General features: G+C 40.2%; 5 protein-coding genes and 1 non-coding gene across 12 annotated transcripts in view; 2 read left to right on the forward strand and 4 right to left on the reverse strand.

Annotated features, from left to right (window-relative positions):
* Positions 1-19,669: 19,669 nt before the first annotated feature.
* Positions 19,670-23,916, reverse strand: LOC112193808. Of its 5 annotated transcripts, none has more exons than XR_005808809.1 (10): positions 23,659-23,916; positions 23,475-23,537; positions 22,614-22,856; positions 21,272-21,390; positions 20,764-20,907; positions 20,565-20,672; positions 20,401-20,470; positions 20,215-20,303; positions 19,974-20,104; positions 19,670-19,891 (listed from the first exon to the last, which is right to left on the reverse strand). It is a non-coding gene; the product is annotated as an uncharacterized LOC112193808 (transcript). The 5 variants fall into 5 exon arrangements; XR_005808807.1 differs by having other exon boundaries at positions 19,978-20,104; positions 20,764-20,923; XR_005808805.1 differs by having other exon boundaries at positions 20,764-20,923.
* A 5,887-nt stretch (positions 23,917-29,803) lies between these two features.
* LOC112194371 (UDP-glucose flavonoid 3-O-glucosyltransferase 7) lies at positions 29,804-30,721 on the forward strand. Its single transcript, XM_024334618.1, has one exon. It carries the CDS (start codon positions 29,804-29,806, stop codon positions 30,719-30,721), a length of 918 nt encoding a protein of 305 aa, XP_024190386.1.
* Positions 30,722-32,525: 1,804 nt separating this feature from the next.
* Positions 32,526-37,919, forward strand: LOC112193691 (GPN-loop GTPase 3). Of its 3 annotated transcripts, none has more exons than XM_024333917.2 (10): positions 32,526-32,731; positions 34,106-34,321; positions 34,491-34,599; positions 34,699-34,780; positions 34,950-35,035; positions 35,836-35,939; positions 36,036-36,166; positions 36,278-36,371; positions 37,010-37,065; positions 37,543-37,919. In XM_024333917.2, the coding sequence occupies exons 2-10, from the start codon at positions 34,277-34,279 to the stop codon at positions 37,646-37,648; spliced, it is 813 nt and encodes a 270-aa protein (XP_024189685.1). In that variant the 5' UTR covers positions 32,526-32,731; positions 34,106-34,276; the 3' UTR covers positions 37,649-37,919. The 3 variants fall into 3 exon arrangements, with proteins under 3 accessions (XP_024189685.1, XP_024189686.1, XP_024189684.1); XM_024333918.2 differs by having other exon boundaries at positions 34,237-34,321; XM_024333916.2 differs by having other exon boundaries at positions 32,527-32,731; positions 34,240-34,321.
* Positions 37,920-38,171: 252 nt separating this feature from the next.
* LOC112194372 (UDP-glucose flavonoid 3-O-glucosyltransferase 7) lies at positions 38,172-39,326 on the reverse strand. The gene has a single exon (XM_040517019.1). It carries the CDS (start codon positions 39,324-39,326, stop codon positions 38,172-38,174), a length of 1,155 nt encoding a protein of 384 aa, XP_040372953.1.
* Positions 39,327-62,043: 22,717 nt separating this feature from the next.
* Positions 62,044-66,070, reverse strand: LOC112194869. The gene is made up of 6 exons (XM_040517126.1): positions 65,939-66,070; positions 64,384-65,793; positions 63,589-64,296; positions 62,690-63,483; positions 62,533-62,610; positions 62,044-62,445 (listed from the first exon to the last, which is right to left on the reverse strand). The coding sequence occupies exons 2-6, from the start codon at positions 65,765-65,767 to the stop codon at positions 62,224-62,226; spliced, it is 3,186 nt and encodes a 1,061-aa protein (XP_040373060.1). The 5' UTR covers positions 65,768-65,793; positions 65,939-66,070; the 3' UTR covers positions 62,044-62,223.
* Positions 66,071-70,619: 4,549 nt separating this feature from the next.
* The window catches only part of LOC112191801 (receptor-like protein 7), a 3,291-nt gene continuing 2,099 nt past the window's right edge, over positions 70,620-71,811 (reverse strand). The window contains exon 1 of the mRNA XM_040517020.1: positions 70,620-71,811. This exon is cut by the window's right edge and continues 2,099 nt beyond it. Coding sequence (XP_040372954.1) covers positions 70,620-71,811 — 1,192 coding nt within the window.

Raw genomic sequence — 71,811 nt, forward strand, 5'->3', positions numbered from 1 at the left:
ACTTTGCAGAAGCATAATTAGCGTCAGTGCGTTGTCAACCATGGATTTACTGAGCAAACGCTTTGTGCCCTTTCGGGTGGGCCCCTGCTAGGCCCCCCAGGGAGTCCCCCACTCCCCGGCTAAGATGGACCTCCGGATGGTCGTTGTTATTGTTTGTTGAGGGGGAGCTGCACGGAGCAGCGCTGCACGGAGCAGAGGGTGTTGGGTTGCGAGCCCAATCTTAGCACCCAGGTGACGGGGGTCAACGTACCTGATCAGGGCTGTCGTAGACTGTTGACTAGTCCCCGTGTCCCGTAGGGACATTCTGACCGTAACTCCGCGTGGCGGCGTTGTCAGAGAGGCGTGGCCTCGGGATCCGCCGCTGGCGGAAGTCCCCCCGCTAGATGTAGCAGGAAGCAGCGTCAAGTAGACGTGCTTGGTATTTTATTGAGCGGTGTTGCGCTGAATAAAGTACGCAGCTTGTCAGATGAGAAATGGGGTCAGCCAGCGGTGCGCTGTGTAGCGGAGGACGCCCCGTTTACCAAATGAGGAGAGAAGCTCCGCCGGCGGGGTTTCGCTCAGCGGAGACTCCGTCACTTGGAAGATGACAAGTGAGGATCCTCTGGCGGGGTTTCGCTCAGCGGAGACTCCGTCACTTGGGAGATGCAAGTGAGGATCCGCTGGCGGGGTTTCGCTCAGCGGAGACTCCGTCACTTGGAAGATGACAAGTGAGGATCCGCTGGCGGGGTTTCGCTCAGTGGAGACTCCGTCACTTGGGAGATGTAAGTGAGGATCCGCTGGCGGGGTTTCGCTCAGCGGAGGCTCCGTCACTAGGGAGATGACAAGTGAGGATCCGCCGGCGGGGTTTCGCTCAGCGGAGACTCCGTCACTTGGGAGATGCAAGTGAGGATCCTCTGGCGGGGTTTCGCTCAGCGGAGACTCCGTCACTTGGGAGATGACAAGTGAGGATGGATCCGCTGGGCGGGGTTTTCGCTCAGCGGAGACTTGCCATGGTTGGGGGGTTTACTTGTCAGGTGGTGACTTCCCTTGGAAGCCAAAGAATGATGACGGTGGACACGTGGCTAACTCTGAGAGGGTTAGCGTCTGGAGGCTTGCCTCCTAAGCCTAGCCGTCTTCTCGTCATTAATGCGAGTAATGATGGATTTCGTAACCGAGGCGACGCCTCGGTTAATCCAGGGAGTTAATGAAGACGTGGGACACGTGTACGGTTGGTACGTGATGTAGTTTTGTAGCGGACGGCTCAGGATTATTTGATGTTGACATAAAAAGGGGGGAACTGAGCGAGTTTCGACATTTCTGGAAAATCTTCAAATCTGAGTTGCCTGCTTCGAGCCTTGTTCGCCTGCGAATTGCGAAGGAGATCCCCGGGTTTGCGTGGAGTAGTCGGACTGGAGAGGACGAAATCTGTTAGTGAAGACGAACTGCACTCCAAAGTCTTCGACGTGAGGTTGGTATTTCGGATCCTCTTCTTGTTTCATTGAATCTGCAATGGTGGTTTCTGGGTTTTGGTATTTCTGTTGATGGTATGATATTGCCTCTGTGCTGTTTTCGGAGGGTGTAGGGAGAGATTTGAGGGAGGTTATGGTGTTTGACAGAAAGTTGGGGTTTTGGGTTTTGCTAGACGGTCTAATCTGGGTTGAGCGTGCGGTTGTTTTTGTTTTGGTATTTTTGTGGGTAGTTGTTCTTGGCATCTTTGGCTATATCTGATGTGAGAGTAGGTTAGATCTGTATTTGTGCTAACTGATGTGGGTTTTAGGGTTTGGGATGGCCAACGTCATAGATATTTCGAGCAGTGAGGATTCCGGGTCTGACGTGTCGTTCAGCGTGGCGGATATGACCTTTATTGACTCGTTGCGTCCGTCTGCCCATGCAGGAACCTCACTGCCAGAACCGCTTGAAGTTGAGCCACTTCGGACCATCCCCTGGGAAATAGCTATGGATCGTGGTTCGCGTCCAGAGAGCTCTAGGGCGGGTGAGTTGGCTAGGCGCGACGAGCGCTTGGCGAGCAATAGTGCTGCTAGCGGCTCCGCTGGCGAAGGGGAAGCGCCGGGCCAAAATGTCGAGTCGGCGTGGTACCTCTCAGATGGCACCGCCGTCGACGAGGCAGGTGGGCGGATGGATGCCGCCGCTGTTAACCGGATGAAGCGGACGTTCCGGTTGCCGGGCTCGGTGAAGCTGCGCCCCCCGACAGCGGATGAGAAGGCCTCGATGCTCCCAGCGGGATGTGCTGCCGTGCACGAGGCCATATTCCGCCAAGGAGTGACATTCCCGCTAGTGCCCAATCTCCAAATTCTTGTGTGCGAGTTTGGTCTTGCCTTTGGGCAGATCTGTCCCAACATGTGGCGGTTGCTGTTGGCGATGAACTCCCTGTGGCGCTTGTCGGGGTGCGAGGGGCCTACCGTGGCGGAAGTGCTTCACTTCTACGAGCTAGTGTATGTGAAGCGCCGAGGTTGCAGAGGGTGCGTGAACCTAAGCCGCCGCCAGGGAGCGCCCAAGTTGATTGAGAATCTAAGGGACTCAATGTCCTACTGGCGGGGGACCTTCTGCGTCGCCACAGATGGCTGGGAGTACCATACTAGGTCGAATGTGGAGGGGCCGACGTTTAAGACTAAGTCGGAATTCCAGCCCATCCGAGGTTGGCAACTGGTTTCCGCTAAAACTAACTGGCGGTTTCAAACTTTTGCAAACCTGCGGTTTTTGCTAATGATTATTGTGTTTGTGCAGCGGGACTAAGGTATATTCTGACGCGCGAAGAGGAGTGTCGCGTGGCGAGGATCCGCGGCTGCTGGCGGAACCGCAATTTGCTCGACTTCCGTCTTCTGACCGGTTGGGAATTGCTGGTCGACCTGGGGCTAACTCGCTCTATTGGTGAGAGCCACTCCGCCACACCTCATCATTTTTTTTTTTTTTTTTTTTTTTTTTTTTTTTTGATCCGGACTGACGGGTGTTTGTGTTTTTCTTTTCAGAAACCCCGCCCGGTAACAAATCTAGTCGCGACGCTTTCGAAAAAGCAATGGATCGTGCCGAGATAGAAAATTTTCTGGAGGCTATGTATGCCGAGGGGCTGGCGGCCCAGCAGACGGTGGTGAACCCGGAGACGCTGGTGCTGAGCCAGTCTGAGGTTGCGGTGGAGCTGCCGATGCCGCACCACTCCCATCTGGGTGAGGATGGCCTGCCGGTAGTGCAGGCGGACACCCAAGTGGGTGGCGGGGAGAGGGGGAATGTTGGTACAAGGCCGCGGGAGCGGATGCCTACCACCCGGCGCGGTCCTCAAAAGAAGACGGTGCAGCCGACGGGGACTGCCACCGAGTCCCGGGGTGAGCCGCCGGTGCGGGTGACGAGGACCGCTGCTGGGACACAACGGGCGTTGGAGAAAAAACGCTGGCAGCCTGACTCCCCCGTCGAGGAAGAGGAAGAAGAGGTGGTGATCGGAGTCCGCCAACAAAAGAAGGCTCGACAAGCTGCGTCGAAGGGTGCAGTGGCGGAGGGGGAGGCAGCAGCCGTCAGTGATCTGGACTCCTTTGCCGAGTATGCGCCATTCATGACAGAAGGGGAGCGGGCATTCCTTTTCCATTTGTGCGAGCGGCTGGGGTTCGGGGGTCTGGCGGGCATATCGCGCCCGACGGCAATTGACCAATCGCCCTTCAGCTCGGCGTTTGGTCAAATATCTGCGGGGTTACATGATATGTTCGAGGCGGCGTCTAAGCAGCCCCGGATTGAGGAAGAGCTCAGGGGGGAGATCGGAGGTCTCCAGAGGGAGCTGGCGGAGGCCAAGGAGAGATTGGCGGAGGCCGAGCAGGGGCTGGCCAAGGCGGAGTGTGACTATGCGGACGCCCGCGGCAAGCTTAATGCGGCCATAAGGCGGGACCTGGAGAGGAATGAACGCGTCTCCCAGTTGGAGCAGGAGATCGCATTGCTGCAGGAGCGGATAGCCGCTAAAGATAAGAAGCTCATTATTGTGCAGCGGGAGTCTGCCGCCAGACTGGGTGAGATGCAGCGGCTGGACGGGGAGGTCAACCGCCTGAAAAATGAACAGAGTTCTTCTGCAGCCGCCGCCGTTGAAGCGTTCAAGATGTCGGCGGAGTATAAAAAGACATTGACCGAAGCGGCGAAGTCTGGGGCCCGGGCAAATATAGACATGTTGACGCGGAAGGGCGCCATTGACTTTGTAAAGGCGTCACAGCCCGACGTGCCGGTGGTCGAGGGTGTCCCGCCGGAGACAGAAGTCGTGCCTCCCACTGCGGCAGGTACCCATTCGGGCAGCGGGGAAAGTGGCTCCCATCCGCCGGAAAGGTCCCGGCAGACTCCCCAGCAGACCCCGTCGGAGGTGTCACGTGCCGGATTTCTGGAGGCACACACCCGGGCGGATGGTACAATGGAGACTCCCAGTCCGACAGCTCGAGGGTCCGATCAGGCGAGCCGATCGGTCGTGCCGCCGCCAGTTGAAGCCGGAGAAGCCGAAGACAACCGCTGAAGCCAGCTGAGACTTCCATAGGTTTTTTTTTTTTTACACTGTAATAATGAACTATTTTGGGTGGGGAGTCCCAGCCCTGAAATGAAATTTCAGAGTTTGACGTTTGTCATGATGTGTTTGTACCGCTAGAGTTTTGACGTAGAGATTTTTCTTTTGCCAAGCAATGAAACATTAAAGGAATTAAAATTGGTCCAAGTGCACCACGTAGAGGACGTGGTCCGCTGACGATTCCTGGCGTTGCCAGTTGCCCTCAGTGCTAGACTTGGTAACAATGGTTTGAATAATTCCTCGTTTCATTGATAGCTGACTGATCAGCGTTTACAAAAGAGGGGTAGTACCCGTTGGGTAGCTTCCCTTAGCTAAATATTGAACAAAAATTTAGCTAAGTCAAGATGCTCTTGGGTAGCGGCATGACTATTTGTAATAATACCGAAGGTGTTCGATATTCCAAGGGTGGGTCGTTGTGACGCCGTCCTTGTCTATTAAGTAGAAGGTGCCTGGGCTAACGACTTCCACAATTTTGTATGGACCTTCCCAAGTTGGGCGAAGCTTTGTTGGCGGTGGAATGACTTCCTTCATTACCCAGTCCCCCAGTTGGAGGTTCCGGGCCTTGACTCTGGCGTTGTAGAAACGCGATACCCGCTGCTTGTTTTGCAGGTTGCATAGGTGGGCCCTGTGTCGCTTTTCCTCCAGGAGGTCCTTGTCCAGGTTGATGCCGTCAGTGTTGGTCTCTGGGCGGTAGCCCTCGACTCTGGCGGTAGGTTGAGAGACCTCAATGGGCAGGACAGCCTCCGTTCCGAACATCATGCAGAAGGGAGTTTCACCTGTTGCGGAAGTTGGGGTTGTTCTGATGGCCCATAGAACTTCCGGGAGTTTCTCCGCCCATAGACCCTTTGCTTTGTCGAGTTTTTTCTTCAGCAGCCTTTTGATTATCTTGTTTGCTGCTTCGACCTGACCGTTGGTCTGGGGGTGGGCGACAGATGCAAAACTCATCTTAGTACCCAAGTTGGCGGTGAAAGAGATGAGCTCCTTGTTGTTGAATTGTGTGCCATTGTCGGTGATTATCGTGTGTGGGACACCGTAACGGCAGTAGATGTTCTTCCAGAGGAAGTGAATTACCTTGGCGGTAGTTATTGCTGTTAGTGGTTCCGCCTCTATCCACTTGCTGTCGTAGTCGATAGCCACTATAATGTACTTGAACTGGCCCTTGGCGGTTTGAAATTTTTCCATCAGATCCAGGCCCCAAGTTGAGTGGATCCATGGGGCGACGATGACCGATAGTGGTTCCGCCGGTGCATGCGGGATGTCAGCAAATTGTTGGCACTTGTGGCATGATCTTGCTACCTGGCGGGCATCGTCGCCGAGAGTAGGCCAAAAATAGCCTTGTCGCATTGTGCGATTGGCTAAGGATCTGGCGCCTGAATGGTTTCCGCATTCTCCGCTATGAATTGCTGCCAGAACGACCTTTCCCTCCTCTGGGGTTAGGCAGCGGAGGTTGGGATGGGTGAATCCCTGGCGGTACAGCTTGCCGTTCTGGATGTTGTAGCGGGTTGCCCTCCGCTGGAGTTGTCGCGCCCTAACTTTGTCGTCCGGCAACGTGCCGTTGCGCTTGTACTCAATGACTTCGTCCATCCAGCTGGTATTGACCTCAATGTTGAAGATCTCCGCCAGGGTTTTTGTGATACTTGGCTTGTCAAGACATTCCACTCTTGTGTCCGCTGGACTCTGATGTGGCTGGGCGGTTGCTAGCCTTGCCAGTGAGTCAGCCTTGGCGTTCTTTTCCCTGGGGATTTGTGTGATGTTATGAAATTTGAATTTCTTGAGGAGTGTCTTAACGTACCCCAAGTATGCCGCTAACTGTTGGTCCTTGGCCTGGAAGCTGTCATTGACCTGATTTACGACCAACTGGGAATCACTGAAGATGTTGACGCTGTCAGCCCCTGAATCGATGGCGAGGAGTAGGCCGGCAATGAGTGCTTCGTATTCCGCCATGTTGTTGGAGGCTTTGAAGTTGAATTTTAGTGCGTATTCCACATTCAGCCCCCCAGGGCCCGTGAGGATGACTCCTGCGCCGCTGGCCTTGGCGCTGGCGGAGCCGTCCACATGCAGGTTCCAATCTGATTGTAGGGGAGCTGGCTCCCTAGCGGTGACCATTTCCGTCCCGGGAAAATTCTCCGTGCTGGGACTGGGCTGACGCTCAGTGAGCTCGGCGATGAAGTCCGCTACCGCCTGACCCTTCATGGCGGTTCTTGGCTTGTAGTCTATGTCAAATTCACTGAGCTCGATGGCCCACTTGCTGAGGCGCCCTGAATGTTCAGGGTTCTGCATCACCTGTCTCAGTGGTTGATTGGTCAGCACGTGGATTGTGTGCGCTTGAAAATACTGGCGGAGGCGCCTGGCGGCAACGATGAGTGCAAGAGCTAGCTGCTCTAAGGGTGGATACCTTGTTTCTGCCCCGTTCATGCCCCTGCCGGCGTAGAAAACTGGGAGCTCGTCCTGTCCCTCCCGCCGGACAATGGCGCAACTCACCGCTGATACTGATACCGCTAGGTATATGAACAGTGTCTCTCCTTGCACAGGGATAGAGAGTAGTGGGACTGCCGCCAGGTAATCCTTCAAGCCCTGAAACGCCGCCTGACATTCTGGGTTCCAGTTGATGACTTTCTTGTGAGTTGTTTTGAGGAGTTTGAAAAATTGGGCACACCTGTCAGTGAGCCTGGAGATGAATCGAGAGAGGGCGGTTAACTTGCCTTGGAGGCATTGGACGTGTACCTTATACTCAGGGTCTGCCAGGTCGAGTATGGCCTGCACCTTGTCCGGGTTAGCCTCGATGCCTCGTTCACTGACGATATAACCCAGAAATTTGCTGGCGGTGACGCCAAAGAAGCATTTTTCTGGGTTGAGGCGCATGCCATAGGCCAGGAGGATGGTAACTATGATCTTGAGGTTTGCCACGTGTCCGCTGGCTTTTATACTCTTGACCAACATGTCGTCCACGTAGACCTCGATTATCTTGCCCAAATGTTCAGCGAACATAGCATTCATCAGCCGCTGATAAGTTGCTCCGGCGTTCTTCAGACCGAAAGGCATAACATTGTAGCAATAGAGGCCCTTGTCGGTGGTGAAGGTGGTACACTCCTGATCGCTGGGATGCATCTTGATCTGATTGTAGCCGGAGAAAGCGTCCATCATGCTGAGGAGTTCATGCCCGGCGGTTGCGTCAACCAGCTGATCAATGCGTGGGAGAGGGAAACTGTCCTTTGGGCACGCCTTGTTGAGATTTTTGAAGTCGACACACATCCGCCACTTGCCGCTAGGCTTCTTGACCATGACCAGGTTGGAGATCCATTGGGGATAGATTACCTGGCGGATGAATCCAATGCCCTGGAGTTTGGCGACCTCTTCTCCTATGGCGCGGTATTTCTCCTCGTCGAAGGCCCTTCGCCTCTGCTTGATGGGATGGAAGGATGGCTTAATGGTTAGTTTGTGTGTGATGATTTCGGGAGAGATACCTGGCATGTCCGCATATGACCATGCGAAAACGGCGGCGTTGTCCCGCAGGAATTGAGTGAGTTCTGCGGCTACTTCTGGGTCTAGCTGAGCTCCTATGCGGACTGTCCGCTCTGGGTGCTCGTCAGAGATGCTGATGACCTTCAACGATGTTTCAGGATTGACCGGTTCCTTCCTTACGTATTTCTCCTCCTCATCCCTAGGATCCTCGAAGATATCTGGTGGCGGTGCCTGATTTCCTACCGTTACGATTTCGTGGCGGCGGGTTGACCGCGCAATGGTGGTAGAGTAGCATTCTCGTGCCAGTTGCTGACTTCCCCTGACACAGCCTGTGCCGTTGGGTGTGGGGAACTTCATGAGAAGCATGTATCCGGCGATGATGCATTTGAGCTTGTTGAGTGCCGGTCGTCCTATGATGGCGTTATACGAACTGAAACAGTCCACAATTATAAATTCGGTATGTACCTCCGCCATACATGGACTGGAGCTAATGGTTAACCGCATGTAGTCAGAGCCCAGCGGCTGAGTGATATCGCCGGAGAAGCTAAGCAATGGCTCATGGTCTTGTAGTAGTTTCTTGTTCCGCTTAAGGTTGTTGTAACAACCGCTGAATATGACATTGACAGCAGATCCGCTATCCACCAAGATTCTTCCTACTGACCATCTGTCGAGAATGGCATCGATCAGGAATGGGTCGTCATGGGGTAGATGTACTCCTCGCTCCTCCTCCTCTGAGAAGGTGATGGGCTCCCAACCAGACTTTGGGAGTTTGGTGGATCTCTCGTAGCGGATGTTACAGACTTCCTTTGGGTGATTGGCGCGTGCGTAACGCTTTCTTGCCCTGTGAGGCATGTTGGTGATTGGAGCCCCGCCGTCGATGGTGTTGATGCGGCCCAGTGGCTCAATGTTGGCAATCACAGGTGGCGGTTGGCGCACCTTGAATTGATCCATCTTGCCGTCACGGTATAGGGTCTCAATGGTTGTTTTGAGAGCGTTGCAACTGTTGGTATTGTGACCGCTGTCCTCGTGGTACTTGCACCACATGCCGGTGTTTCTTGGCTTACCCTTTTTGGGGAATCTCGGCGAGGGTGGCGGTGGTATGTGATCCTTGCACTGATTGTAAATCTCCTCGTACGAGGCTGTGAGGACGGTGAACACTGCATACCGCTGAGAGGATTCCGTCTGCTTGTTGCGATTGTCCCCCTGGGATTGGCGGTTGCCCTTGTAGTGGTTGTCTTTCTGCCTCTTGCTTTGGTAACCGCCCTGCTGCCATTCCCTCTTCTTGTCAGCTGGCGGTGCAGTGGGGGCTTTGCTGGCGGTCTCTTGATGGCTGGAGGAGGGTTGAGATGACTTTGTTGGTGTTGCTGGTGGCGGTGGGGTTTCTCCATATGTGATAAACTCTGCCTGGGCATGAATGACCGCCTCACTCATAAGGTGATCATACGCCGCATTTGGATGATTGTAGTTGAGGTGATATAGGAATGGTCCCTTGAGGAGTCCCTGCTTGAAAGCCGCCGAAGCCATTGTTTTGTCGAGATCGCGGCACTGAGATGCTGCCGCTCGCCATCTTGTGACGAATGCCTTCAATGATTCGTCCCCTCCCTGTCTGACGCCAAACAACTGGCTCGTGTTGTGATGACCGGCGGACAACAAGATGAATCGAGAGAGGAAAGCATGAGATAATGCGTGGAATGAGTCGATGGACCCTGGCGGACACTCGAAAAACCAACTCATTGCCTCACTATCCAGCGTTTCGCTGAACAAGTGGCACAGGGTGGCGTCATCAAATCCCTTGTTGTTGGTGACCTTCTTGAACGTGTCCATGTGGACGAAGGGATCGGTCTTACCGCTATAATGTGACATTTTTGGGGTCTTTGCAAACGCTGGTCTGACGGCTTGCAAAATTGTGGCGGTGAATGGGCCTGGCCTGGACGCGAAGAGTGGGTTTGGGGCTGGCGCCGGGGTGCCTGCCTCCGCCAGGATTAATCTCCGTTCTAACTGCTGCATCCTCTCCAAAATTTGGGTGGTTGCGTCGCCAGCGGGGCCCGCTCGGGCGTTCCGCGGAGCGAACCCCCGCCCGGGAATGGTTAGATTACCCTCAGTCCTTGTTCTAGTCCTCGAGTGGTGGGTGCGCAGCGATGACTCCGCCTCCTGCTCCGGCAGTTGTGGGATAGGGGGTGGTCCCATTCCTGCCAGCTCAGGTGGGCTTAGCGGTACCTGCATTTGCACGATGGGTCCTATACCAGCGGTAGGCCGGCTGTGTCTGGTGCTGTGTGACTGCTCACTTCGTGCAGGGTTGGCGTTTGCGTCCAGCGTTCGCCTTAGCTCGTCGAAACGTGTCATCAGCGTGGCCACTTGGTTTTGGGCCTCCGCCTTCTCCTTGCGTTCCTGCTCGCGCTCTCTGTTTGCTTTGTGGAGGTCCGCCAGCGCCAGTTCATACAAGGCGGTGAGGTCCTGACCTGGGGGACGGCTGCTGCTTGGATTTGTTTCACCGCCTGGGTTGACCGGGGTGTTGAATAGTGCGCGGTTGATGCTTACCGCTGGGCGGGCGGGTTGGGGAACGGCGGACTGGTCTGCCTGCTCCCCGATATTTCCCCCGCTACCGTTAGTCATGGTAACTGTGATGGGATGACCTTCTGTTCAAGGATTCCCACAGACGGCGCCAATGTTAATGTCTAAAAGTCTAGCGGTAGCTGGACCTTAGTTAACGCTGATCCGGCAGGCGGATCGATACCTTTGTTGTGAGTGGTTCCCGTTACCTGTCAAATAAAATACAATGGGCGTCAGAGGGAGACCGCGCCGGGCGGTCTTCAACTCTCCGATGCCTAAGTTAGTCAATGTATTTATGTTGACAAAGTAATAGTAGGTAAGTATTGAATGCGTCCTTAATGAGGAGAGAGGAGAGAACCTTTTATAGGTGAGGAAGAGGATGATCTTCTCTTTGTTTTCGATGTGGGACTGATGGTGCTTCAGTTCCCAGTTTCAGTAGCTTCTGATGCCATCTTGACACGGCGCGTGGCGGCGCGTCGGCGGTGCTTTGGGGTTGATCCGGGGCTAAGGCGGTAACCCGGCTAACTGTCTTTACGCCAGTCACTCATATGGTGGGCGTTGGTACCCCTGGTGGTACCATGAGCGTGGCTCATTATAGCTAATTATGCTTGCAAATGGACATGCATGTACAACATGGATATACCATGAAATGCCACAAGAAGTGGATCATGGCAAGAGAAAAATCAGGAGTCAATGTAAATACTATCCTAACATCCACATATGTGAGGAAATTGTAAATTGGGTGTGTGTTGCCTATGGTACACTATATGGTAGATGATTATCAAGCCACTTTTGAAAGGGCACTGGTCAAATTAAATTGCATTGACTAATAAGAACATTGAGATTCATCTCACATGCCTGATGTCTTTTGCTTATAATAAGCACAGTTGAAAGCACTATTGTGTTATTCCTCATATTTATTGTAACCTCTTGAGTTCTCATTGAAACTAAATGTTTCTTATTCTGATTATCTAGGAACTTGATGTTCCTTAAGAGGTTGTTATAAATTCAAAAAAATTGAAACCTTAAGTTTCTTGGATCTCCAATTATATGAGGGCCTGAAGTCCCTCCTCTTTATGACTACACATTTATATGTGACATAGAACTTGAGGTTCTCCACATGATAAAGTTACTTGTTCTTATGGATTGTAGTCTTTAACTCGAAATTTTGAGTATATCATTCTGGCCAGCAGTTCAAAATGAATTTGGTCCATTCCAATTGTCAATATTTCACAATTGATGTTTACTCAAGCTAAGGTAACACTCATATCATGAGTTGTCGATCTTGATTTATGGCTCCAAATGAGCTATTATCATGTTATCCAATTTGAAATATTGTTGCAATAAGTGCCTACTATATTGTTAGAGAAAATTTTTTGCCATCTCATATATACTGTGTCAAATTTCTACAATAAATTGAGGCATACAGTGTTATGAACCAGAAGTTCATTGAACCAAATACACTATTTTGGCTTGACCGGTTACGTCATCTTTGTCTACCATATTGCATGGAATCACTTACAAGTTTTGATGACTACTAACCTTACTCACAAGCAAATTGTTTATTTACCGCATATTTGCGAGTTGTCACTTTAATGAGACTATCCTCCTGCCATGAGGGGGAGAAAGATTGTTCCTGAAGACCCACAAGAATTGGTGTGAGATATTTATCCACTGTCTCATTTTGATTTTGAAGAATATCTAAGCTAGTGATTTGATAAAAGATAGTGACAAAATCATATGCTAAATGCAAAGGCATATGCGTTGGCTAAAGTCCCTAACACCAACCATACTATCATAAACAATCTAGACCCTATTTGATTTGTGGTATACATGTATCCAAATGACATGGTTCTCCTGAAGAGAATGTCATAAAACAATGTCAGAGCACCTAATATGGCTACACGTACATACAAAGGTTGTAAGTACGCCATTAGGGAATGATGTTTTAGTGATACAATAATACATCAATATGGTTACTGCTCATGAATTAAATGTTTTTGACCTAAAAGTTGGTTTGGGTTCGCCACCAACCAATGAAGATCTTCACTCCAAAGAAAGTGATAGATATTTGAGTGCATCTTTTGCGCATGATCATAATAAGATAGTATTCCCACCGTTAGGGGGAGAAAAGACTACTGTCATTTGAATAACGGCGTGAATTTGTGTGGAATGTATCCACCAAGTCTAAAGTTTTAAGCTCTCGAAAAGGGGAGATTATACAAGCCCTATAATGCTCTACACGAGATTATAAGTAAAATGATCCACATTCTCTACATGATTCGTCTATGAGAGATGATTGTCCTAGAAACGACAATGTATGGCTTAGAAGTGGCATGAGTACCCAATATCAATAAGCTTATTATAGCTAATGCATGCATATAAGAATGTGTGGGATCTATGATTGTTGATCATCGATGATAATTTACATTTGGTAGCTACCAAAAATCATTAAGGGCTGTACTGATGCTATAACACGTTTCATTATGAATGTCGACCAAGTATATTATTGGCCAAATTGGAAAGAGGCAATTCCAATGAAATTGAATATTTGAAATGTGATCAAATACTTAGACCTTTAACCCTACAAGTTACAAAAAGGTATTTACTAAAGTGAAGATAAATCAATACGACACAATGTCTATTTATAGAGACATGAGATTGTGAACATCTTCCCTTATACGAATGACAATTTTCTATAAATACAGTGTTACATATAGTTGTTATATTGACGAGAGATTTATGGCACGTTGTCATCGTATATTATGAAGATCTTAAAGACACATTGCTAAAAGCAAAATCTCATAATAAACGTATTGCTTATCAAATCCTCAAGGGATTCAAATACATGAATGATTCAAGTTCATGAAAGGTTGAAAGAGCCTGAAGCTCACTCATGGAATCAAAGAGTCTAAAGCTAGCTCATATGTACTCATTTCGTTCTAGTCAACGAGATCTAAATTGCCTTAATGAGTACTATGACGAGACTACTATCGAATTCGAATTATGATTATAATGTTGCAACATATTCTAACTTTCGCAAAGTTATGAATTACTTAGAGCTCTTGAAGAGCTTATATGAGACATATCAATACACAAAGATATTGATGTGTATGGCTAGGTATGCCATGATGATTTTTCAATGTTTTAAACCATACAAAGTTAAATGTGTCAATTTCTTTATATTGTTTAGATATTACTTTGTGTATGATTTTGAGCATATGAGATTGTTTTCTAACCTTATCATATGAGGTAAGACTTATTGAAAATCTTCTAGCTTTGTTAGTATTGCTTTAACTTTGCAGGTATGAAATTTTGTGATGAGCCCCTATATGCAAAGTACACATGGTCTCACTTCAGTGATAGACACATCAAACCACTATACATGGTACATGTAGCTTATCACATACATAATCGAGGCTTGCAACAATCAGGGGGAGCATCCGGAAGTATGTTACCTAGGACATATGCGCGTTGTGCTCTTTTTGTCCTTCGACCAGGGTTATTTTTGTCCCACTGGGTTTTTGTTACCTGACAAGGTTTTTAACGATGCAACAATAAGCGTGTCCAATACCATCATTCATTGGTGGACATCCAAGGGGGAGTGTTGTAAATATTATTATCTATGTGGATGTCCACGTAAATCTTCATTAGTTATGTACTTTGATGTAAACCCTACCTCTTTATAAAGGAGACTAGTGAGAATGAATGAGAACACTTCTACTTCCTCCTTATTATTCTCTCTTCATCTTCTTCGTACTTTATAACAATCATACATTTTTATGTTACATGATCTTAATCATATTTTTAATTCTTATTAAATATATATGAATGCTTTAATCAGTATGTAGTGAAATACTGAAATTGGAAAATGAAAATAGATAAGGAAAATAATAAGGAATACAATCTAATATTATTGAATTGGAAAGTCTACATAAAATAAATATAATATTTTTTTGGTATAATTATTGTCCTTAATAGTCATTTTATAGTAGGTTATATATGTCATTTAATAATTCATAATAGAGTGAGGTCAAGTGAGCAGATTTGGAGGTCCCAATAGAAACTCTCTAAAGATAGTTAATTTGGAAGTGTGTTCTTGCAAGGAATTGAAAAGTTTGGAGCTTTACGACTTACAGTTTTGTTCTTCTGTGGCTTTCAGAATCCAGAAATCGGAGCTCTTCTGATCCAAGAGCTTTAGAAACGTGGGGTTTTAGGATTTCTTATTTGCCCACTGCTATTTAATATGAAAAAGACTACAAACGATGTCGTTTATTCATATTCCCGCAAAACTTCTAATATCATATTCTTTTTTAATTGCTTTTCTTTAAATTATGGATCAAAATACCCTCCTCTTTTTTTTTTTTTTTTTGGGAGAATAGGATCAAAATACCCTCCAATATAGATAGTGAAATTTTGACATATTATCAAGCTAGTTATGACTCTTATGTTGATCCACCTTTCATGTTACTGATATATGTTAATTTAACATAGGGATTTGCTAGGTACTATAGAAACACCAATTCCTAATTTCATTGGCTTCTTGATGAAACTCTAATAACTAAATAGATGAACACCGGGGAGACGATACACTTGGAATATGGATCCTCTTCTTGTCTTGCAAGTACTTGATACTTGTATTTGTATTAAGGATTATCATTACAACAAATAAATTTGAACGTAAAGCATTCCGCTGAAAACTTGGTAGAACATCATCAAGTCATGGATAGAAACTAAACCTCGAATACAATCTCAAAATTGTAACTCTCTTAGTGTCGGGCATAATTGCATGCATACCAAAGCCTTGTACATAACTAACGAGATCGATTCGGATGACCTAAGATTCTATAAAGATAAAGAGCTCAACTAAGATGCAGCTTTTGCAACTAAAGAAACAAATCGGTCGCTATGGATACAGTTACACATTGGTTATCTGCTTTACTTGTTCCACCTTCTCAAAATCTGGGGCATGGAAATTCTTTTCGACCTCCCATGCTAATTGCGCCATACAATTAAACATTGACTTTGGACCTCCCATGCTAATTCTTTTCGACCTCCCATGCTAATTCTTTTCACATTCCTCCACCATATGTAGCACATCATCAGTCATGGCTTGAAATAGAATTGACATTACAAACCCATCATCATCTTCCCACTTAGCATAGGCCTCCACATTATCTTCACTAGGTGCCTTGATTGTTCCAGTCACATGCCCCATTTTGTGTATTCCATGGAGATAAACTGACATAATCTTCTTCCATGTTCGGAAATTGGTACCAGTGAGTTTGGTACCCCCGAAAGAACCACCTTCTGAGCTCTTGACAGAGACCTTAGGTCCTCAACCTTCTGGACCTCATTGGCCTTAGAACTCTGACCTTGACTGTCATCACCACCCATTGCAATAATACAACAGCAAAAACCACACAAATCCCAAAGTATGCAGCGGAAATAAGAAGAACAGAAGGCTCTAAAAATAATAATAACAGATTTTTTTTTTTTTTAAACCTGTTGGAGTTGACTGGGATGAATGGGCTGACCGAGTTAGGCTGACTGAGTTGAGGCGAGTTGACTGGGCTGGCCGAGTTGACCGTGTGAGGCGAGTGACTGAGTCAACGTGGGACTGACAGAGTGGAGGCGAGTGACGGGAAGATTGTGGACTGGAGTAGACGGCAATCAAGGAACGAAGCCGGTTCGGAGCCGACGATCTGGGTGCAGGATGCCGATGGTCTGAGTGCAGGATGCCGACGGTCTGGGTGGTAGCAAAGCGACTGTGCAACGCTGCTGGAGACTGGGTAATGACAGAAAGACCCGACCTGTCTGAAGAAGCAACCAGATTTGACCCGGCTCGATGGACGCACGGACTGGTGTTGATATGGAAGTCTGGAGATGACCAGTTCGTGATGATGACTTGCAGGTGGTTGTTGTGGAGGTCTGGAATTAGGACTGTCAATGGGTCGTGTCGGGTTAAGATATTTGTCTTGTCGCAAGATACAAACCCAAACCCAACCCATTTAATAATCGTGTCAAAAATCTAAACTCAAACCTAACCTATTTATTAAACGGGTGTCCCGTTTCCAACCCGCTTAACCCATTTAACAAATAGGTCGCGTCGTGTTAGACAAAATCACCCATTTAAGGGTTAACAATGCGACCCATTTAACTAAAAAAATGCATAAATTGATTAAATTCACTAAAAACTCCACAAGACGAAGAATATAAATAATTATATATATTCATAAATAATTAAATCCAATAATTATAAAGCAAAATATTTCAAATTGTCTAATCCTATAATCAAACACTCCCAATGTCCAAAATTTCAAGAAGAAGTATAACATAATCGGGTTACACGAGTTCACTTCATGTTGGCAGGTTGACCCGTGGCCGACCCATTTATTAAATGGGTCATGGCGGGTTGACCCATGGCTGACCCGCTTTTTAATCATGCGGGTTCAACCCACTTTATTTCGTGCGGGTTTCGAGTCGTGTTATCGGGTCGTGTCGGAATTTACAGCTCTATCTGGAATAGATGACGAGTCCGATTTTGGGACAGATGAAGGACAACGTCGTTTGGAGTGAAATAGACAGACGAAAAGCCGATCCGGAAAGATGAAGGCTGCCGTCAGTTGGAGATAAAACCCTAACAAACGGGGTTCTAAAAAAGATTTTCCTCTAATTAAGAGAAAAATTAAGAAAAACACAGAGACAAAGTCCTTTCTCAGATCTTTGCTCCGATACCAAGTCAAATTAGACAAGATAGAGAGAATGAATTTTCTGATATTTTATTAAACCCATTCTGTGGTGTATATAAACAGATTACAATCGAACTACAACTATTGTGTACTACTGTACTACACTACATATACAAGGTAAGTAGTTACAACAATATATTCCCTTGTAGTCTATTCCTAATAGGGAACTATGACTCACACTAACATATATATATATATATATATATATATATATAATCCGGCTACGGTGCGGACGTCCGTACCGTGCGGATGGTACGGATTTCCCGTTTTCCCCCACTTTCCGATCACATTTTCACATCTTAACCGTTCAGTTTTTAGGTCCTAATGTATAGATCACCTCTGCAAAATTTCAGCCAATTTGGTGATCGTTAAGGCATCCAAAACTGCAAATTACATCAATGTACACGAACGGTTCCGGTTCGACAGATTCGGTTCGTTCGTGTAAATTGCAGTTTTGGATGCTTTAACGATCACCAAATTGGCTGAAATTTTGTAGAGATGATCTATACATTAGAACCTAAAAACTGAACGGTTAAGATCAAAATATGTGATCGGGAAGTGGGTGAAAACCTGAAATCCGTACCGAAATTTTGGTACGGACTTCCGCACCTGAGAAAAATCCTATATATATATATATATTACAAAATTATGCGGCGATACACTTTAATGGTGAAAGATTATTCTACTCTCAGAGACGATCAGTAACAGTTGTCATGAGTCATGACGATAATCTAGAGAAAGGTGAGAGATGTAATGCGGTAATCAATTATAGACAAGGTTTGTAAAACAAGTACAGACAGGAGAACAATCAACTGTTGAGCCATTGCTAGTGATGATTTGATAAACTTGAAATGTACAAGTGCTGGTATGTGACCCTTTTTGTTGCTGGAGAAAAAATTGTTCTATTATTTTGAGGTAAACGTCATTGGCAAAGTTAAAAAAAATAGTTGATGGTGAGAAGCAAATTGAACAACATAGTCTGATCATCTGGTAATCACTGATGATTTCTTTCTAGTTTCATTACCTCCTTTCCAAACAAGGTTGTAAAGGGTACAAATGCGAGACTGCTTATGTAACAAAACAGGTTTCGAAAGAGGGGAAATCGGCCACATTAACATTACCTTCTGGAGAGGTCTGTTTGATATCTAAAAACTATGCAGCAATAGTTGGACAAGCTACAAGAATTTTGTTGAAACGAACTGACATAATCATGACATTCTACCAAATATTTGTATTTTCATTGATGATTAATTTCTAATGTTATATCCATCTTCGCGCAAATTCCTCATGGCAGTTATTAGCTAGCCAATGTAGGAGCAAGTGATTATAATGGATTTATAGTGATCATCATGAAGATGATGGTATGGCTTCACATGATAGACCTAAGTGTGTGAGGGCACCTAATTAAAGGACACCAATTGATCCCAAAATGAAAGGTGTTAATGACAAAGAGAGATTTGATGAAAGGGCTTAACACCCTTACTGGAAAATGACCACTATGCCAATAATAGCTTCAGACGACAGATTATATCTGTTGTCTGATATGCAAATTATATGTAGTCTATCCAGCTGTCATCTCTTATAGCATCAGACGACAGATATCCTCTGTCATCTGTTCTCACTCAGACAACAGAAGTTTTGTAAGGCTCTGTCGTCTGAACAACCCAACTTTGAAGGATATGGAACTTTCTATAGTTATTAATCATATACAACGACATATTAATGTTGTTGAAATGAGGTACAAACTACAGTTTTAATAAAACCTCTGTCGTCTTAAGACAAATAAGAAAACATATATATGTGGTCTGAAGTTACCAAAATAAAGACTTGTTTGACAATCTATTGTTTGAATGCATTTTTAACGACATTTAATTGTTGTTTGTAAATCAATTATAATTGGGTAAATTATGCTCATATGTCGTCTAAGTAGTTGTAAGACTTTATTTTTATGTCGTCTGTCTCGTATTCCAACCACAATTTTAAGTTTTTATGTTGTCTGATAGAAAATAAAACTTCGCGTTTCTGTTGTTTGATAATCAATTGAACTTCATTTTTATGTTGTCTGTTAGAAGTATTTATGTTGTTTGATAGTGAATTGAACTTCAGTTTTCTGTTGTTTGTTAAAAGCATATCTGTTGTTTGATAGTGAATTGAACTTCAGTTTTCTGTTGTCTGTTAAAGGCATCTTTGTTGTTTGACAGTGAAATAAACTTTAGTTTTCTGTTGTTACTGTATTTGTGATACAACATATCATAAACCTGCATTTGTTGGATTTGAACCATAGCAAACCTCATTCTGTACAGTAGTCAATCGAGAAAGGCAGATTAATTATAAGATCTGAAATCAACAAATTCCTCATTGCATAAATCAACCCACCAAAATACATTCCCATCAGTAGCATAATACTAAACTAGCTAGCATGCTAGCCTTTACATTAAATGATTTTAATGACTGCCATTGTTGCACGGATCTTAATCTAACTAAGACAAAAACCTAGTAGCATCCATAGAGTAGTTACAGCAACTGCATGCATTTGTTCAACACTTTCCATCAGTTCTGTCAAAATGCACAAAAGCAGTTCCTAGCCACTACTACTGCTCATAACCTACCAGAAACAAAAGCATATATATAGGCAGTTCTGTCAAAATGCACAAAAGCAGTTCCTAGACACTACTACTGCTCATAACCTACCAGAAACAAAAGCATATATATAGGCTGATACTTAATTTTCTGGGAACTTCAAAACATGCTCAGCCCATTCTGCTCGGATCTCATCAATATCATTGACTGTGTAAACCAAATTTGACCTCGTTCCCCACTGCAATAAAGAAATGCAGCAAATTAAATATGAAAGTTTCATGCACAGAGCATGCACGTACTATATCATTAAACAATAAAGTCCATAGGTAAGCAGTTGATCAATTTTACCTTCATACTAAAATCCAAGTTCTTGTCCTCCACAATTTCTTTCATGTAACGCATAATGAAATATCCACAAGTCTTGTCATTTTTTTGCTCTGGAATACCTTGAAAATATAGAATTAAGATAATGGAAGGTGAAATATACAATGAACTACATAAAACTAACCACTACAAAAAGTTCAACCGACTCACAGCAAGATTCTTCCATTGAATTACTTTCCTTCCTTTCCGATTCTTGTGAGCATTATAGATTTTAATGGAGCTTCAAACAGAAAATGATAATTAGTAAACAAGTCCAGTACATGACCAAGTAACACCAACTGATCAATCACTATAGTACAATATAAGAGACTTACTTGTTGACAATAGATTTCCATTCCCCAGTATCGAGTCGCCTTTTAAGTGGATCCATGAAGTGCACGACTTCTTCATTTGGGTTCACAATCGTCAGCATCCAATGAGCACTATAGGATAACATAAAATTAAAAAAATCTGTTATATTACCATTAACAATATAACTTGGCAGACCAGATGCTTAAATTACTTTTTACGTACCCTGAGTTATATGGAACCACAAAGATTTGCCCTAACCTCCCTTGCCTATAGCGATCTGACAAAGACCGAGCCCTTTCAGTGGGATTTCCACACCCAAGTGTACCAGTCTGATCAGGATCGACAAAGGCAACCATATCCACCATCCTACACTTCTTCAAGACTTCATGAAGGTAGCTACAAATTATTTTGGAATATAGAGCACTGAACTCATACATCTTATATAATGTATATGTATATAGGTACATAGAACCAACTTCATTCATAAACATACCAATTGGTTAAACTATCACCTAGGATCAGCATAATTCAATTCTATACCATCCATCATTTTTCCAGATATATACACATATACAACAGCTAGGAGCTAAATTTAGTATCACCAAACTAGTTCACCACATGCATATAAACAGATACAAACAACCAACTAAATTCATCAACATACCAATTAGCTAATTTAACAAACTAACTATGCTATTCACGTAAAACATACCAGAAGATTACTGCTTACCTTAATTTGCTTAAGTCACAGCCTAGCTAATCACCATTCCCAGTGCTCCAACCTTTCACTACAGCAACAATAATAGCAATGCAATATCGAAAGAAGAGAGCTGTGCTGTAAGGTAGTTTCTGCAGAATTCCAAAAGAAGTTAGCACCTATCCATGACTTCTTGGATCAGCAATTTATGGACTACAAGTGATTAGGATACTCATATCTTTTTTTTCTTTTTTTTTGTGTGTGCGTGAGTGTCACTCATATGGAAGTTATATGCATATTGCAGATCATTAAATCAAGTACAAAAGCAGTTTAACAATAACTATATATCAATTGATAAAAATCATAGAACTGTTTTCATTACTGTGGAGCATCTAAAACAAAAGATGATCTTATTGTTCAAAAAATAGGCTATATAAGTTTGAGGTTTGCTTGGTTACAGTCGCTCTTGGAACAGTTTTCAAAAAATAGTTGGTCTAGTTTTTTGATGCGAAAATAGTTGGTCTAGTTGAGCCTATCCAAAAGTTGCTTGTTCCAGTTCTATCTACACAAAAAGTGGTGCAAGAGCTGCAATGACATTGCTGGTTCAATGTCAGCTTCCCTATTATAGTGAAAAACAGAAAACATGTCAAGATAAAACCCACTTCTCTGTAATGGAAATTTGTTTCTAAGAACGTTGCAGCAACAAACACCTCACAATTACAAAGACCCTCACGATTCATACAGTTAGACCAGCTCTATCAAAATAGGCTAAACAAAAGAATATGCATCCCCAAGCTACCACTCTGTAACAACAGAAAACATATAAGATTGACTAAGGGATCTGGTATAACTTAAATGACTGCAAGAATTTGCAGCTTATTGGCAATAGTTACTCTTAAAAGAACAAAACAGAGAATAATCAGAAGAATCGAAGAGCACACAGTTCATTTCAAGCACAACACTAGAGACCAAAACACTGGAGGCAAGAACCACATAGCTAGCAAACAGCAGAAGAAAAAACACATAAAAGGGCACATAACTCCAGTCACAAAATCTAAAAACAAAAGAACAAACTATAGCAACTCAGAATATATATCAACTTCTACTGGCATTACTTTGTTCAAACACGTCTTTGTATAATTGTGTGTGTAACGTACAGGCATCACTGACTATATGCTAAGGCACCTTGAAGTAGGAAGTTCAAACAAGCAATTCTATTATTGCCAAAAAGAAAAAGAAAAAAGAAATTTCCAGTACAATATTCACAGGGGAGAAAGAATCCAAGAAAAGACAAGTACATAGTTACTATTTTTTTTCACACTTGAGCTGTCAAGAAAAATGAAGTTGAATGAAGAAAAATTTTGTAGAGGTTTACCTGCGAACTGTTTTGTTTATCAGGGACTCTTTTTTGTCAGGAAGAGGATGGGCTAGTGTGAAAGTTGTTGTTTCATTTCCTGTTTGTGGCGTAAAGGTTTCCACGTCTAGATAGATGCCTTTGACTATGGAGCCATTTGCTTCATTGATTTTGATCTGGAATGTATGGATTTGGCCTTTTGTCTACTCTATTACTTGTGGAACTGTGTCTTGTGTTAGAGATGGGTTCTTGTTTATCAGGTCTCTGCACATAATAAGAAGAAATAATTTAAAAGAAAGAAAAAAAAGAGCAATGAGTGAATGTAAAAGATGCGAAATAAAGTTGCATCAGCACTAACTTAATAGTAAAAATGATGCAGTTTAGAAATCTTAGAATGCATTGACATATATTCAAACATACATTAGCAAATAAACTGTACCTAAATATTATAATCTATCACTTATAAATGGACTGTAGAACCTTGTTGTTCTCAAAGACAAATTCTACATAAATTATCATGATCAATCGTATTGGTATTGCATTTGTTTCACAACTGCAAGAAGCTTGAGTGTATGTTATCCATCACATAGCTATCAATATATCTATCATTATTGGATACAATTTCAAAACTGGCAAAACAGATGCCAAATATCAAAACTTCAAAAGTCCAATAGTTTCTGGCAAAAAGAAATCGAACCCAGACAGGACCAATACAAGAGTACAACTCAATTGAAAATTCTCAAATTTGAAATCACTCAAATCAGTAAGACAATAATAGGAAGACAATAAGCAAATATTCATACAACTCTTCTCAGTTACCAATCATTCATTATTCATAGTATCATACATAAGAACTGAATACCCAGAAAGGCAGCAACTTACCAAGCTTGAAGAATTCGAAATCGAACCAGAAATCGAACCAAACTTGAGGACGTCTATGCTTTGCTGCAAATTGAACACATGAAATTGAAAACCCAGAAAGCAAGAGACCGATTGATTGAAGAATGAAGCTTGAAGAGTGAAAAAAAGAAACCGAGAAACCCAGACTTGAAGATTGAAGACTTACCAAACTTACTTTACCCAAACTTCTATACCCAAAACTTCCATACCCAAACTTGCTTTGCCGGAATCGTAGGAGGATGAGAGTGTGTGTGAGCTTGAGAGGGTGAAAGGGATTGAGGGTGGATTGAGGGACTGAGGTTCATGAGAGTGAGATCGAGCGTGCGAGGGAGAGATTGGCTGAGAGTCAGAGGCGGCAAAACAAGCCCGAGTTTTTAGATCTAGGGTTGGTTCTTTTTTTCTTTCAGCTAAGGGAAAGGTCCTAGCAAAAGGAGCCCGAGTTTTTCTTTTTTAGCCAAGGGAGGGATCGAATACTTTAGATTAGCAAATTAGCTGTCAGTTTCCCATTTACTCAGACGACATATGAATGTAGTCCTAATTTTCCACTTGTTTCCCATTTACTCAGAAGACATATGAATGTTGTCCTAAATTTTCACTTTTTCATGCAAATTTATCAGTTCTTTCAGACGACAGATATCTGTCGTCTTAATTTTCTAACTTACTAAAAAGTGAAATAGTATGGATTCTCATGCTATTCAGACTACATAATTAATTTATATGTCGTCTAAAGAAGTTTAAAAGATTCAGACGACAGAAAACAAAAATTCTGTCGTCTGAAGGCATTATTGGCATAGTGGACACTGACTACTTGACTAATAATACGATGAAAGGATGTGACACTACATTAGAAGAAATTTACTACATTATGAAGAGTTTACATCTATTGATGTTTATAAACAGACAATCGAACCGAAAGAAATCAATTATTTTGCTTGCTCTTAACATACACTAGTGATGTGAACTGTCTATGACACCCCACTCTTAGACATACATTAAACTTTGGATATGAGACATGTTAATGCAATTCTAGCGATGACATATATAAACTAAGCATCCATCCTCATCCGATCATTTTGGATCATTTTCGTGTCTATATTGTGTTTAGTGTAAGCCGTTAGAGTTCTATCACATTATTTCTTATATAAGTATTACTACTAACCCTTAATACAAAAGGATAAATCCTAAGGTTAAACTTATGTCGTTCTGAATATAAGCGCAAGATTATCACCCACCTCAACTTGTTCAACTTGCCTGTAAAATAAGCTTGAGCTAAAATGGCAAGAATGAAGTGGGATGAGCTGTAGATCATGATTCAAATCTTCTAGTAAACACACCCGAAAAGCAAATTATGCGTGCATTGCAATCAGTAGATAATGATGATGATCAAATAGGCCAAATTGGGTTGTCAACTTCTCTGTACTTGGTGGAGGAAAACATCCAAAAGACATGTATCGCGCTAGTAGGCCAGAAACCTCCAAGGTAGTAGGGCACCCAGAATTTGCTCCTTAACAATACGTACATGCATAGCTACAAGACACTAATGTGTGCATGCATGTGATCTATAAAAGATCATGGTTCTGTATAGCTTATTTGTTTTCTTTTTTATTTTTATAAGGGACCCCATTACTGCGCTGTTTACGAGAATGAGATATGTGATTATTGTAAGAAGGAATTCATGAGTTTCACGCCCTGAATTTCCAGGTCCCAAGCATTTGTCTCTAGAAAATAAATTGGGGAAGCTGCAGACCACATCCTTGGTTTGTTTTTCTAAACTAATATTGCTGTCAGTCCCAAACACTCATAAAGCTAAAGATGCTAGTGGTACGTACTACCACATTGATGAAGGGTATCAAAGACACTGAAAGGTACATGTGAAGTAGTTACTTTGTCTTGTCAAATGATCGATCAACAGGGTTACATGCACTTCCCATGACAGATATGATGGTAGAGTTTACAGTTGCAGCAGTGTAAGGATGAAGGAAGAAGTAGATTCATCTATTTTCAAGATCTATCTGAAGGAGTACTTTTACATTAAGAATGTTGGTTTCAACAGTAGAAAGTAAAAAGAATATGAATAGAGGAAGGTTTTTGTTTGCTTTCTGTCAAAAAGGTGGCTCAAATCTAGATGACCCTTAAAACTCCATCCTAATATTCTCGAAATACCAAAACTTGAATTCCAAGTAACAAAATCAGACACCAAACCTTAAATCTTTAATTTTACTTTGGTCATAAGCACATACAATACAAATAATGTAAAAGCGTCTCCAATAACTTCCCTATATCTTTTTTTTTTTTTTTTTTGTCCATTTACTCTATTTTTAGGGATTTTTTTCCCATTAATCCCATTAAGTTTTTTTAATTCCCTCTTACCCAATACACTCTAAAGGGCTCTTCCCTAATACCCCATTAAGATTTTTTTTTTTGTTTTGAATTTTTTTTAATATCATTTTACCCCTCACCCCTTTGTTACTTAGAGAGAGAGAGAGAGAGAGAGAATGGATGAGAGAGAAACCATAGGAGACTTTGCCGGAGCCCGTCACCGGTCGCCGAAATCCAGTCACCGGTCGCCGGATTCTGGTCACAGGAATTTGTTGAAAATCTCACCAGAAAAGTTTTTTTGCCCCCGATAGACATCTATTGCCCCCAATAGACCTATATTGCCTCCTATTGCCCCCCAATAGACGTCTATTGCCCCCCAATAGACGTCTATTGCCCCCCAATAGAACTTTTGGTAGCCGGAATAGGAACTAATCTTCCTAAAATTAGACAGATAAAACTTTGATTAAAGAAAAAACGAAGAAATTATATCAATTTTAAAACGTCTATTGCCTCCCAATAGACGTCTATTGCTTCCCAATAGACGTCTATTGCCTCCCAATATACGTCTATTGCCCCCCCAATAGACCTGTAGCACAAGATTGATTGAATTAAGGCAAGAACAAAAACATGACTAAATTAAAGGATCTCATCCTTTAATTGATTGAACCATAAGCACCTCATCCTTCTTTGCGCTCTTAGCCTCCTCTATAACCCCCACTCGCTCACTGCAACAAAAACACACACATCAATCTCACTCAATCAAAACATTAAACACCTGGTGCGCACCAAAAACACCAACACACCTAGTCTCAATTTCGGCCGAAACGGCGCCGCTCTTCTTCTACTGAAGCATGAACGTCTTGGTGATCAAATTGCAGAACAGGTACACAAATTGCACCGAGGAATTACACGGAATCGGATACGTGATCTTGTTGTAGTACTCGATAGGCATGTCCGAGTCCACAAACGAACCAATTGGAATCTGCAACCTATGCGCCTCGAGAATCACCGACGACTTCCTCTCAGAGTCGAAAACCACGAGGCAGTCCGGTGGCTGAGTCAGTCCGAAGACGATCTTCTTCCGGCGAGACCTGAACTTCTTAGGGCAGTGACTATTGGTGAGGAAGCCGTCGGTGCGCCAGAGAGTGTTCATGGAGGGAGAGTAGCAGCCGATCTTCTTGGTCATTTGTTTGACGATTTCGTCCCAGAGGGAGTTGGTGTTGATGAACATGAAGCGGGCCTTGTTCTCGGCCATGGCGGCGATGAAAATCAGACGAATCCTCAGGATGTTAGCGCAGACCTCAGAGAGCTCGGCCTCAACCTTGGATCTGTACTCCTTGCCGGAGGAGAAGGCGGCCCTGCGAGAGAGACTACACCGACAATGATCTGCAATCCGAGCTCGCCCATCTCTGTCGTTGTAGCTCTGAAGCAGCTCGCTGGAGAAGGTGGCGACGTAGATTCAGGCGAAGGGAGGAGATGCAGCAGGTCGCCGGCGTCGATATGGAGAGGGAGACTGGTCTGGAGAGAGAGAAAGAGGAGAGAGGAGAGAATAGAGAAGAGAAAGAGATCGGGATGAGAGAGTGGCATGGCATGTAATTCATTAATTAGATTGAGGGCAGAATAGTTATTTCGTTTTAAATTTGGTTAGTGGGAATAAAAATCTCTTACTGGGGTAAGTGGATAACTTTGGCTCATTTTGGGGGTTTTGGTCAAGGACCCTTTTTTTTTTGTATCAATTTTAGGAAGAAAAAAAACATCTTTTTGCTACGACAGCTTCCGTACCTATCTCTGTTTTAGAGAATGTGAATAGAGAGAAAGCAAAATTCTCTATATTTACAGCAAACTCTAAATTTATTGGCAATTAACTTTTCAGAAATTTTCACTATTTTCTCTCTTTTCTTTCAAAGTAAATTTATTTCAAATTTCCAAGCATTAATTATTTAATTAAATTTTTGAAAATTTAATAATATTTATATCACTATATTTATAAATTATACTGAATTTGATAGGGAGGTTGTTGGAATTAAGAAAGAAAAATTATAGAAATTTTAAATTTTTAGTCCATATAAGAAGAATTTTATAGGAAACATGTTGGAGATACTTTAATAAGTAAAGGATTAAATTCAGTTTACCCCCCTGAGGTTTGGGGGTATTTTCATGTTAGTCCCTGTCCTCTCAATTTTAACAGTTTACCCCCCAAGCTTTCCAATTTCAATCAGCCGTGTCCAATTTCTACTATTCCGTCCAATTTGGACCGTTAAGTTTTGAGGGCTAAAATGGTCATTTCAAGACAAAAAAAAAAACTATAAAAAAAAAGGAATTTTTTTTTCTTTTTTCATTTTTTTTTTCATTAAATTTTTTTTTTCCATCTTTTTTTTTTAATATAAATTTTGTCTTCAACCTATACACCACAAGTTATAATAGGTTTATAAAAACAAAAAAAATACTCTAGGTGGTTGAAAGTTGCTCGCTGATCTACGATATTATGATATATCTCCGATAAAGAGAAGTATCTTAGGATATATCCCCAATAAAGTGAAGAAATGTCTGTGTAAAATTATTTTTTACAGATATTTACAGATAAAGTGTAAAATCATGAAGAAATATCTGTGTAAAATCATTTTTTACAGATATTTTATAGATAAAGTGTAAAATAATTTTTTAGAGATATTTCTTCACTTTATTAGGGATCTCCTAAAATTCTTCACTTTATCGGAGATATATCACAAATATCGTAGATCAGCGAGCGGCTTTCAACCACCTAGAGTATCTTTTTGTTCTTATAAACCTATTATAACTTGTGGTGTATAGGTTGAAGACAAAAAAAAGGGGTAAACTGAATTTAATCCTTTTTTTTTGTCTTCAACCTATACACCACAAGTTATAATAGGTTTATAAGAACAAAAAGATACTCTAGGTGGTTGAAAGCTGCTCGCTGATCTACGATATTTGTGATATATCTCCGATAAAGTGAAGAATTTTAGGAGATATCCCCAATAAAGTGAAGAAATATCTCTAAAAAATTATTTTACACTTTATCTATAAATATCTGTAAAAAATGATTTTACACAGATATTTCTTCATGATTTTACACTTTATCTGTAAATATCTGTAAAAAATAATTTTACACAGACATTTCTTCACTTTATTGGGGATATATCCTAAGATACTTCTCTTTATCGGAGATATATCATAATATCGTAGATCAGCGAGCAACTTTCAACCACCTAGAGTTTTTGTTTTTGTTTTTATAAACCTATTATAACTTGTGGTGTATAGGTTGAAGACAAAATTTATATTAAAAAAAAAAGATGGAAAAAAAAATTTTAATGAAAAAAAAACAGAAAAAAAAAAGAAAAAAAACAAAAAAAGAGAAAAAAAAATTCCTTTTTTTTATAGTTTTTTTTTTGTCTTGAAATGACCATTTTAGCCCTCAAAAGTCAGACTTAACGGTCCAAATTGGACGGAATAGTAGAAATTGGACATGGCTGATTGAAATTGGAAAGCTTGGGGGGTAAACTGTTAAAATTGAGAGGACAGGGATTAACATGAAAATACCCCCAAACCTCAGGGGGGTAAACTGAATTTAATCCATAAGTAAAATAGAACGTTTTATGATACCTGAAATTTCTATGCGTTTTCTTCTCATGCAGTGCATTAGCTCTACATAGTAAATAATTTTTTTCTCATGTTTTCTACTTAACTAGATTCAATTTTTTTGGTCTCAATTCATCACATTTGTTAAGGAATCCACCCTCACCAACCAAAGTGGAAACATCTCTGTGTTTAGGAAGTCCATTTAACTGTTTATCATATATGTGTAGAATATGGATCTTTCACCCAACATTTTATGAATAACGAGGAAATTTTTCAAAATTTGATATTTCGAATTCAATAATCATACTCTATATGTAAAATCAACTCACTAACATTTTTCCACTCATTATTCTTTCAAACACAAATTACCAAGGCTCCAATTCTTCTTCCTAGCCATGGCTGCTTCATCCTCACCTCTCCATGTAGTAATCTTCCCATTCATGGCTCAAGGCCACACTCTTCCATTGCTAGACATATCCAAGGCATTATCATTCCGTGGCCTCAAAGTAACCATCATCACCACCCCATTAAACGCACCGTTCATCCACTCCAAAGTCTCAGACCGCATCTCATCAATCTCAGTCTCAGTCATCCCATTTCGAATTGTTCCAGACTTGCCACAAGGCTGTGAAAACACTGCTAATCTTCCTTCGGTGTGGCTAGACATATTAGCTTCATTCATCACAGCCACCAAAAACATGAAGCAGCATTTTGAAGCTCTTCTTAAGGAGATGGTCGAAACTGGTTCCCGCCCAATTTGTGTAATCTCTGACTTCTTCCTCTCTTGGACTCTCGACACATGTCGCTCTTTTAACATTCCTAGGGTTGTGTGTCATGGAATGGGGGTGTTACCCATGTTTTCCGACCCATGCAAAACGTCGTCTGAGTTTGACGTTATAGAGTTACCGAGTTTGACACTTCCATTCACATTGAACGGGTCAGACCTGCCCGTTTGTGACCCTGATGACCTGTTTATCCGGGTCATATTAGAGGTTGAGGAAGCAGACAAGAATAGCTGGGGTGTGATTGTGAAAAGCTTTCAAGAGCTTGAAGGTGAGTATGTGACTGCATTGGAAGGTTTGTACCACAAAGAGGCCAAGGCATGGTGCGTGGGGCCGGTTTTGCTCTATGATTATATTCAAGAGCAATCTGGAGCGTCCGATGGTAAGAGTCAATTTTGCGGTCCATACATCGAGTGGCTGGATAAGCAAGAGGGATCTAGTGTGGTGATCTACGTGTCGTTTGGTACGCAAGTGAGATTGTCCAAGGAACAGATGGACGAGATTGCTTATGGACTAGAGATGGTGGGGTAATGCTTCATTTGGGTTGTCGGATGATCAGGGCTGTGGGTTCCAGATGAAGGTAAGAAGGGTGGAAGGGAGAGGGTTGGTTGTACGTGATTAGGTAGACCAGCGGAGTATCCTAGCGCACCCGAAGGTGGGCGGGTTTGTGAGTCATTGTGGGTGGAACTCGGTGTTGGAGAGCTTGTTAATGGGGGTGCCATTGAACGCCAAGTTCGTTGCAATGGGGCTCAAAGCAGGGCTGATGGTTTCAGAAGAGAGGGTCAAGACTATTGATAGGCATGTGATAGGTGATGGAGTGAAGGAGTTGATGGAAGGTGAGAAAGGGAGGAGTGCTAGGGAAAGGGCAAGAGAATTGGGGACAATGGCTTGGAATGCTGTCAAGAAGGGTGGTTCGTCTGATGGAAAATTGGATGAATTGATCAATCGACTCATTGACATCAGGAGGGATTAAAAGCATCTTGACAACAATCATCATCATCAGCATTTGGTCTCCTCTATTTCGGTCTTGCAATGTGGTCATGGTACACTGTTTTGTTTTCCAGGTATCTGAAGCAAAGTTGATATGGATTGATCGGCTAGGGCTTGACATGCGTCTTTGGTCTCCTCAGAATGGTATTTTTGAGGTTCGCATTCCCTTCCCCAGAGATGTGACGGATGAAAAAGGAGCAAAGTCAATGTTTAATTGTATGGCGCAATTAGCATGGGAGGTCGAAAAGAATTTCCATGCCCCAGATTTTGAGAAGGTGAAACAAGTAAAGCAGATAACCAATGTGTAACTGTATCCATAGCGACCGATTTGTTTCTTTAGTTGCAAAAGCTGCATCTTAGTTGAGCTCTTTTATCTTTATAGAATCTTAGGCCATCCGAATCGATCTTGTTAGTTATGTACAAGGCTTTGGTATGCATGCAATTATACCCGACACTCAGAGAGATTACAATTTTGAGATTGTATTCGAGGTTTTAGTTTCTATCCATGACTTGATGATGTTCTACCAAGTTTTCAGCCGAATGCTTTACGTTCAAATTTATTTGTTGTAATGATAATTTCACGTCTCCGGTGTTCATCTATTTAGTTATTAGAGTTTCTTCATCAAGAAGCCAATGAAATTAGGAATTGGTGTTTCTATAGTACTTAGCAAATCCCTATGTTAAATTAACATATCAGTAACATGAAAGGTGGATCAACATAAGAGTCATAACTAGCTTGAGATTATGTCAAAATTTCACTAAAGTATCTATATTGGAGGGTATTTTGATCCTATTCTAAAAAAAAACACAAATAATTTAAAGAAAAAAAATTAAAAAGAATATGCTATTAGAAGTTTCGCGGGAATATAAATAAACGACATCGTTTGTAGTCTTTTTATTAAATAGCAGTGGGCAAATAAGAAACCCTAAAACCCCACGTTTGTAAAGCTCTTGGACCAGAAGAGCTCCAATTTCTGGATTCTGAAAGCCACAGAAGAACAAAACTGTAAGTCGTAAAGCTCCAAACTTTTCAATTCCTTGCAAGAAAACACTTCCAAATGAACTATCTTTATATTGTCTTCCTTCAATTCCTTTGATAGCTACCTATGATGCACGGAAACGTGAAATTGCCGGTGTATCCCGTATCAATCCGGGAAACGGGTACGAAACGGCTCGGAAACGCGTATCCTGATTTGGAAACGGTTTGGATACGTGCATATCCTATGTGGAAACATAACAATGTAAATAAATCGGAAATGTGGGGTAATACTGACTTTTTACTCTGCAAAAATTTTAAAAAAATAAAAATAAAACAGAAGACTTAGATCGAGAGAGAGAGACGCGACCTGATCGAGAGAGAGAGAGCCGCATCACCGTTTCTCTTCTGCAAAAGACGAGACCCAGATCGACCTACTCCTCTTCTTCGATTCGCTTGGAGCTTCAATTTCTAGCCGCGGAGGGTACGTTTGTTCTGGCTTCATCGTTCCTCTTCTGCTCTTCTTCTCAAGTCGGAACCTTGGAGCTTGGAGATTGAATTTCTAGCCGCTTCAGGTACGTTTGTTCTGCTCTTCTTCTCATATTTGTTCTTCAATTTGGAGCTTGGAGCTTCTTATGCGATGTGTGTATAGCAGCAACTATGGGCTAGCTAGTTCTTATCCTCTTTGCTTTTCTCGATCGATCTGTTTATTGATTCTAATGGCCGGTATTGTTTGTTGCAATAACAACAAAAAGTTGCAGTCTTTGAGAGACTGCAAGATTCTAACGCAAACCCAATTGCTTAGAGAGGGTTTTAAGGGTACCCATTAACGAAAAAAGAAGGAAAGGGTGGGAAAGTAGAGGACTTCGGAGATACTGAGGCAGTGGGCTTTTGGAGAAGAAAGAGAGAGAGAGAGAGCGGCTTATTTGTTCTGTAGTTTTGGACAAAATCCTATTGCTACGACTCTCGGCCCTCTCTTGTTTACACATGTATATGCCGATATTTTGTTTTTATTTCCATTTTTTTCTCAATTTTTTTTAATGTTTACAAAATTAATAAATCAAGAGCCAAGTTTGACATTCTGTTTTTAATCTGATATGAATATCTTGAATTACATAGTTTCATTGAATATATAATGAAATGGAATATAGTCGGCCATTTCTTATCCTCTTGCTCTTATTCATTTGTTTTGTTCCTTATTTTTTTTTCATTGATTCCCACAGCTTAAATTAGTTGGAATAGTATATAGTAATTTAAACACAGACCATTATTTGATGAACTAATCTAGGTTGTTAACAGTATAATCATGTGCACAGATACAAATTAAGTCTTATTAATTTGATTCTTGAGTTTCTACTCTAGGAACACAACCACCCTTGTCTTAATGCATGTCTCATTTATAATTGTGACCAGTATTGTTACTTTGTTCATATGATAATGACACGGTACCTATTTATTTGAACATTTGATGGTTGTTAACTTGTTATTAGTTGATGGTTGATGGTTGTTATTTATATGAATGAAGTTGATGGTTGTTAACTTGTTATTAGTTGTGTTAACCTTTTATTTGAACCTTTGGATTGATAATGTTTGATTGTGATAAACTTGTACTTTGTTTATGTTTCATTTTTTTGCTAATTATATATATATATATATATATATATTTAATTGGCGTTTCCTTCACGTACCCGTTTCCTATTACATTTAAGATTTGCCATTTCCACGTATCCGGGTACTCGTACCCGTATCGGTGCTTCTTAGATTGCTACTCTATTAGAACAAGCAAAAAAAAAAAAAAAAAAAATTGAGTGCAAGTGTTGACCCACTATAGAAAATGAAGCTAATTTAGTCAAAAACCCCAGGACCCTTTAGTGTCAGTGAAGTCTGGGTTTTCAGTAGGTTTGTGTTCATTAGTACTCTAACAAATTGTCATCTTTTTATTTACATAGGGTTTTATGGGATTGAAGGATAGCCTCGAGTGGTTATTGGCCTTTGGTGTTTGGTGTGCTGCTTATATCGCTGTTGGAGCCCTTTCATCTTTCCCAATATTTAACTTTCTCCATTTCTTTATCTGAATCAGCAGCCTAGCAAGCAAAGAAAGCAAACCCAGATATCCGAAAATGGGTTATGCACAGCTAGTTATTGGCCCTGCAGGCAGTGGCAAGGTAATTTCACTACCCCATTTTACTCTTTATAACACATTCGCATTCATATTCACACATACATGCATGTATCATAATCACTAATCACATGGTGATCAGTAGGATCAGTGTTTTCAATTTCATTATGTACCAATTACTAGTTTGAATGAGTTTATGTGTTTCTTGGAACCAGTCCACTTATTGCTCCAGTTTGCACCAACACTGTTTAGATAATGGAAGGACTCTACATATTGTTAACTTAGATCCTGCTGCAGAGCATTTTGACTACCCTGTGGCTTTGGGTAAGTAGTTGATTTGCTTGTTAGCTCTCACTCTTATCTACTATCATTGAAGGAATCAGGACACTTAAGATTATTTTTGTTTTCATTTCCCTCTTGCAGATATCAGGGAGCTTATTAACTTGGATGATGTTATGGAGGAACTTGGACTGGGTCCCAATGGTGGACTTATGTACTGCATGGAGTATCCTTTTATTTACATTTCTTTTTAATGGTTTTATACTAATTGCCATTTATAAAGGGCTTGCAGACATGAAAAAATCAATTGATAAATATTTCACTTGTCCTGGTGTTCTCTTCTCTTTAAAAAACTTCTAAATTCTAAGGTGACTGGCCTTAATCTCGATAACTAGACACCTTGAAGATAATCTGGATGATTGGCTTGCAGAGGGATTGGAGGATTACCTGGATGATGACTACTTAGTTTTTGACTGCCCAGGTATGCATACTAGCATACAAGTTCCGTTGTCTGTATCCATTATCATGCATCAGTTGTTGAAAGGTTAGGTATGCAATGCTAGTTGTTACATTGCAACAAAAATACCAAACTACTGGCTATTGGTAGTTCATATGCTTTTCGTAATACCCGGCAGGGGTAGTAACATTATATGCAGTTCCTATTTAGCTCAACAGTTTTATTTCCTTTCTATCTTTAGTTTCTTTCTCTCGATTTAGATATCTAATGTTTATACTCTAGATTAGGGTGATATTACAGTACTTGTAGCAACTACAGAATGCTCTTAACTTTTAAATAAAATAAAACTAGTCCTGCGGCATGTGATTGCAATAGATTCTAGTTGCAGTGTTGCAGATACAAGCATTTTCAGTTGTGGTTGCCAGAAACCTTTTGATTGCTGAAACACTGAATTTACACTTTTATGTTTTCTTTTATTTTACACTGCTGAATGTGTCTATTGAGTTTGTGCTCACAAACTTCCACTTTTTTTGCAATGTGTAAATGTATACCCCTTAACTTTTGATTAATAAAGATCATATTGAAGGGTTTCGACATTTATCCAAAACCCCCTTATTCAACTCAAAAATATAGATGAAAAGGTGATAATGTGATTTCTTATACCATGTTGTGGATGAAGTGGAGTCATGTGAAGGCTCCTGCTTCTCTTTTAGAAGGCAATTGTGTGATGCATAGAATAACAAAGTAATGTGCATGTGTTTGTTTTGTTTGAAGAAAGAAATTTTGTGATACGTAGTAATTACAAACTTTCTTTTTTGTTATAGGCCAAATAGAACTTTTTTCTCATGTGCCTATGCTTCGGAACTTTGTGGACCATTTAAAGAGCAAGAGTTTCAACGTTTGTGCCGTATACTTGCTCGATTCACAGGTCTGTATAGTTCTTAGTATCTTGGGTACTATTTTCTTTTCCTGCATACTGGCTCTCTCTCTCTCTCAATATTTTGTTCAATTTTTGCTGTAACAGTTCATGACCGATGTGACCAAGTTTATCAGTGGGTGCATGGCATCTCTTTCTGCAATGGTTCAACTTGAATTACCGCATGTTAACATTCTCTCCAAAATGGACCTTGTGACGAACAAAAAGGATATTGAAGAGTAAAGCTACTTCATTCCCTACTGATCTAATACTTCTATCATCTTGCAACTGTATTCATCTGTTTACCTTACTTCAATAGCTCAACCTTTCTGTTTCTTTTGTCTTTTCAGTTTCTTGAATCCAGAGCCCCAATTTTTGTTGTCAGAGTTGAACAAACGCATGGCTCCTCAATTTGCAAAGCTTAACAAGTCTTTGATGGAACTGGTGTGAAATACTTTTTTATATTGGAGAATAGTTCTGTTTAACTTGTTCCTTATTCAAATGCACAGTATCTATATTAGACAGTTCTTTTATTTGATTATGAAACCATAGACTGAAATTTTATTAAAAAGAAAAGAAAAAAGTTAATGGGGGTTTTGTATTCTTATCGTTTTCCTATGGGTGTACCCGACTGGTTTACTTAGGGAGAAAGTATTATTTTACTACTAATAACTTAAGTTTTAGAATTGGAATAGCTTTCCACAAAGCTTTCTTCCACTCTGATAAGATTTTCCTTTATGGTTTGATGCTTCAGCAAAAAAAAAAAAAAAAAAAAAAAAATGGTGTTTGGTTGTATTATATTTATCTATTATTTTCTCAGTGGAAGCACCTTATGAATGTTTTATTACTTTTCTGCAAGTTGTGCTAGATTGATGTTAGACTAAGAGATTTGTATGTATTTAGGTTAAAGCCTTAGAGGTTCTACTATGTATTCTAGCATGCAGTTTTGTGGCAGTGCATTTTGTGCTTTGTGATACTCTCTTGTTCTTTTGAGAAACAAATTACTATTGATCTCTTTGGACAGAAATATTTAACCTACAATGGCATTATAGTTGACCGTGTTATAATTTTTGGGTTGTTAGGTTGATGATTATAGCATGGTGAGTTTTGTGCCACTTGACTTGAGGAAGGAGAGCAGGTAACCTCTCTCTCTCTCTCTCTCTCGCTCTCTCTCACTATTTGTCTGCATTTCTTCTCATCCATGTGTGTCTCTTCTTATCTTGTGATTATCCTTTTGTTTATTTTTCTATATAAGCTATGGGGGTATCATTATGCAATGTTTCCTCCAAATTTCCAGATATAAATGTTTTCTGGTTTCTGTAATTTCTAGAGACAAAGTTCGAAAAAGGGCTGGTGGGGGCAAGTCATTCATATCTTATCTTGCTTTATTTTCATTGTAGAAAAATTATCAAGAGAATCTAGTATTGGCAGCAGAACACTCAAAGTTTTTGGTTTTCTAATTAGTTTCAAGGATATAAGCGTTCTGTTATGTTTTACATTTTTTAATGGTGGGATATTATTCATGCTGTTTCCATGTGAGACTTTAGTAGTCTTATTTATTATTATATTTTTTTGGGGTCTTATATGGAGAGCAAAATTGTATCTTTTTTTGCAGCATAAGATATGTATTGGCTCAAATTGATACCTCGATTCAGTTCGGAGAAGATGCTGATGTGAAGGTTAAGGATTTTGATCTAGAAGATCTAGAAAACGACAGCTGATTATACATTTTAACCTTTAATGTTGCATCCCCTTATGTAGCTCGAAATTTGTGAGAAGTGAAGGTGGTGAATTCGTGGTGTCATTGTCAATATTTAGGGCCAAATTAGTAATTCTATGGAGCACTTGCACTTTTTTCATATTAGTGTACCGCATGAACTTATTATGTGGTTTGGTTTGAGGAGTACAATGAATGATGAATGCATTTTAGCATGAATCTTTTGGTTAACCATATCAATGGTCAATGTAATGTCAATGATGATGCTTTTAATCCCTCTTGATGTCAATGAGTCGATTGATCAATTCATCCAATTTTCCATCAGACGAACCACCTTTCTTGACAGCACTCCAAGCCATTGCCCCCAATTCTCTTGCCCTTTCCCTAGCACTCCTCCCTTTCTCACCTTCCATCAACTCCTTCACTCCTTCACATATCACTTGCCTATCAATAGTCTTGACCCTCTCTTCTGAAACCATCAACCCTGCTTTGAGCCCCATTGCAACGAACTTGGCATTCAGCGGTTGCTACGCTCCGATTGGCCAAGCTAATGGTGGCACCCCCATTGACAAGCTCCCCAACACTGAGTTCCACCCACAATGACTCACAAACCCGCCCGCCTTCGGATGCGCTAGGACACTCCGCTGGTCTACCCAATCACGTACAACCAACCCTCTCCCTTCCACCCTTCTCACCCATCCTTCATCTGGAACCCACATCCCTGATGATCCGACAACCCAAATGAAGCGTGGCCCCGCCATCTCTAGTCCATAAGCAATCTCGTCCATTTGTTCCTTGGACAATCGCGCTTGCGTACCAAACGACACGTAGATCACCACACTGGATCCCTCTTGCTTATCTAGCCACTCGATGTACGGACCGCAGGATTGACTCTTACCATCGGACGCTCTAGATTGCTCTTGAATATAATCGTAGAGCAAAACTGGCCCCACACACCATGCCCTGGCCTCTTTGTAGTACAAACCTTCCAATGCGGTCACGTACTCACCTTCAAGCTCTTGAAAGCTATTCACAATCACACCCCAGCTGTTCTTGTCTGCTTCCTCAACCGCTAATATGACCCTGGTAAACGGCTCATCAGGGTCACAAACGGGCAGGTCTGACCCGTTCAATGTGAATGGAAGTGTCAAACTTGGTAACTCTATGACGTCAAACTCAGACGACGTTTTGCATGGGTCGGAATTATGCTTGAGAATCAACATGGGTAACACCCCCATTCCATGAGACACAACCCTAGGAATGTTAAAAGAGCGACATGTGTCGAGAGTCCAATAGAGGAAGAAGTCAGAGATTACACAAATTGGGCGGGAACCAGTTTCGACCATCTCCTTAAGAAGAGCTTCAAAATGCTGCTTCATGTTTTTGGTGGCTGTGATGAAGGAAGCTAATATGTCTAGCGAAACCGAAGGAAGATTAGCAGTGTTTTCACAGCCTTGTGGCAAGTCTGGAACAATTGGAAATGGGATGACTGAGACTGAGATTGATGAGATGTGGTCTGAGACTTTGGAGTGGATGAACGGTGCGTTTAATGGGGTGGTGATGATGGTTACTTTGAGGCCACGGAATGATAATGCCTTGGATATGTCTAGCAATGGAAGAGTGTGGCCTTGAGCCATGAATGGGAAGATTACTACATGGGGAGGTGAGGATGAAGCAGCCATGGCTAGCAAGAAGAATTGGAGCCTTGGTAATTTGTGTTTGAAAGAATAATGAGTGGAAAAATGCTAGTGAGTTGGTTTTACTTATAGAGTATGATTATTGAATTCGAAATATCAAATTTTGAAAAATTTCCTCGTTATTCATAAAATGTTGGGTGAAAGATCCATATTCTACACATATATAATAAAGAGTTAAATGGACTTCCTAAACATAGAGATGTTTCCACTTTGGTTGGTTAGGGTGGATTCCTTAACAAATGTGATGAATTGAGACCAAAAAAATTGAATCTAGTTAAGTAGAAAGCATGACAAAAAAATTCTTTACTATGTATGCCTAATGCACTGCATGAGAAGAAAACGCATAGAAATTTTGGGCATCATAAAATGTTCTATTTTACTTATCAAAGTATCTCCAACATGTTTCCTATAAAATTCTTATTATATGGACTAAAAATTTAAAATTTCTATAATTTTTCTTTCTTAATTCCAACAACCTCCCTATCAAATTCACTATAATTTATAAATTGTTTAAGGAAAACTGAAATTGGAAGAGAATTGAGTCGTGCTTTCATTAATAATAGGGACCTCTTTATATAGAGGATTACAAGACATAGAATTAGAGTTGTACAAGGAAAGATAATCATACAATTAATCGGATATCTATGAATTTATTCCGAGAATATCTCTAATTCAAAACCCTATTACAACTAGGTCAAGTAACCTAGAGTTTGAGCCAGACACATATTTTGGATTTACTTAAACACTCTCCCTTGTGTCGTCCAAACGTGGTGCTCCTCTCGTTGCCTCATTAAAAACCTTGCCGAGTAACAAAAACCCTGTGGAACAAAAATAACCTCGGTCGAAGGGGAAAAAGAGCACAACACACCCTTCACGTTTCGAGACCATACATGTAGACATCTCCCCCTGATGACTACAGTCATGGGAGGAGTTCGGATAACTTCCGCAAATGATGCTACCAACATATTTCTCGAAAGTGGAATTTAGGCAATGACTTAGTGAGCAAGTCTGCCGCACTGTCCTCAAATTGAACCTAGTTCACTTTGATCTTGAGGAGAGTCTGTTGTTGCTGATTATACTTGGTGTTGTCACTTTTGATGTAGCCTTACTTTACTTATTCAAAATAAGCAGCATTATCCTAAATGCTCGTAGGCTCATCTGTGGTAGACTTCAAACCACAATTGTTCGAACATGCGTAATTATGGATCCAATCCATAAACATTCACGAACTACTTCGTGAAGAGCAATAATCTCTGCATGGTTCTAAGATATTGCGACTAGGGTCTGTTATGTAGACTTCCAAGATATCGTGGTCTTTACCCATGGTGAACACTTAACCAATTTGGGAATGACCTTTGTGTGGGTCAGAGAGATACCCAATATCAGCAAAATCTTCCAAAACACATGTTGTTTTGGGATGGGGATAGAGGACGCGAGCCAATGTTGGCGGCGTTCCTGGTGTGTGATGGGTCTGACTTCATCGTCTCTCTGTAGGGATAGAACAAGCCCATATCAATCATACATCTCAAGTATTGAAAGATATCTTTTACACCAATCTAATGGCTTCGCGTTGGCGCAAAGCTATACCTTAGCTAACAAGTTCACTGCAAATGAGATGTCCGGTCTTGTGCATTGAGCTAAGTACAATAATGCACCTATTTTACTTAAGTAAGGCACTTCTGCCCCTAGCACATCTTCGTCATCATCCTTCAGACGAAGAGGATCCTTTTCAGGATCAAGACTACGGATGATCATGGGGGTGCTTGAAGGTTTGACCTTGTCAAAATGCCTAAGCATCTATCAACACGATGATCAAGTTCCAAACCAAGACAAGGTGGTTTGCAACGATTCAACTTGTGGAGATCGAATTTTGGAGATTGGGATTCTAGGGTTCATCGGATCTCTGAGCTTTCGAGGTAAATTCTGGCCATATGGCTTCAATTCAGACCTTGTGCTAGTTATGAATGTTGATTTACATGTTGAGATGAAGAGTTTTGCATAGGTCTTGCCGCCCAATTGGGAGGTCAGCGGCAATGCTGCCACCGCCTGTGGCGGCGTTTTCTGGCGGTTTCCGGCCACCTCAGGGATAGTTTTTGTTCCTGATTTTAATCTACTCGTCGATACGAGTATTTCGATATACAACATTTAATTTTTGGAGATCGTATGAGCATGTTAGGGTTTTTGTGATTTCGAACCGTTTGATTTTTGATCCTTGTGGATTCGATTGACCGATCGTCTTATAGCTTTGGCATATCGATCGTAGAGGTATTTCGGAGACTTTGGGTAGTCTCAGATGAGGTTTCGCCTCAATTAGTGTTACCTTTGGGGATTTTAGTTCAGAACAGGGGTTTCAAACTTTAATCGCTTGTGATTTGTGTACTAAGTTGAGACCGTATGTGATTAGGTACTTGACCAAGTATTCTTGGACGGATATTTTTTGGTTATGCTACTCTGTTCTGTATAGAAGAAGCAGCAGGATTCAGAGGTGAGTAATCTCACAATGTTCATTTACGAACGGAGTTACCTTTATCGTTTTGGAAGTTATTTATTTAACTGTAAACTATAGTTGGTATTAGTGGCATTCTTGAGTGAATGACTACGTATATACATATTTAAGTGAAACATGTATATCTTTATGGGTTGAAGGGTGATTTAAGCAATATGGATTGATGGGTTTCATTATATTGTTTTGAGGCTTGACTTTTTGGGAGACAATGTGTTAGGAATTGAGAATTTCTATTGTTTTGAAAGCTATCAAGATTTGGTGTGATTGCTTTAACGAGAGTTGAAATGTTTTGATCAGATGACCAGGGGTCTGAAGATCTGAGAGTCACGGGTTGTGATTTCTCCTTTTGAGTTGATTTAACATTTTGGGTCCAGAGTGACTTGCTTAATGTTTAGAATCTGATGACCAGGGGTCGGAGGATTCGGAGGTCACGGGGTGACATCTCCTTTTGATTTGGTTTAATATTTTGGGTCCAAAGCAAATTGCTTAACGTTTTGATCTGACGACCGAGGAGGTCTGATGATTGAGGGTCACAGGCGGTGACATCTCCTTTGAGAGTTGAGTAACATTTTGGTCATGATTGACCTCTTTTAAATGTTTTGATCTGAAGGTCGGGGACTTGAGGATTTGGGGTCGCTGGGAGTGACCTCAGGCTTATATATCGGGACTTCACGCATTTGGTCGGGTCAGTGGGTACGATCAGTTAGAGCTCTAGTCTGTTGTCATTATATTCATGGGGAGTAGCAAGGAGTTACTTGATGCTCATGAGTACACGTTTTAAAAGGGAGTTTCGGGGATTCTTTCTTTTAAATGTCTAGGGTGGACTTGTTTATCATATTTAATTGTCAAAGTTTCAATTAATATGATTTTGTCACAGGGTGACTTTTGTTGTTTCTTTGGGGAAAAGTATATTTTAATTGTCAGAGTTTCAATTAATATGTTTTTGTCACGGGGTGACTTTTGATGTTTTCTTTTGGGAAAAGAATATTGTTTTTGGGAAGCATGGTATGTGTTCCTCTTTCTCGAGTTGAAAGGTTTTCCTCGTTTTGTTAGAGTTGTGTGGGGTTATGTTTTGAGTTACTCATACGAGCTTTCATAAGCTTACTGGGTTTGTTGTGTGGCAACCTGTTGCACTATTTGATGGTGTAGGGGTTAATCCTGCATGTCAGGGTAATCGTGGCTGAAGCTGAGTTCCGATTGTTGCAGTTTTACAGTAGGAAGCCAATTTTGTAACTTTACTGAGACTTCCACAAGCTCTGAGGAGCATTTACTTATTATTTTGTTGTGGCAATTTAATTCGTAAACTTGTGTAATATATGACTCTGCAGAGCGAGTATATATTGACATTGTGGGTTCAGGGCATCAGTATATACTTGGTTTAAAAGGAAAAAGTTTTTCATGTATTTTGTATTGATGACTGAACCATCACGCAAGTATAATTATGAGATTGTATATTGATTTTTAATTATGTTTAAAAATCGGGGCGTGACAAAAGATAAACTCAATCGGAGAAAAAAAAAAAGGGGGTGAAATTTGCACACCCAAAATTGCAAACCACACACCCTTTAATTTTTTTAATAATATTTTATCTCACATCTCTTTTCACTTCCTAAAATACCCTCAAGTCAAATTCCCTTTTTTTGGCCTTTTTCTTTTCTCTCTCTTTCTCCTCCAAAACACGGCAAAATTTTTTTTGTTCTCATTTCCATCACCAGGCGACTCAGTCGTCAATTGCGTCCCAGAATTATCCAATAAAACTGAATCCCCTTCACAATTCTGACATTTTGTCTTAAAAGGCTTTTCTTCTCAAACTGATTTAGTTTAACGTCTTCAAGAACCTCTACGTTCTTCGGAGATGACTTGTGATTATTATCTGTTCAATAGCAAAGCAAACAAGCTAATTACTCACTTGTACCAAAATCAAATAGTCAAACACTGAACTAAAATAATCCAAACCCAGAAGATGGAAATGAAAACAAGAACTTGCGATTGCTGTGCACAGCTATCAGCTTCTTCCCTCTTGAACACAACCTTGCCATTATTGACAGCAAAAACGGAGAAACTTTTGGGCAATTTCCAGGCACAGTACTTGGCAACAGAAACGGATGATCGAATTCTATGGTGGGTTTTGGAAGTCCCAACAATTAAAGTATCAGCATGAAATGCCTTTGCTTCCCTTACTAGAACTTTTCTGATCGGATTGCCTCTACACACCTTTAGCTTCAGATCAACCTGCCCACAATTCACATGCTCTCAAATCTCAATCCCCAACACCCAAAATTGAAACTAATTGACCACTCACATACTTGTCTCAGCATCCAATTGACCAATTCACAATATACAAAGAAACAAAATTGATGTCATTGACCTGCTTCAAGCTACAGAAACCTTCATAGGCAGAGAGCATAGAATCAAATGTCTTGACTAGCGAGAGCAAACACGAAGTCTCCTCTACAAAAACCCAAAACCCAAAACTCAAACAAAAGCCCAAAACTTCTCAATTTATCAGAATACATATTACCCACAAATCATAAAGAAGGGTTTTGTCGGAGATGATATGGAACGACATACTTCTCTTCCAAAAATCATAAAGGTTGGGAACCAGAAAAGTTCTGGTGCATCGATCGGAAGGTGAATTTGATTTTACTAAGCGGAGGGATTTGAAAGCTAGGGGTTATAGTGAAAATGGAAAAGGACGAATTTTTTTCCTCCTGATCTTATCTTACTTTCATCAAGCTATGATGAAGCACTTTGCTATGTAGAGACCACCAACCTTTATGGGGAAACTAATTTGAAAATAAAACAATCTCTGGAAGCAACTTCTAATCTTCAATGGAGGGTCGGTTGTTGTTTGGAGGAGAAAGAGAAATTAAATGAATGGTTCTGTCGTGGGTTGGAGAAGAAAGAGACAGAAAAGAAAAAGACTAAAAAAAAAAAGGAATTTGACTTGAGGGTATTTTAGGAAGTGAAAAGAGATGTAAGATAAAATATTATTAAAATTGTAGAAGGGTGTGTGGTTTGCAATTTTGGGTATGCAAATTTCACCCCCCAAAAAAAATTTAATAAAAGAATGAATAATTCATTTTTTACATTTTTTTTTTTAATCAAGGGAAATAGTATATTCATCACAAGTCAGAATAGGCCGTTACATTTCATTCCGCTGTAATTTAAGGACATAGACAAACAAAAAGATAGTGGTAGTACCCACAAATGGTACATAAAAATATACCTACTCATTGTACATTCAAATACGTAAAGGTAGCGGAGACCCTCTTTTGGTACTACTTCAGAGGCGCTAGAGATACATAAAGTGCACATCGGTGTTTAGCTTCCTAAATACAAGGAATTTATTATAATTAGACAAAACTAAAAACATAGGGATAGGCCTAGGGCAAAACACCCCAGCCCAAAATAGTAAGCCCAAGAGCATCCAAATGGAATAGTCCAACTCCAGAGCCCATCAAGCTTGCTTGGTCCTAGCCCATCATCCCCTGTTGCCCCGATCTACGCCGTAGCCACCACCTGCTGCTCTGACCCAAACTATCACACCCCACGCCGTCACAGCGCATGCCGTGAAGACCTATTCTCAAATCCCGTAGGTCCAGCGCCTCACCATCTGCACCACCATCGATTCCGAACCCATGTCGCCGGTCCTGATTAGCACAACCACACCGCCAGTCACAAAGATGTTGCCATAAAGACACACGTTGAAGCCATCAGGACCTACATACCTCGAGCGCAACCTTCCATGAAGCACCCTTGAAACTTATAGGATTGAATACCCGTTCGGCAGCAGATCTTAAGACATCGGCGATGCCGGAGGCCAGCACCGGTCAGGGCGCTGCTGGATGAGCTCGAGTACTTAGTCAGAAAGGAACCGGTCTTTGGGTGTTAGGGTTTCTCGAGGAAGAGAGAAAAAAAAAGTTATTCCTTTTTTACGTTGTTTACAAATTACATGGAATTAAAGTAGGAACATAGCTAAGTCAGACAAGTATTGTTTACTAATATTCATGAATCAGAATTGAATATATTTTAGGATTAAATACTCGTTACTCCTCATACTTTTGCATGAAAAACAGTTTAGTCCTTATTCTTTCTAATTCTCACACAACAGGTCCTAAAATGACTATTAAACCCCTCACTTTTTTTCTCTCTCTTCTCTCTCTCTCTCTCTCTATATATATATATATATATATATATATATATACATAGTGTGTGTGTGTGTGTGTATATATATATATAGTCCGGCTACACTAAGGGGGGTGTATTGTATATGGAATTAGTGGAACTTTTAAAGAAATCTATGGAATTTAAAAGTCTGGGTGTATTCAATATAGACTTTTAACAGTCCATGAAAGTCTTGAGGTATTCAATTAGGATTTTTAAAGACTTCATGAATTCCACCAAAATCTAGGGGTATTCAATTAGAACTTTTAAAAATGAATAAAAGTACAGATGTATTCAAAATATCATTCATACTTATGGAATTAGAAAATCATGGATAATCATGGACTTTGTAGTGTTAACTATACATATCAAACTCCAATAATTTTCCAACCTCCAGACCAAAGATTTCAAAAAGTCTATCAAAGTTTCCTCTTCAAAAAAAAAAAGTCTATCAAAATTCTTCTCTCTACGCACGAAGAAGTTTGTCTTTCATCATCTCTCTTTCTTAATTTTTTGTCTTTTCTCTAATCTTTCATGATATCAACCTTTTTTGATACCCAACATGTTCATTGTAGTTGTTAAATACTTGAATGTGATTTTTGTTTTTGTTTCTTTTTTCAATTGTGATACTTCGAACCCTAATAGCAATAAAAATGATTTATGAAACCCTAAAACTCAAATATTGTGGTCTAACCCTAAGACCTTGAACCATACTAAATTTTATCTTATTAATTAATTATTCTCATTGATTTGAATTTATATTATGGTTTAAAAAAAGTTGAACAATTGAATTTCAATTGATTGATTATAGATCAAGACATTGACCAATATTGCTACAATATATGTTAATCGGTGAAAACAAAATTAATGAGAATAATTAACCATAAACATCAAGTGATCTATATTGTATATTTATGTTGTTGGGAGATTAGGAATGAGAACAAACTCGCTAGACGGACTAACAATCATTTATTTGAGTCAATTTCTATTAAAAGATACTGGAGCATTGAAGAGACAACAAGTTATTATTTTGTTTTGTGTTTGGGCTGCATTTGTTTTTTTTTTTTAATATATTTTGTACATCCTAGGAAATCTGTAGAAGTCGTTCATAATAAAGTATATAGATATTCATGAATCAATAAAAGTCTGTTGCTAAAATCAATGGTTTTAAGAAATCCATAACAGTCATTCAATTTTTTAAAGAGTCTGTGGACATTTTAAAAAGTCTGTCATTTAAAAAAAGTCTGCACAAATCCAAATACAATACACCCTCCTAAGGACGTCCTTACCTAGCCTTAGGTACGGATTTCCAGTTTTCACCCACTTTCCGATCACATTTTCATATCTTAACCATTCAGTTTTTAGGTCCTAATGTATAGATCACCTCTGCAAAATTTCAGTCAATTTGGTGATCGTTAAGGCATCAAAAACTGCAATTTACCATTATAAATACGAACAGTTCCAGTTCGACAGATTCGGTCCATTCGTGTAAATTGCAGTTTTGGACGCCTTAACGATCACCAATTTGGCTGAAATTTTGCGGAGGTGATCTATACATTAGGACCTAAAAATTGAACGGTTAAGATGTAAAAATGTGATCGGAAAGTGGGTGAAAACACCAAATCCGTACCTAAACCTTAGGTAAGGACATCCTTACCTGAGAAAAATCCTATATATATATATATTGTTTAAGGAAATCTCTTTTCTGTGTTTGGCCCAAACTCTAGGTTACTTGACCTAGTGGTAATAGGTTAAATTAGAAGGATCTAGATTCCTATTCAATGTACGATTACATTCCTTGTATGATTGAGATTCTATGCATTGTAATCCTCTATATAAAGAGGCCCCTATTATCAATGAGAATACATAGCAATTTCCTCTCAATTTCTGATTCCCTAAAACACGTTATCTGCACGAAGACCTAACCCTGAAACCCTAATTTCGTAGCTTTCAAATCCCAATAACCTCCGCCGCCCAACTTGAAGTTCTCACCTCCAGGAGCCTAGACTGGAATCGACCTGAACCGGCCACCGGAAGTGACCAAACCGGCCTCCCAAGAGAAGAATCCGAAGATCTCCTGCCTGGTTTGCCATCTTCCCGTCCACCTTCCACTGCCATCTTTTGTCAGTAACTGCACCTCGTCCCCAGATTCCGGGAACCGAAAAACCATCACCGGAACCGGCCAGGAAACATCCGAACCGGTCGATGCTGCACCACCGAACCGCCGCCTGCTTCAGTCAACCCTGCCTCAGTCAACCCAGCCCAGCAGAAGTAGCCCAACTTTAGCTTCGGCCCAAAAGAAAGAAAAAACCCTAGGCCCAGAAGCAGAAGGACCAGCCCAGGCCCAGAAGCCAAGAAGTAGCCCAGAGCCACGTCAGCGTCCACGCAGGCACCCAGTCAGCTTGCCACGTCTGCAACTGATCTGCCACATCAGCGACCGTGCCACGTCAGCAGATAGGTCAACTCTGGTCAACCGTCGGTCAACCTTTTTCCGGCCAACTTCAGGCGACTTTTCCGGCAACTTTTTCCGGCCAAATTTCCAGTGACCTATTTCGAGGTATTTTTTACTAAACGGTCCCATTTTTTAGAGTTTTTAAATTCAATTTCTCTTCTTTTTCGGGGACTTGCAACCTCCCTTCTTCTACCCGCCTTTCTTTATCATAGGGGAGACCAAATTAAGCCAAACTATGGGGGTTCGTGCTCACTCCAAGCTTAGAGCTTGTAGAGTCCTCCAAACTTAGAGCTTGTTGAGATAAAACGATCGACCGCAAACATCATTGTTTTGATCTAATCCAACCCCTCTTGGAATCGAATTTCTTGGAAGCGACTACGCTCGGAAATTCCTAATTTCTTGGAAGTGACTACGCTCAGAAATTTTATATGTTTTCGTGGTAGCCTTTCACGCTCCGAAACTAACACTAATTTCTTGTTATCTTTCAGGATGAGTAACCTGAACAAATTGGACTTTTCTCCATTGGGAACAACTGGCTCTGTATATCACATGTGGGTTCGTGATGTCCCCCAGCATCTCAAGGCCGATGGAATCCTGGATACGATTCTCGAGCCTAACCAGGACGTGCTAACTGTTGAGCAAGCTCAAGCTTTGGAAGCAAATAGAGCAGCCTTAGAGGCAAATAAGGCGAAAGCCATCATCCTAATGACTCGTCATATGGATGATTCGCTCCAGTACGAGTGTATGAATGAAGAAGACCCCAGAAGGCTGTGGGTCTCACTTGAAGAAAGATTTGGCAACGTCCGTGACTCCCTGCTTCATGACCTAGAAGTGAGATGGCATAGCCTCCGCTTCTGTGATTTCAAGTCAGTTCTTGACTACAACTCGGAAGCACTTCGCATTAAATCCTTAATGAAATTCTGTGGTAAAGAGATCATAGATGCGATGTTGATTGAGAAGACTCTCTCTACCTTCCCAGTCTTTGCATTGATGGTTGCTAAGAACTATCGAATCGATGTTAATGCAAGACGGATCACAAGGTTTCATGAGCTCATTGGAGCTATGAATGTCGCTGAAAAGCATGACAATATCCTTGTGAAGAACTATAATTCGAGATCCGTGGAAACAGAGCATATTCCGAAATGCAATTATATTTATGCCTCTAACAGAGGGCACCAAGAGCGAAACCCTAATCTTAGGGATACTTCTGGACGTTCTGGTCCATATAATCGCTCTACTTGGGAAGGAAACCGCCAAAATAGGCGAACACGGAACCGAAGAGGTAAACGTGGAAAGAGAGAGGGAGGCAACGCCTCTGGCCATGTTGGTGGCGCCACCAACACTAAGAGCCATCTAAATGACGCTTTCAAAGCGCCTCAATCAATGGAGTTCGAGTAAAGAGATGTATGTTCTCGATGTGCAGTGTCTGATCATTGGGCACACATTTGTAGAGCTCGTGAAGAATTTGTCACCGCCTACAAAGCATATTGTGAAGAATGAGAAGCTCACTATGTGGAACAAGAAGATCAAGAAGATGATCTAGAGTGAAGGGTTGAAGACTACAAATCTGGCTGGGATCAATAGATCGCTAATTCTGTTTAAGTCTTTATTTTTCCAAGAGATGTAATAGGCAATTGCGATATACTTTGTAGTAAATGTTAATGGTTTAGTCTTTCTTCAAAGTAGGCTCACCCAAAGTAAGTGTGATGTCTAAGAAGGTTTTGAGATTAGTGGTACTTAAGCGAGCCTTGCTCCACCGACATCTCTCTACTCACTTGGTCACATTTATTTTGGAATTACCGAAAGAAGTTAGACGACTACCATTGTTTTGTATTAACTAGCATTTGGATTAGATTCTCCTAATGGTTAAGAGACAATGATGTACTCTGTTGGTTTATGAATAAAATTTCAAATTCTTTTCATTATGACTCCATTTTGATTCTGAGCATATGACTTTGTGACTATGATGGCTGGGCCATCAGTATTAATTCAAGGACATGGAATAGCCCAAGTTCCACTTGCCAAATGGCACCTTGATTACTGTCACAGAAACTCTCTACGCTCTTAGGGAAAATCGTACCCTATGAATAGCCAATGAATTCCATGCGAAAATGCATGTATAGAACGGAAATGAGTTCCTTTGCAATACCTTTAATGATTGCGAACAAAGGAGCATCTTAGAGAAGTTTATGTGTCTCTCTAGTGGACTCTATGTCACAATTCGAGCTATTAATCCAATAAAAGTTATGAGAGAAGACCTCTTGGATTTAGACACATATTGGCTTTGTCACGACAGGATAGATCATCCTAGTCATGATATGATGATCCGTCTACAAAAGACTTCACACGGACATCTTTTCTCTCGAGCGAAATGAAGCATGAATCAAAAGTTGATTCCTAGACTAAGTGTGACCGACGCTGCTGCCTAGGGCACCGCCTCCATCCACCACCAGCCTAGGGCTGGCGTAGTCCTTATCCATGGCGCCATGGATGGCGTCCATCATGGTGATGGCGCCCCAGGTGATGCTGCAATCACCAACTTGCTTCAGAATAGCGTTTCAGACGCTCAGGCCTAACCAAAATTCTCATTGGTTGATTCTTAAGCCTCTCGCTCGTTTTACAAAGTCGTTCCTTACGGAAATTAGGACTGAGACCATCCTATGCAAAGGATATGAAAATACTCATTATGTTCTTACATAGAATACGTGGGGATTCTGTGGACTAGTTCAACCAACTTGCGGACGTTTAAATATCTTATGATATTGGTTGACAGGCAAACACGTTGGTCACATGTTGTGCCATTGTCCACTTGTAAATGCTGCTTATGCTACACTCCTAGCAAATATCATATGACAACGGGCTCACTCCTCGGATCATCCTAATTCCGTCAATTGGACTTGATGATGCTAGAGAGTTTACATCGAAGACTTTCGATGGTTATTGTATTAGGACTGATGTTGGACATCATTTTCCCATGAACACACCCAAATGGTCTCACGGAAACGACTACGATGGTAGTCTGGACATTGGTAATGCGCACCAATTTCCTTATATCCGCTTGAGGTGATGCAATATCGCATGCAGCTATGCTAATTCGTCTACGACCCACCGCCACTCAATCTACCTCTGCATTACAGCTAGTGACTGGGTACAAGTATCGTATTTACGCATCTTTGAGTATGCCATTTATGTGCCAATTGCGCCGCCACAGCGCTCTATGATGGGTCCTCACAGACGAATGGGCAACTACATTGGATTTGAGACTCCAACAATCGTCCGCCACTTCATGCCCTTGGTAGGCGATCTCCTTACCGCTAGATTTGCTGATGTCACTTTGATGATACAGTCTTCCCATCGTTAGGGGGAGATAAGAACACGGATGTTCAGCAGGAACGACAGGAATTGTCGTGGTCTGTCCCCACTATGTCTCATCTCGATCCCTACTAAAGTGACGAGATCACACAAATATGCTGCAAACATGCCTGCAAGGAATGGCATCCCTACGAGAGGACGTAGCGCCACCCTACATAGAGGTAGTCATGGCGCCAAAGCCAAAGAGAGTGGCACTCTGGCCCTGGCCCCAGCTACGATGCATGGGAGGCCCGTGGGTTTCGAAGGATACTTTGGCACATTGCAATCCTTTGATCATCGACACTCAAAATCCGTCTCATGAGTATCTTCCGGGTTATGGTTATCGTTGGGGGATGCCTCAATGTCAGAACCTATTCCTGAGAATATAGAGCTCTATGAAACTTACACTAGTGTACATGAGACGTGGGATAGAAACTCTATCATAATTGATGATGTAGTTGCGCATGAGTTTGTTGAGTCAGATGATATCGAACCACGCTCTGTTGATGAATGAATGCCAACGTAGAGAAATCCGGCCTAAATGGAAAGATGTGATCCAGGTTAAGTTGGATTCTCTAACGAAGAGGAAGGTTTTTGAGCCAGTGATGCCAACACCTCCCGACATAAAACCTATTGACTAATGGGTCTTCGTTAGAAAGCGTAGTGAGAAAAAGATATGGTAATCTCGCCTTATGGCGCAAGGCTTCTCATAAAACGTCCTAGAATCGACTACGATGAGGTATATTCTCTCGTAATGGATGTCATTGCACTCCACTACCCTGTCAGTTTGGTAGTTTCCGAATAACTGAACATGCAGCTTACAAATGTGGTCACTACGTATCTCTATAGGGATCTAGATACGGAATATACATGAAGGTTCATGGTGAACTTCATTTGCCCAAGTCAAGTAGCTCTAGACCACGGAGGGCGTTTACAAAGAGGTTGAAATGCTCACTAAACTAAAGTGACTACTTTATTGGGAAGGGATATGCCCACACGTTTCGGATTCTATCGCGGTTCATGTTGGACATGATCTTCATTAGAAGCCCTTAAAGAGTTAAGGGAAACCGCTGAACACTTGAAATCCGATTTTGAGATGAAGGATTATGGGAGAACACGATTATGTCTCGGTTTGGAACTTGAGCATCGTGTTGATAGATGCTTAGGCATTTTGACAAGTTCAAACTTTCAAGCACCCCCATGATCGTCCGTAGTCTTGATCCTGAAAAGGATCCTCTTCGTTCGAAGGATGATGACGAAGATGCGCTAGGGGCAGAAATGCCCTAGTTAAGTACAATAGGCGCATTATTGTACCTAGCTCAATGCACAAGACCGGACATCTCATTTACCATGAACTTGTTAGCTAAGATATAGCTCTGCGCCAACGCGACGCCATTAGATTGGTGTAAAAGATATCCTCCAGTACTTGAGATGTACGATTGATATGGGGTTGTTCTATCGCTACAGAGAGACGTTGGATTCAAACCCATCACACACCAAGAACGCCGCCAACACTGGCCTGCGTCCGTTATCCCCATCCCAAAACGACATGTGTTTTGGAAGGTTTTGCTGATATTGGGTATCTCTTTGACCCATACAAAGGTCATTCCCAAACTGGTTAATTGTTCATCATGGGTAAAGACAGTGATATCTTGGAGGTCTACAGAAATAGACCCTAGTCGCTATATCTTCGAACAATGCAGAGATCATTGCTCTTCACGAAGTGGTTCGTGAATGTATATGGATTGGATCCATAATTACGCATGTTCGAAAAGTTGTGGTTTGAAGTATACCACAAATGAGCCTACACAAATGAAGCAAGGCTACATCAAAAGCGACAACACCAAGGATAATAAGCAACAACAGACTCTCCTCAAGATCAAAGTGAACTAGGTTCGATCTGAGGACAATGTGGCAGACTTGTTTACTAAGTTATTGCCCAAATCCACGTTCGAGAAACATGTATCAAGAATTGGCTTGCGGAAATTATCTGAACTCCCATGATGGTAGTCATCAGGGGGAGACGCAGACATCAGGGGGAGATGTCTACATGTTCATCTCGAAACGTGAAGGGTGTGTTGTGCTCTTTTTCCCCTTCGACCGAGGTTATTTTTGTCCCACTGGGTTTTTGTTACTCAGCAAGGTTTTTAACGAGGCAACGAGAGAAGCACCGCGTTTGGGCAACACATGGGGGAGTGTTTAAGGAAATCTCTTTTCTGTGTTTGGCCCAAACTCTAGGTTACTTGACCTAGTGGTAATAGGGTTAAATTAGAAGGATCTAGATTCCTATTCAATGTACGATTACTTTCGTTGTATGATTGAGATTTTATGCATTGTAATCCTCTATATAAAGAGGCCCCTATTATCAATGAGAATACACAGCAATTTCCTCTCAATTTCTGATTCCCTAAAACATATATATAGAGAGAGAGAGAGGCAGAAAAAATAAAAAATAAAAAGAGAGAAAAATAAAAAAAATAAAAAGTGAGGGGTATAATAGTTATTTTATGAACTGTTGTGTGAGAATTAGAAAGATTAAGGACTAAACTGTTTAATTTTAAAATTTTAGACTAAACTGTTTTTCATGCAAAAGTATGAGGAGTAACGAGTATTTAGTCCTATATTTTAATACTACAAGAGCATCTTTAGTTGACTCTATCTTGACTCCTTAGCTATTTTGGAGAGCATGTTTAACTTTTTATCAATTTTAGCAGCTGCACCAGACTTCTAACTGGCTCTCAATTTTAACTTTTAGCTATCTCACTTCTAAATATATAGAGTGAGATGGGGCTCTCTATTATTTTTGTTAATTTAAAACATTCAGTTTTGTTTTGGTTACAATTTAAAAACATTCATTTTAAGTCATGCTATGTAATTTATAAATATATTTAAAATATTTGTTTTCATTCAATAAATAATAGAAATTCAAATCTAACTAAAATAGAGAGAGTTGATGCAGATATATTTTAAAAGTGTCTAGCCAAAATGAATTTTTAGTTACTTTGGCTAAAATTTGACTAAAAAATGGCTAGCATTGCTAAAGGTGCTCTAATACCTTTACTAAATAGTAGGTTAGAACATCTTTAGCAGACTCTCTACTTTTACTCCTTAGCTATTTTGGAAAGCATGTTTAGCTTTTTATATATTTTAGCTACTGCACCAGGCTCCTAAGTGGCTCTCCATTATAACTTTTAGCTATCTCGCTCCTATATTTAGATAGCGATATGAGACTCTATAATTTAAAACATTCATTTTGAGTTATTCTATGTAATTTATATATATATTTAAACTATTTAGTATTCATTTAAAAAATAATATAAATTCAAAACAAGCTAAAATAGAGAGCATTGATGCAGACGTATTTCTAAAGTGGCTAGCCAAAATGACTTTTTAGCTACTTTGGCTAAAATTTGACTCAAAAATAGCTAACATTTATAGGATTATGGGTAATGTGGATTTAGGCCTCGTTTGGTTCATGGAATTCCTTTGTCTTTCCCATTGGAAGGGAAATGAAATTTCCCAACAAGTTTCCATTCTGATGTTTGGTAACGTAAGAAACTTATCAGGAAAGTTGTTAAAAAATTTGTAAATACTGTAATAAAATAATATGTTGTGAGTAAGAAATGCAAGGAAAGAAGGGGGAAAGTGATTCCTTTGGGGTTTGGAAGGAACCACTTCCCCCCTTCTTTTTCCTTCCTTCAGGAAATGATTTCCTTTCCTTTTTCATCCCAAACGCAGCAAAGGAATAAGTTTCCTTTCTTGATGCTTGCTTTCCGTGAAGCATGTCCAACAAACTCATTACGTGGATTTAAAAGTTCAAATCTTCGTAATTTTTCTTCAGAAATTCCAATAGCTTCTTATTACATCTCTATAATTTATTATCCATAACTAAATATAGTAATATAAATTAAAATTTCAAATATGTAATCAAATAAGTAATGATGAAAACAAATATAATTTGAAGAGAGAAGAGTAAAAGCTTCCTGAAAAATGATTCCCTATAATTTTAATGTTTGCTGACTTGCTATATACATAGCGATTTTTGTTTTCTCTCTCTCTTTACTTTCTCTAAAATAGAGATAGGTATTGGGAAGCTGTTTGGAGCAAAAAAAAAAAAAAAAAAAGATATAGGGAAGTTGTTGGAGATGCTTTAACTCCTATTTTGAGTTTATACTCTGGGTTGTTAAGGAATAAATTCCTAATTTTTAGGTGGGGCTTACTTGCATTTCAATTACCTTTTGTGTTATTAAATGCAGGAGAAACACATTTTGGAATCGATTCTCTTATTTCAGTAAACATTCAAAGTAAGTATACGTGTCAAAAATTTATCTCTTCTTGGTGAAGTTTGTTAAACTTGGAAGAAGCTATTTCTCGCACTCTTTAGTAGATCTAGTACAACATGTTATGTCTATTTTTTGTGTTGCCGAGTTGGCATGAAGTCCTTTATATTAGTTTCATTGCTTGTTGGTTGTGGTGTTGTAGGAATTTGAAAGGACATGGGGAGAAGTTTTATAGTGCAAATGAAGACTTCAAATTAGCTTGTGGTTAGCTCAAGTGGTGGGGGGTTTGGAAATTGGATTAGGATTAGGTTAGATTAGGGGTTCAAACTCCTCCAATTTAATAAAAAATATTCCAAGATTTGATATCATTTTATTTAAAACAAACAAACGAACGAATGAAGTAGAGTTATCTTTGGTAATGATGTTTATTCGTAATAGAGTTATCTTTCCAGTATGTCACCACAATTATAAAGCGAATGGAGCAGCCAGTAGAGCACTCTTCACTAGTTAGTGCTTGTTAGAATACAGTGTTTTAGTTGAGACTCTTGTTATTATCTCAGGAAGTTCTCTTGATGCATATTGTAATTTGGAGTTTAGGCACCATGTCTCTCCCATGTATTTTGCGGTTTCATTAATCAGGGCTTGAGAGCAGCCACACCGACTTTTATTCAAAAAAAAAAAAAAACCACAAACAAACAAACAAATTAGCTTGTGATTAGCATAATGAATTTATAGCAATGTTAATACTCATCCAGCAGAAATTGAAACTCAACATTTGAAGGGCCATCTCTCCTTGTCTGAAACTGAATTTTGACAATGCAATAGACTAGTGGTGATTTGAAATATTGCTGGAGGCTTAATGGTGCATTGACTATTCCTTATCAGGGAGTAATTGCTACCACGAGTAGTACATGCACTTGCTCTTATATATACATAGCCTAAACTTTGCTCTTATATAGTTTTGGATTCTCAGAAAGTCTCAACTCAGGCCCGGCCTTGCCCAAGGGCAGCTTTGGTGACAACCCAGGGCCCAAGGGAAGGTAGGGCACAATTTTTTTGAATATACGGTCATATATACATATATATATATATATGTATGTATTGATATATTTATATATAAATAGCAATAGAGATATTTGATTGACACATCTCTATTTGTTCAATACACATCGCTTAATTTTTTTTGGCCACATTCTCTCCCAATATTTCATTCTCTACCCTTCCCCCTCTTTCTTCGATCTCTTTCGTTTTATTTCAACCATTTTCTCTCTCTTCTCCATCTGCAAGACTGCAACTACAACAAAGCTCCTCTCTATTCTCTTTTTGATAAAACAATTCTAAGTTATTTCTTTTTTTTTTTGACTGAAAAAAAATTATTGGTTATAGAACTAAGAACAATGATCCGGTGATTTTGATGAAAATATAAAAGAAATCCTCAGTATTTGGCATTAACAATTCAATGACCAGTCAATCATCTTGAAAAATTGCAAGAAGCTCCCCAGTTACCAATGGTTATTGTATATATGATAAGCCCAACTATCAATCACAAATAAATATAGTAGTAGCAACTTGGTGTTAAGGGACCAAAAGTAATTCCGTTAAAACCACTTGAAAGATAACTTGAGCTTGAATTTTCTTCACATTTGCCGTAGATCAGAGGTATGAGAAGGATTTTTTTTTTTTTGATTAAAAGCTAAAATGAGGGATAAATCAGGAATTTAAAATTTTCCAAAAAATGTGGAATGTGTATTTAGAAATTTGGGATGTGTGAATAAAATTTCTCATAGCAATATCTGCTAGGGAACGTAAAAAAAAAAAAAAATTATTTCAGAATTCTAGACGACACTAGCTACGTATTTTCTTCTTCTTCGAGTCATTGAGAACTGTAAAAAGTCATGCATCATTATAGCAGAGTCTTTCACTATCTTCAAAACTTTGAAATCAAACAAGTTTCTCATTAAATTTGGGGATTTTATGGTTACTAAACCCCTCAATTCACTTGCATCATTTGTGATTTTCAATCTTTCTCCTATCTGCTTTTCATCTCCCAATAATCTTTCTCCTCTCTATTTTTTTGTTCTCTACAGTGAGTAGACATATTTTTTGACATTCCATGATATAGGTTGAGGTATAGATCAAAATAGATATTGGGTGTTCTTTATTTTTGAAATTTTAGATATTAGAAATTTTGTTGCTTGTTTTTTGTGGTTCGTTGATTATTCTAAAAACTTGTTATTAATTTGTAATTTTTTGAGGTCGAATTAATCTCATAATCATCAATAATAAAAAATCTCAGGACTGGCCCTGAGCACCAAAAAAAAATTTCACCCTGGGAATCAAGAACCTCAGGATCGGCCCTGTCTCAACTAGAAATTGAAGGTGATGCCTTTACTATGATTAAGATATTTTGTGATTGTAGGGATCGATGATAATAGTTTGGAGGGAGATGTACTTGATAATGTGAGGCAGCTGCTGTTAACTACACTCAACAATGATAAAGACAAATTATCCAGTATCAAAATGGTGTTTGTATGTCATTGTGCGAATGGTTGACTGCATCATACCTGTAATAGAGTGATCAGCTAAAGTCTCTGGCCTGCTTGAAATAGAAGCCTCCTACTATACTGGGATAAAGCCTCACCCATGAGATTCGGCCCAAGATCTCAGTTGGGATTGGTTGGCCCATATTTGATGCTTGGATCTCAATTATTGTCGAGGATGTTTTGCCATCCTCATGCATGACTTAATGTATGGTTTGCTTGAGGGTGTTAGGTTCTCTTTTGGAGCCATCCTCATGCCTCATTTGACAACCTGAAATTTGTTCATGTACATAAATGCTATACTTTATTGGACTAAATTCTTGTTACACTCGGAACTTTAGTGTGTAAATCATTTTAGTCCTTACACTTTTAATTTCATCAAAGGCATCCGTGAACTCTTATTTTTTCAAATAGATAGACAATAAATTGAACTTTGACATTCTCAAATTTCCAACAAAACTTATGACACCATTTTCAGAATTCATATAAGATAGCTATGCCATTGTGAAATCGCTCATTCGTATAAGTTTTTCCTCACAATAAATCTGCAAGACATTTTGGTTAGTTATTTGGCACTTGAAATGAAATCCAAATGGCTTGAGATTTTAGGTACCATTTTCTTTAGACATGTTCTCTATAGTAGAGTGTGTTCATAGGTCAAATAGATAGCTTTCAGACTATGTGCTTATGCATTCAAACACATGAACTATACTTGGATATTTACTTGTTATGCAGGGAAATGTATCTATGTTATAGCTTGAAATCCAGGTAGAGGGATCTAAGAAACCTCTACTCAATTGTATTGTATGCATATATGTTGCTTGATATGCTATTTTGGAATGGATGAATAGTTGATGCAATTACATTCTAAAGTATATATTATCAATTAATGCATATGAAGTATAAGGGAGGCAATGATGATTCGTATGATGTTATTGGTGTTGAAAAGTTTGGAATTTATCTTTTTTTTTTTTTTTAATAAAGGGCAGGTGCGGCTACCCTCAAGCCTTGATTAATGAAACTATAGAATACAAGGAGAAACATTATATCTGGAGTCTCTACAAAATAAATGTATTCTAATAGGCACCAAGTAGCAAAAAGTGCTCTACTGGCTACTCCATTTGCTTTGACATAACGGAAAGATAACTCGACTACGGCGAAGCATAATTACCAATATCACAGCTTTCCTACTATGTCGCAGGAAAATAAGACCGACGACACTTAGTTTCATCCTGCCACTACGAGGTTACGACCATTTAACCAGAATGGATCATCGCCTCTCTAGGTCAGACAAGGCACTAAGAGTGCACACACAGGCATTTAACCTGACTAGCCCTACACGATACATGCAAGGACTTATTGCACGCCAACAGCGCGACAAAACTAAATAACTTAAGTAAAGAAAATAAAAACAACAATAAAATAAATAGGCCAGGTTAGGACCGAAAGGAGGGCCCAAGCCCAATCTTTAACCCAGAAACCAGGAAGACCAATAGTCGCTGGCCACGCCTTGCCCAGCCTCCTTACGGCCATCGCCGACATACCACCCTAGCCTTCAAGCCTCCCCTCCACTTTCGCCGAACTGCCACAATCATCACTCCGATATCCCCACCACGCTAAGGGTAACCGCCGCTTCCAATCACACAGATCCCTATATCGGATCAATGCAGTTTAGAACCTGAAGGGCAATCCAGAGCAGACCCTTTCGATCCAGTCCAACCTATGCCGCCACAGACTCAAGACCGCTAGGAAACCTCCGATCTCGTAGCACCGATCCAGACTTCCTCCGATCTCGCACCGCTGATCCAGACGGCCTCCAATCACGCAGCGTCAATCCAATCCGCTGACAATTCCCGCGAGGTCATAGCCAAAATGCAGCTCTCGACTCAGTCTTCCCCTCCTAGACAGCCACTACGAACACACCAAACTCACACAAAGCCAACAAGGCCTGGTCGACGATGGTGAAAGGGCTCGCTGCCAGACAGGGAGGAGAACTCTCACTTTTTCACAGGCACGTGCAAGCGCGTTGTTTTTTCCCATGTAATTTCTTCATTTGGAATTTATCTTTTGCATAGTTGAGTCCATAACCTCAGCAGTTACTAGATCCCAAGTAAACCCATTATTATTGCGCAATTAGTATAGGATATTACAAAAGGTAATTCGGGACAGGCGAAAGGGAAATGGAAAAAATGACTACAAAAGGGCTTAGGGTGCTTTATGCATATAGTTCAATATTCAGGGTCACCTTCGTGGTAAACTATATGGTATGTGACATGTAAGCTCAGTATATTCTGCTATGTGGATTATTAGGAATAGAAAGGGCATTCATGCATATCATATGATCATTGTTTGATTATCTTTTGTTTGAAGAGGAATAATTTCCTAATAGGCTTCATGCTCACCCCTAACATTTTGCAGGTTTTAGACATGTGATCTAAGAAAGTTAGTGATTGAAAATTAGAATTGGTTAGAGTTTTTAAATATGTAAGATCATTGTTCAAGAGTTTGGATACTCTTATTGAAAGTAAGTTGTACGAATCGAGGTCAGTGGTGTTAGCTCAATGGTTAGAGCACCTACTACCTAAGATCGAGGTCATGGGTTTGAGTCACCATAGGGGTAGAAGTGAAATCCTTTGATCCTCTTTGAATGTGAAAGAAAAAAAATAGTTGTATGGATTATTATATTGAAATGAAAAGTTGATTCCATTAAGAAAGTGTAGATTTTACTTTATTTATATATTTTTAATATTTTTACTCACACCTCAAATTTTGTGAAAATGTACGTTAAAAAAATTTATGATCCGAATCCAAGGCGTGACACCTCAAGGTAAGCTTTTGAATGAATTTTAGATCCTTAATGTGAGTCCATTGTTAGGCACCTTCAATGATTGTTTCGTTGTTGGCCATAGAAAGACGTTGTTTAGCTAGTTGGGGTGATCAAGTTTTTAGAAGGATTAAATATTGTTTACTCCCTATACTTATAGGGTTTCATCGTTTCAGTCCCTGACCTTCGAATTTCACCTAAAAAGTCACTGAACTCTCAATTTCCTCCCAATTGGTCCCTGCCGTCAAAATTTTCTGTTAAAGTTGCCGAAAATGTCTATTATGCTCTCACTTACTTTTTTTTTTTTAAATTTATTTTTGGATTAAATTCAGTTTACCCCCCCTGAGGTTTGGGGGTATTTTCATGTTAGTCCTTGTCCTCTCAATTTCATCAGTTTACCCCCTGAGATTAACAATTCCAGTCACCCGTGTCCAATTCCTCTGGCTCCGTCCAAATTGGACGTTAAATCAGACCAAGGAGGGCTAAATCGGTCATTTTAGCACGATTGGCTCCAAAATTTAAAAATTTAGGCATAAATATATAACCACATATTATAATAAGGATAATGTAACAAAGCAAAAGTTGACTAAGAGCAAAAAGTTTGTTAACCAAGTTGCAATGGGACTTAGCTCTAATCATCTTCTCAAAAGATTAGAGCTAGCAACCAAGTTACATAGCTCAAGGTTGCGCAAAAGACTGCAACATAAACCAAATACGATAAAGTTTAGGGCATGCTAATAAGACAACATACAGTACATAAGCCTATTTTTTCCCTTCCTTTTCCTTGATTCTGATAGATGACCTACTTGGGGCTGCTTGCTTAGAAGACGATGAAGGCTTGGGAGGAGGATTTGACATTGCTGGCTGAGGAGCTTGAGTAGGAGCAGGTTTCGGGGTTGTTGATGTTCTTGCAGGTCTACCCTTTGTCTTCCCTGAAGCATTTGATGCTCTTGCTATTGTTGCCTTCTTTTCATCTCTCTTTTTCTACAAATATGAGGTAGCAACACACCATTTAAAACAGCAACAAAGTCGCAACAAACCACACAATCAATGCAATGAATAAAACATTACCTTAAGCTTATCTGCCCTAAGTTGTACCTTCTTCCTCAGGTCATTCTTTGTCAATGGCTCCTTTCTCTTAGTATTGGTCTAATGCACACAAGTACACTAATAAGTTCACATAAATACACATGAATCAAAAAAATTCCAGAATGTATAAAATTCATACCTGAGTTCCGGATGTTGATTCATCTAACTTCCTCTTCTTGTCACTGGTTGTTGAGGTCTTGTTCTTGGGTGGCAAGTGTCTTTGACAAGTCTTGACATTGTGGCCAACTTCATGATAGTTGCTACACTTGAGAGATCTCTGCACCTTGCCAAGCTTTATACCTCCAATTTCTGCCTTCTCAGCTGCACTCTTGATCCTCTTTGTTCTTGGTCTCCCCGGCTGCCTTGTGTATTGGGGGGGAAGAATTGGAGGTTCAGCACTCTTTGACCACAGATCCATACCATTAACAGGTTTGATTGTGTTGTTGTAAGTAGCCATGTATGTCTTCTTTAGGTAGCAATGATCTACAAAGTCCTCAGGGGCTTGCCTCATGTAATTGATGGCTGCAATAGCATGTTTACATGGGATGCCAGTTAAATCCCATCTTCTGCATGCACAAGTGTTTGCTTGAAGGTTGACCACGTATTTGCTGCCCCCTATGCTCTCAACCTCAATTTCAGGTCCACCCGATCCACTAGGAATGCAATCTGTTGCAGCTTTGACCTTGTTCTTCTCTAAGAGCTCCCTCGGTTTGGGGCAGATTGTATCTTCTAATCTTTGCATCTTTTCCCTCCTCATATGGATCCTCCTCATGAGCTTAACCCTTATTTCTTCAAAACAGCTTACAATTGGCTTTGATCTTGCTGGTACTATAAAAGCGTTGAAGCTCTCGGACAAGTTATTCAACAGGATGTCACACTTAAGGTGAGTGCTATAGTATGCCCTAGACCAGTGCTTCGATGGCCTTTCAGGATCTACGTACAAACAAAATTGAAAATGGTAGGATAACATTAATGTCAATGCTAGGAAAAAGTGCGTAAACTTTAAAAATAGAAACTTTGTGAAACAAGTTTACTCACGTGATAGCCAATCATATGCCAATGGATCCAGTTGTTTCATCAGGACCATTTCCTTGATAAAATAGTTCTCGATAGTTGACTTTGCACATGCCCAAAGCTGGTCCTTTAACACCTTGCCCGGAAACAACTTGTTGAAGTTTGTCCATAAGTGTCGAACACAAAATCTGTGTTCTGCAAGTGGCATGACTTTAGCAAAAGCTGGTAACAATCCTTTTTGTTTATCCGATATGAAGGTCCACCCGGCTCCTTCATCCCTTATGTTTAGATCCTTCACTAAAAGGTCCAGAAACCATTCCCAGCTATCTTTACTCTCCATTTCTACCATAGCATATGACAAAACCCAAGTTGTGTTGTTTGCATCTAATCCCACAGCAGTTAATAGCTGACCCCCATAACAGCTCTTCAAATGGCAACCATCTAGCCCAAGTATTGACCTACATCTAGCTCTGAAACCCATCTTTAGTGCTCCCAAACACACATACATTCTCTTGAACACAGGTAATTGCTCTTCATCCAAGAAGTCACACTTGATGTCTATGGTTGTGTTTGGGTCCACTCTTTTAAGCTCAGCTGCATAGTCTCTTATTCTTGCATATTGATCTTTGATGGAGGCTTCTAGAAGCTGCAAGGCTGCCTTCTTTGCTCTATAAGCCTGCTGAGTTGACACTCTTGCCTTGACAGTGGCTGCCATTGCTCGTGCAAGTGATTCTGTAAAAAAAAAAAAAAAACTGCAATAAGAAAAACACTCTAGTACAAAATGATAGGAACTAAATAAAAATCAGTAAACTTGTATACCTAACCCCCAATTTGGGTTGAGCTTAATCTGCTCAGCAAATTTCTCTGTCAAGTAAGGTGTCCTAATCATGCTGTTTGCATACACTCTAGCACAAGTGTGTTCTGGATTATAGGTCTTGATCTGCAAAGTGTCCTCGTGCTGCATTCTAGAGGCATATAACTCGAAAGGGCAATTTTCAGCTTTACAGATCACCCTAATTCTTAATCTGTCACTCTTCACAAACACAGCTTCCCACCCTCTCTGAATTGCTCTCTCTCTAATGGCAGCTCTCAAAATCTTTGCAGTTGCAAACTTCATGCCTTTGCAAAAATGAGGGTTGACCATATCAGTTTTAGGGTTGAACTCTGGGAATCCATCCCCTTCTTCCTCTCCATCTGAGTCAGCTTCTTTCCCAATGCATTCCTCATCAGAATCTATTGCTCCATACATTGGTTCATTGTCCTCATCTTGCATACCTCCCTCATTATCCATATTTGCAGCATTGGACCCTCCACCAACTCCTCCAATCCACTCACCCATATCATTAAACTCTGTTTCCATGTCACCCATCCAATCATCATCTACACCATACTCATTATAGTCTTCATTGTCAAACTCAGGATCATAGTCTTCATCTTCTGAACTGTCCTCATATAGCAAACCTTCAGAATCATTGGAATCATAAGCACCACCATCCTCTTCATTAGGTACACTAGATCTGGAGCTCCTTGTTTCATAGGTGGACACATTAACATCCACAAGGTTGTCTAGGTCAGCAAACATGGTGGCATCAGGTCCTTCATCCACCATTTTTTTCTTACCTTTGTCTTTAGGATCAAGCACTCCCACTTGGCTAGCTTGAGTAGGCACAGTTGGATGCCATTCCAACTCCCTTATCACAATTCCAGAAGCCTTCTTTGCTGTCATACTCGGGACATCTTTCCTCGGTGAATCTGGAAGTTGCGTTATCACTACCCCTGGCTTCCTCCTCGGTGAATCCGGTAATTCTTCGATAACAACACCACATGAACCAGCTTGACTATAAGCAAAATCATGGAACTCATCTTCTTCATACATAAACAGCTCATCATCCTCATCATCATCTATCTCTTCATAGTCCCTCTTAAGCTCCCAATGATCCAAGTATATAATAACAAGCCTAATTTGTGGAACACACAAGCACATTGTAATAGCATCAAGATCAGTGGAAAGCTTTGTTAAAGCTTCATCCTCAGTCCCAACCTTATACCAATAATCTATCCTCTTTCCACTATAGTCTTGGTTCAACCCCCTAACCATACCTTCAACTTCCACAAGTGACATCTTGTCCTTATCAACATAGTCATAATAGGACACCTTCCCACCTATATATTGGTTCTCCTTAAAATAACCCCCATGGTACATCTTCACGGTAAAATAATCCGAGTGACCTGCATTTGAAAAAAAAATAAAAAAATCAAAGCTCTGTCAAAATAAAGATCCCAAAAGTAATGCACAGAGCAAAGTCTCATGAATGAAAAAGTCAAACACAAAGAACACCAAGACAAACCCTGAAGGACCACACCAGCAACATACCATAAAGGACTACAACAGCAACATTCTTTACAGCTAGGAGCCTAGGACCACCTCTTCTAACAACAAAGAATTTTACAACTAGGACCACGTCTTCTAAAAGCAACGTTCTTTACAATATAATAGGACTACAACAGCCCTTATGCAAGCAGCCGTATACTTTAATTCATACTAGGACCACCATTACAGTATTTAAAGACCTAACTCAGCACCCAACAACTTTCTGCATTATCTGCAATACTTTATTCATCACCATAAACACAAACAGACAATAAACCCCCATAAATTGCCCCGACTTGCTGAGATTTCATGAATGATATCATATATTCTAACCCATTCCCTAAACCCGAAACCCCCAATCCGTCCTCTACCTATAAACCCCAAAATGGAATACAAATCCCTAAAACCAAAGCCCTACCCGAAACCCTAACACCCATAACAAAACCCAAATCGAAACAAAAAACAATCGTTTCAAATTAACTCACTGTAATTAGGAAGCTCCTCTCCTGCAATTTCCTCTCGCGGTGTCCATTCATCATCCGCCATTTTGCCCCGATGCTTCTAGGTATCGGGTTCTTTCCTTCCGTCCTCCGTAACGGGTTCTGGGGTTTGTAACGGGTTCCGACCTCCGTAACGAGTTCTGGGTTTCAATCCCTCTTCTCTTCTCCCTAACGGGTTCAAGGAGTGTTCTTTGGTTTCGAGATTGGGTTTAGATCTAAAATGGGGTCGTGCTGTTGTTTAATATTTTTAGGTTTATTTGAGGGGGAACTGATCGAGGTTTTGGAACACTGAGAGGGAAAACAAGCTTAGGGTTAGGTTGGTAATTCAACCACTAAACCCTCAAAAAGTCATTCCATTTCAAACCCAACGGTCTGATTTAACGTCCAATTTGGACGGAGCCAGAGGAATTGGACACGGGTGACTGGAATTGTTAATCTCAGGGGGTAAACTGATGAAATTGAGAGGACATGGACTAACATGAAAATACCCCCAAACCTCAGGGGGGTAAACTGAATTTAATCCTTTATTTTTTCTCTGTTTTATTTCTTTTTTTCATTTCACCTCTTGAAGGTATGTGGATTGGAACCATCTTGATGAGGAGATGAACAGAAGGAGGCGAAAGAGCCAGAAGAAAAAGAGGTAAAAAGAAAAAAAAATAAAAAAAGAGAGGAAGAGAAATATATATATTTTTAAAGTAAATGAGGGTATAATAGACTTTTTTGGGAAAGATAACGGAGTTTTTGACGGATGCTTGACGGTAGGGACCAATTGGGAGGAAATTGGGAGTTCAGGGACTTTTTAGGTGAAATTCAGAGGTCAGGGACTGAAACGATGAAACCCTATAAGTATAGGGAGTAAGCAGTATTTAATCCTTTTTAGAATTTAGTTTGTTGACACCTTTTTATTTTTCTTTAAATAACTAATGAGGGGATATTATGCAATAGGGTCTTTCTAAATGTACCCAGCAAATATCTATGTAGACCCAGCACGTTTTTTACACCTAGCAAAATAATAGAATTTCTAATTGCACCTAGCATCTTTTCCAATAATACCCTTTCTAATTGCACCCAACAAAACTCACACCCAGCAAAACCCACATCTCCATTTGGAGTAGAAAATCGAAACCCTCTGTTGGTATACAATAGTACATGAATGTATATAATAACTATAGTAATAACAATAATAATACCTAAAGCTACAAATGGTGGGATATAAGAAGCATAAATCTGATTGAATCTGATGCCTTCATTATATGGTGCTCGTGCTGGTGCTCAAATACTTCTTAAATAAGAAATCTGGAGAGATCCACTGTATGGCCAACTTTCCAACTTTTTTTTTGGCTTCTGAATATGATTAGACATAATTATTGATTTTGTAGTACGGTCAGAGGTCCTTAACACCATGATTGCCCCACTCAAAGACAAGGAAAATTTGTTCTCAACCTTCTCATTTTCAGTCAGAAGTAGATGATGGTATACTAGAGGATGGGGTGGGGAAAACAAGCTTCTAAATCATTTGTAGATGTAGATGAGCCTCTAAGTGGTCCATTTCCTGGAGGTCCTCATGATCTATCCGCATTGAAGAGCTTTAAAAGAACTGCTGGGTACAAAAGAGCTTTTTGGTTTCTTTTGTTATTATCTTTATTTACCATGACTATTACTGTAATTTCATACGAGAATATAACTGTATTTTCATGCAAAATTAATTTGTTGGGTACATTTAGAAATACCCAACTTCTATGCAATATTGATTTCTCTGAAGCAGTCTGAGAGGAGTTTCAATGTTATGTAGATAGGTATTTCTTACTGGTCTAGTATTTTGTGATAAGTTTACACGGGAAGGTTTGGCCGACAAATGTCACTTTCGCCTCTGTAATCGAGGTTAAGCTTGATTAAAGATAAGCAAATTATTTTTCTAGAAAATGGAGTGTGTCTGTATATCGTGCCACGGTGATGCGAGCTGGTTTGGCGAGGAGTTGATGCCGCACGAGCACTTGGACTTGGCCGGTCACATATTGACAGTGTTAAATCAGGGGATAAGAAAGGAAGAGGGATTGACGTGTTCTTTCATTTCTTTTGATGCTTGGTCTTGGTTCCAGGTTGGCCTTAATTAGGAGAAGAGCCATCTACTATCTATTCTCTCATTTCTTTAATTCTCTTTGTAATATATAGTCCCAAACTCCCAATACTGATTTGAATCTGAATAGATTTTCTCTCTATTTGATTTGAAGATACAAATGAATTCATATAGCTCCTCCCACAAGCAGAAGGGCACAAGACTATTGATAACAAAACAGAATCGTCATTGACTTACAATACACAACAAGGCAGATATGTTAACAAATTGTATTAATTAGTGGCTTGTTTACTTGGTTTACATGTTGCTGGTGCAGATCATCATCAATATAATACATATCCTTTTCAGTTCAGATCTCATCCTTATGTTGATTGATATTCTATTAGCTCAAAATAAGCAAATCATAATTTTTTTTTCATCTCATTTCCTATTTTAAATGCAATGCTATCTATAAATTCACAGATTTGGTGAAAACTGAAAAGTCAAATACTTTTAGCATTACAAACTAAATTGATTCTCATCTTTTTCTTTTTCTAGATCACCTTACCTAATTGGTGAAACCCAAGATTTCTAAAATGGCTTAAACACCCACAGATATGCCATCCACTACTTACCCTCGTTAGTTTTCACATCAATGAGCTCTATAAACCCAGTAGCTTGAATTGGATGAACATGGTGGTAAGGACATCAATTTTTATGAAATTAACAATACAAATATCAGATTCTCTATGTACCGTTTCAACTTTCAAGTTAAAACTTCGATATACAAAAATATACATGAGTAAAAATGTAACCATAAATATAATTGTTCTCGTTTAATTTAATTTACGGAGCCTTGCAATTATTATATCACAGTACTCATTACCTAATTCAACAATATACATTAAATTTGGTGCCAAATTATCTGGTCCTCCCAAAAAACTAACAAAGCTTTACACTTGGAGCTTTATACACAATCAACGAATCACCCTTTTTCAGATTGTGTTGCCCAAACGAATCACCCTTTTTCATGACTAACCACGTTTGGGTAACACAAGGGGGAGTGTTTAAGTAAATCCAGATTGTGTCTGGCCTAAACTCTAGGTTTCTTGCTTTAGTAGAGATAATCTCGGAGAATCTTAGTAGGTATCCAATCAATGTACGATTACGTTTCCATGTACAACTCTATCTCTATGCTTGTAATCCTCTATATAAAGAGGCTCATATTATCAATGAAAGCACAACAAATTCTTTCTCAAATATCAATTTCCTAAAATAGCTCTTACATTATTTCAAGAATTCAATGGTTAATTTTCAGTCAATCTTAATTAAGCCAATTCTATAGGAATGATTAAATTTTTGAATGACCCAAAATGCCCTTAAACAAAAATTAATTAAATAAACTATTGATAGGTGAGGAAACAATAGTAATTCAATAATTTAGATTAAATGATAATAAAGGTAAATGTATTATCTCCATAAAAAAGGAACAAGTTTCCCGCATAAATAGGAAATGTCCTTAACAAACTGTTTAAAACAATTTTTTTTTTCTTAGAGAACAAAAAAAATGTCAATTGACATGTGTGAAGTATATGTTAAGGAACTAGTATAAGATGGAATGTAAATCCACCAATTTTTATGCAATGGACCGCAGCTTTTATATCCAACACCTGGGCAATGCATCTTAGTTATTTAACCAAACAAATGTGGTTCAAACAAAGATAATATATTACAATCACCATATTACATAAAATTTGCACATGTTAAGGAACTAGTATAAGAAGGAATGTTAATCCACCAATTTTTATGGAATGGACCGCAGCTTTTATATCCAACACCTAGGCAATGCATCTTAGCTATTTAACCAAACAAATGTGATTCAAACAAAGATAATATAGTACAATCACCATATTACATAATAGACTAAGACAACGATATGCTCGCACTCCACAATATTTATAGTACTAGGTAAAAAAAAAAAATTCAAAAATAGAAAACAAAAACAAAAGCACGCACCACCAACAACAACCACGACTAGACCATGATTGAATTAAAATGTGAAGATAGAAGCCAAAAGACGCCCGAGTAAGGCTCAGACATTATAGAGTCCAACAACATTTGAACCAATTCAACGCCTTACGTTTACGTAGACGTGTCTTCTATGATTACCAAATCTCTGCTCCAACTGAGGGAATATCTTGAACAGAATACTACGCATAGTTCTGTAATACCATTTCCTCCAACTTTTGCAAAACAAAAGTGACCCGATGACAATTCCAAACCCACATGTAAATCCAATTTCAACACAGATAACATCCCAATCAATCTCATCTCCAGAATTGGGATGACTTGAGCTTCCATTTGAAATTGGTGGTGGCAATACTGCATCCACTGTCAAAGGAGGCCCCCATAATCCTTTGTTACCTTCGAAGGAGGTATTTGGAAATGTTGAAATTTGAGTGCTGGTTGGGATCTTCCCGACCAGTTCATTATTTGAGAGATCCAAGAATGCAAGGAAAGTTAGATTTGCAAACTGTGGGGGAATTTGGCCGCTTAAGTGGTTCTTTGAGAGATCTAAGGACTCCAGCTGTCGCATCTTACCAAATGATGATGGGATTTTTCCGGTGAAAGTATTACCGGATAAATTGAGGACATATAGTGATTTCAACTCTCCGATTTCCTCAGGTATTGATCCGTTGAATTTGTTGGAGGAGTAGTCAATCAAGGTGAATATAGTTAGAATCCTAACCACATCCAACTCTAAACCTTTGATGGTAGTCGTAATTGCATCTCTATAATAAATGATAAAATACGAACCACCACCTCTACTATGCGTTTTCATATTCCTACTCGTCGGATAATAAGAATATTCAACGTTAGTTCTAGAATCATCGTCATTAGACACCATAGCATGCCATGACAGAGACATTCTTCCTGGCATATCACCACTGAAGTTGTTATGAGCTAAATCTATTATTTGAAGCACAGGCCAGGTGTCATTGGTCTTGGGACATCCAATGCTTCCATAAAACTTGTTGGACTGGAGAACAAGGACACGCAAGGTGGATATGCTCATTAAAACGCATGGAAAAGTATCAGTTATGTTATTATTTCCAATGTCTAAAACCTTTAACCTTGAGCAGTTGACAAGAGATTTCGGAAATCGACCTTGTATCTGATTGTTGCTGAGGTCGAGAGTTTGTAGCCGAGAACCGTTGAGAAAATTATCCGGAATTGTGCCACTCAAGTTGTTTCTCCCCAAATCAATGACTGAAAGCGAAAATAATTGAGTCAAGCATTGGGGAATGTTTCCACTCAAG

This window comes from Rosa chinensis, chromosome 3, assembly GCF_002994745.2.
Source record: "Rosa chinensis cultivar Old Blush chromosome 3, RchiOBHm-V2, whole genome shotgun sequence".
NCBI classification, from domain to species: domain Eukaryota; kingdom Viridiplantae; phylum Streptophyta; class Magnoliopsida; order Rosales; family Rosaceae; genus Rosa; species Rosa chinensis.

Coding starts and splice junctions, on each gene's coding strand:
- LOC112194869 (XM_040517126.1), bottom strand. CDS start 65,767: ATGTACCATGGGGGTTATTTTAAGGAGAACCAATATATAGGTGGGAAG. Junction 64,297..64,383: donor CAACCCAAATTGGGGGTTAG/GTATACAAGTTT, acceptor TTTTTTTTACAG/AATCACTTGCACGAGCAATG. Junction 62,446..62,532: donor TTAGGGCAGATAAGCTTAAG/GTAATGTTTTAT, acceptor TCATATTTGTAG/AAAAAGAGAGATGAAAAGAA.
- LOC112194372 (XM_040517019.1), bottom strand. CDS start 39,326: ATGGCTGCTTCATCCTCACCTCCCCATGTAGTAATCTTCCCATTCATG.
- LOC112193691 (XM_024333917.2), top strand. CDS start 34,277: ATGGGTTATGCACAGCTAGTTATTGGCCCTGCAGGCAGTGGCAAG. Junction 36,167..36,277: donor AACAAAAAGGATATTGAAGA/GTAAAGCTACTT, acceptor TTGTCTTTTCAG/TTTCTTGAATCCAGAGCCCC. Junction 36,372..37,009: donor ACAAGTCTTTGATGGAACTG/GTGTGAAATACT, acceptor TTGGGTTGTTAG/GTTGATGATTATAGCATGGT.
- LOC112194371 (XM_024334618.1), top strand. CDS start 29,804: ATGGCTGCTTCATCCTCACCTCTCCATGTAGTAATCTTCCCATTCATG.